This window comes from Cibotium barometz, chromosome 23 (genome assembly GCF_041138505.1).
Source record: "Cibotium barometz isolate CiBa-2024 chromosome 23, ASM4113850v1, whole genome shotgun sequence".
Taxonomy (NCBI): Eukaryota; Viridiplantae; Streptophyta; class Polypodiopsida; order Cyatheales; family Cibotiaceae; genus Cibotium; species Cibotium barometz.
Window position 1 is genome coordinate 20,450,523 of NC_141068.1, and position 72,089 is coordinate 20,522,611.

General features: G+C 43.4%; 2 protein-coding genes across 14 annotated transcripts; one reads left to right on the plus strand and one right to left on the minus strand.

The window, feature by feature from the left end:
* Window positions 1-10,476: 10,476 nt before the first annotated feature.
* LOC147625725 (phosphatidylinositol:ceramide inositolphosphotransferase 3-like) lies at window positions 10,477-42,934 on the minus strand. Of its 13 annotated transcripts, none has more exons than XM_086817243.1 (13): window positions 42,645-42,929; window positions 42,306-42,511; window positions 14,156-14,248; window positions 13,826-13,912; window positions 13,441-13,509; window positions 13,229-13,309; window positions 13,058-13,129; window positions 12,246-12,306; window positions 12,050-12,152; window positions 11,865-11,960; window positions 11,710-11,762; window positions 11,260-11,396; window positions 10,477-11,170 (listed from the first exon to the last, which is right to left on the minus strand). In XM_086817243.1, exons 2-13 carry the CDS (start codon window positions 42,450-42,452, stop codon window positions 11,075-11,077), a joined length of 1,095 nt encoding a protein of 364 aa, XP_086673369.1. In that variant the 5' UTR covers window positions 42,453-42,511; window positions 42,645-42,929; the 3' UTR covers window positions 10,477-11,074. The 13 variants fall into 13 exon arrangements, with proteins under 13 accessions (XP_086673369.1, XP_086673376.1, XP_086673375.1 ...); XM_086817250.1 differs by having other exon boundaries at window positions 42,455-42,497; window positions 42,655-42,928; XM_086817249.1 differs by having other exon boundaries at window positions 42,455-42,511; window positions 42,655-42,928.
* Window positions 42,935-65,668: 22,734 nt separating this feature from the next.
* Window positions 65,669-67,024, plus strand: LOC147625726 (uncharacterized). Its single transcript, XM_086817826.1, has 3 exons — window positions 65,669-66,114; window positions 66,205-66,339; window positions 66,484-67,024. Exons 1-3 carry the CDS (start codon window positions 65,750-65,752, stop codon window positions 66,797-66,799), a joined length of 816 nt encoding a protein of 271 aa, XP_086673952.1. The 5' UTR covers window positions 65,669-65,749; the 3' UTR covers window positions 66,800-67,024.
* Window positions 67,025-72,089: the final 5,065 nt, after the last annotated feature.

Consider the following 72,089-nt stretch of genomic DNA (forward strand, 5'->3'; position numbering starts at 1 on the left):
TGGCATGCTTGTGCTTTTTTTCAGCCTTTTTATTCCCTTGGAGACTTGTTTTATGCCCCATCCTCGGAGCAAGCTTTACATGCAAGTACAATTGGAGCATCTTGTTGGTGATACCCACCAAAGTTTTTCCTATCCTTGAACGCTATCAATCATGGCACCTCAATGTCTACTGCATGAACTCATGGTTTTCTTGGTCTTATATGATTGGTAGTTTCTCCTTGATTGGCTTGACATATTCTTCTATATATAACCTCATGCTTTTGCATTACCCAAATTAGTTCTTCACAATCATTTTGTATCGTCAATGCATCACTCAATAATATAGCTGACTTAATTCTCACTCTTATCATGATCTCAAATCTATAATCACCACTCTAATATAATTCATTGATAGTCACTCTAATCATGATCTCAAATCTATAATCACGACTCGAATATAATTCATTGATTAATCACTAATCATGCTCTCAAATCCCTAAACACAACTCTAATCTAATCAAAACACAACAATACTTGCAAGCCTCACACACCTTGAGTATGGAAATCCTAGTCATACTCAAGCTATAAACAATCTCATCTCATCCCTGAAATAAATCCAATATACAAGCTCTCCATAGCTCATGGGTTTTATCCCCAAGGAGGAGGAGAAAAGATAAGGCTCACTTTCACTTTTATAGTGTGACCATGGATTTTCACTCTTGACCATCCATCTTTATCAGTGAGTGTTCTCCATCCACTTTCACTTGGTTAGCCTCGTTCATCACTTGCTTGTTTCTCCCAAGCTCCTTTCACACTACCTTTGTTTTACACTTACTCTAGCACACATCCTTGTGCTTTTTTATGCATCCCCCTTAATATGTTTGCACATGGAGTTTGGATACCAAAAATATACTCACCATCTGGCAACAAGCAAAAGGGATAATTTATCTCAACCATTTAACCCCACACCTTTGGCTACCCACATGCACTCTTGATGACAGCATGCTACATGGTCTACGTTATCTCATAGATGACTCCTATTGTACCATGCTAAATGAATCATAACTGTATTATACCTTGCCAAATGAATCCTACTGTACCTTGCCAAATGTACATCACTAGTATCAACAAGGATAGAATCTAAATTAAGGAGGGGGTATGTTTAACCACATGGTTAACATTACTCTTGGTGCACAATCATACCGTATTTGTACTCATCTTTCATAATCGTGATAATGATGTTAATCTTATTGGATCCTTTTCATAATACATTCACCTCCTACTCCATCCAACATCACACTACATTGATTATAAACCTAATAAGTTCACTCCTACTCCTCCATCCAGCATCACTCCATTGACTATGAACCTCCTATTAAATTATACTTGTTTCTATGGAACTTTATCATATGTTAATGTGGACTAGATTGCTTCCCTAAAGAATAATTATATAGCTAGATTGTTTCCTAAAGAATACTTATAGGGCTCTTCCCCTTTTATAATTTCTTTAGATCCATTAATTTTATCCTTCTATACCATCTATAGAATTAGTTGAGAAATCTATCATAAAAATCCTAATGTTATAAGTATATACAAGTTCTTAACCAAACTTGATTTTGTCATTTTTTTGGGTCTAACTTTTCTTACCTACTCTTGATTCTTTTTCTCGATCACTTGCTTTTGATGTTTTACTTTTTAGCTCTCAATCACGTTTGCCTTTTTAGTTCTCCCTCCTTGACTGATGTTTTACTTTTTAGCTCTCAATCACGTTTGCCTTTTTAGTTCTCCCTCCTTGACTGATGTCTAGGATAACACATATTTCTTCTTAGCTTTTTGTGATGTCTTTTATGATTGCAGGTAGTTTCTTTCTTATGTCCCTACTTCTACTTGTTCTTGATTCCATGATTTCTTGAAATCTTCAGGTTTTATCTCACCTTGCTCTTCTATTTTTGATAATGATCAAGTATTCTAGAATTATTCAATTTTTGGATTCTCTTTCTATTCTTGGATTTTTGGCTTTTATATTCTTATCACCACAAGTTTTCCTTTCATAATCTCCTTTTTCTATTCCTGCTTCTCCTTTTTTAAATTTTATTCTATCACTTTTATCCCCCTTTTTCATTCCAAATTGGTAATTGTTCCCAGATTTTACCGTTGCAAACTTGGGTACTTAAAGGCCTTACTTCTATCTTTGTTTGCCATTGCAAGCTTTCGGCCTCGACGTTCTTATCTTCTCTCATTGTAGATTGTTCTGTGACTAGAATTTATTCTTGAATGTCTTCTTCTTGTTTTATTTCTTGGTTTTTTTGCTTTACCTAATTTCACTTATCCTAACTTTGGGACTTGTTCTATGATTACTCTTCCTAGTTCTCGTCTCGTAAAAGTTGCTTGTTTCATTTCTTGGTCCTTTTTCTTTATCAGAAGTTTTTGCCTTGTTCTTTTAATCTGAGTTCTGTGAATGCTCTTATAAATTTTGGTAAAGCAGTTGATAATGCTAGAAGTTTATTATTCATCTCTACAGCATCTTTCTTTCAATATCATACCTTCTCTTGCCTCTTAGTCTCTTTGACTAGTATAGGTCCTTGAGACCTCATTACCACATTCAAACTTTCCCTATTATAGCATTGATACTTTCTATTTTTCATTAGTTTTTTATATCAAATACTTCAATTTCCTAGAAAGTACTTGCATGCTTTTTTTTATGTGTCTCTATCATGTTGGAACTTCTCTTCTTAGAGCTTCCTAGCCTCTCTCCATAATTAAGTATTCTACCTTAACATATTCTACTTGAATATTTCCCATAGTGTCACAATACTTGAATATGTTCCTTCCTCCCATAGTCCTTGGAGAAGGCTTCTTTGTTATGCCCCATTGTGGTTGTACTTGATTGACATTCGGCATTATTTCCCAATCGTTTCATACCATGTTTCTCCTCTTGGTGGTGTTTAGTGGTATGGCCTTTCTTGGTGCATGGTGTACACCATCTTTCACCTTTTCTAGGGATGGTTCTTACTTTTGTTGATTTCTTCAATCAGTTTCTTCAATAATTTCACCCTTTTTAATAGCTAATTCTTAATTTCATTGATTTCTTTAATCAATTTCTTCAACTTCTTCTAGATTTCTTTCTCCTTGCTTGTAGTCTTCTTGGTTCAACATTCTAACACTTCTTATGGTGTGTCTAGGCTTCTTTATTGTAAAATTTCCAATTGAAGAGCTTAGTCCTCTAGTTTCTTAAAAGTTCTTCTTTGTTTTATACTTTTAATCACCCAAATTAGTTGGTCTTTCATCCCATTTATGAGGCAGGAATGTCTTCCAAGTTTTGAGGAAGAGTTTTCATTCTGGCATCTTATTTCAATTGTCGTAGAGTTTGTTTATAATTTCCTTATCTATTTCTCTTATAGTTTTTTTTAATTTCCTTATCTATTTCTCTTATAATTTTTTTATAATTTCCTTATCTATTTCTCTTATAATTTGTTTATAATTTCCTAATATATTTGTCTTGATTAAAAGCTTTTTAGGATATCTTCCTTTACTTATGAGTATCCTAGAAGTTTAGTGGGTGGGTACTCAAAATCTGTTTGGAAACCTTGGAGAGCTTGAGAATAAGAGAGTTTAGAGTGGCTAAGAGGAAGCAAGCTTGAGAAGAAGAGGGCTTGAGAATAAGAGAGTAAGAGATTGATTCTCAAAGATGAGAGAGTGAAAGAGACAGAATAGTGTGTGGGAGAGAGAGAGAGAGCAAGGCAGAGAGAGAGAGAGAGAGAGAGAGAGAGAGAGAGAGAGAGAGAGTAAGCAACGTTCCCCCAATGTCTCCATTAGCACCGGCCTCTCCAACACCATCATTGATGCACGCTCCTGCACTGACCACCATGACAGTATAAATCAGGCCCCATAAGCACACCATCGGCATACCAATACAAGCCACCAACCCTGACCTCTCCAAAAACAACAAGAACCTCCTGGCCTCTTCCATAACACCAACACCTTCGTGGCATCCCTACCATGCCACACTCGCACACTCGCAAGACACCCAGATACGAACCATACCCGTCGACCACGTTGGACCACAAGGCAAAATTGGCACAGTGAGAAGAAAATCTCATCCGGCCACTACCAACATTTCGGCAAGCGATGATAGTGTAGTGCTCACATCACTATTTTTCTCGACAACTAATAATTGTAGATTAAACACTTCTCACCCTCCTTTTATTGCTTATTTTGGCTCCCCACCACACTGTGGGTTGAGTGCTGCCCACGGAAGGTAGAGCCGAAGGTAGAGCCAGTACATCTAATTTTTTTTCAAGTACCCTTCTAGACAATCCAAAAAGTCCAACAGCATCCACCCAGACAATGCAAAAAAACCCACTTCTGATCATGGCCAACACACCATACCACTTCACACATACCTCGCACTAATATAACACTTCACCTATAACGATTGTCCACTTACCAAAAACTAAGAACTCAATCCATCGCACTAACATAACACTACACCTATAACGATTGTCCACTTACCAAAAACTAAGAACTCAATCCATTGCACAAGGAACCTTTGTGCACACCTCGCGGTTGGACAATGCTACATCCACATCGTCACCCTTGCGTAGGGAGCCAAGAAAGTGGCCTCTGGATTTTTTGGATCCATTTTCCAAAATGTTCCTCACCATTTGGGATGACTTTTGCTCCCTCAACCCTTAACCCTAAAATGATATGCACTGTTCCAATGCTACCTACTCCATGCCCAAGTCAAAACCCCCCTCAATAATCTCTTTAGGGTCACCTACCCAATTAAAATGGCATACTTTATTTCATTTACCCAAAGTAGCCCCTTACCTCAATAAGGTTGGACTCAAGGCCTTTCGCAAGCCTGGATCTCCCTCTTACCCTACACTACATTGATTCCTACCATAATACAAAAAATTCAGGGGAGGTTGAGATACCAAATGGATCACTTTGTTCAATCATCCTGTTCATCGAGAATCTTGTGCATAGATCCCTTTATGTCCCAACCCATGCATCCAGATTCTATAGTGGGAAGGGAGCCATGATCAAGATTTGGCACCTAATTGCCAAGGCTAGCCTCAATTCCAATGGGGCTACATTTGACAACACAATCGTCTTGGCATGGGTGCCACACTGGCCCGTGTGCTTCCTCACTCATCATCAAAAAGCCCAAGACCACCAAAAATAGGTTTTCCCTCACCATCCCAACTAAGCTGTTTTTCAACCAGATAAATTGGGCCGAAACCTTCATCGTTGAGCTCCAAACCTCTTGCAACAACACGCAAGGTGTATTACGTACATATACTCAAAACAAAGATCCTTTGTTATGCCATAATAAGCTTCCCATTGCCCTATGCCTCCCCACCAACTCATTCACGCCTTGTGGCGCCCACCGACACCCCCAATCCTTAACCTCTTCCAAATAAACACAAATAGGAGCCATCTCGTAGTAATACATCTATTTCTTCCCTAAGGACCTTCAATCTTCATCATTGGCTCAAGCCCAACCATGACCTCAACCTCTTACCAGCCCATTCCCCATGAGTAATATGTTTAAGCCTTAGGACTTCTTCACCACCTGACCCACATCTAGGAGAGGCACATGGAGCCCAAGCTAAAGATATCCATTAAGAGAGTCACCAAGTGACCCATGAGACGATGTTAAACCATTTTAGGGCTAACAAGAATTGCTACTATAGTTCTAGATTAAATAACAAAGTCGAAGACACCAAAATCATGTATAATCAATCTATGAAGCAACGGTGTCCAAATCTACAACGTGGACAAGGGCTCAAAAATGGTCTAACAAAGTATTTATGGCAATTCTAGCTCCAAGAGCATGTGATAACAAGCTAGAATGGATACCCTATGAATGTAATTCATGCATATGTTATGAGATTAAGCATTGGATAAGCAATAGGCCACTGATGATTGAGCCTTGGGCACTCAACCACAGTTTAAGTGTGTGTGAATACTTATGGCCTTGTGTATAAGTCATTTTCTCTCATAATGTCTTGTATATGTCATTTTCTCTCATTATGCAACATACTCTCCCATTGTGCAATTGAGTCTTTATCTTACTAATCCTCTCTCTAATCTTTTTCTCTAATGCATGCTAGTGAGAGTGTGTGAGTGGTGTGAGGTAAGAGGAGGGACAAGGACCCATAGTCCAACAACAGGACGGTGCGACAATGCTCACGAGATCTTAAAGTGGTGTACTTAAGCTCGGCCATTGGAAAGTCCCATGACAGATGGTGCCAAAAATGTTATTACATGCTTCTTTCGGTCTCTCCTAGAAACACATTCACAAGATATTACCTGAGCAAGCTACAATCGTTGTCAAGATCTTTCCAATGGCCAACCTCACGCACACCGCTTCAAGAGCTCCACACCTCCTTGGGTAGCCATTTTCATCACCGTCTCTCCCACAAGCATTGTCACACTATCACACTAGACTACGGGTTCTCGTCCCTCCTCTTACCTCTCACACCACTCACTATCATGCATTAGAGAAGAAGATTAGAGAGAGGATAAGAAAGAGAAAAACTCAATTGCACAATAGGAGAGTATGTTACATTATGAGAGAAAATGACTTATATACAACGCCATAAGTATTCACATACACTTAAAATATGTTTGATTAGGCATAAGTGGCCTATTACTTATACAATGCTTAATCTCATAATAAATGTGTAAAGTACATTCATTGGGAATCCATTCTAGCTTATGTTGCCACATGCTCTTGAAGCAAGAATTACCATAAATACTCCATTGGACCTTTTTCGGGTCCCCGTCCAAGTTGTAGATTTGGACATTGTTGCTTCATAGATTTATCTAACATGATTTTTGTTATCTTCATCTTTTCTATTTGATGTAGAATTATAGTTGCAATTCTTGTTGGACCTTTTTCGGGTACCCGTCCAAGTTGTAGATTTGGACATTATTGCTTCATAGATTGATCAAACATGATTTTTGTTATCTTTTCTATTTGATGTAGAATTATAGTGGCAATTCATGTTACCCCAAAATGGGTTTACATTCCATCCTCTTTGTTATCGATCATGTCCTTGTGATCAAGTAGAAGACTTTGCTGTGGGGAGATTTGAGAAGCTATTTGTTAATGCTTATGATGTTGCATGAATGTTCAAGGGTCCTCCGGAAGGAATGGGGAAGGCTATGGGTGGGGATTTATGCCAGTGATTGCAACCCTTTTTTTCTCTCTTTTTTTCCTTTTTTTTACAATCCCAAGAAGGTACATTGTTTATTTCAAGTAATGCAGCCATGTAATTTATTAAATTAGCATGGCTAGTAGTTTTCTTTTTTCTTTTCTTTTTTTGTCTTACAGTGCATTCACATTCCATGTTAGTCTCCTCAACGAGAATAGTGAAATAGCCCCAAATTTTTAGGTATTCCCCACTAGCATTTATCACCTCAATGTGTCTCGAGGTGATTACGGGTTGTCCCAAGGATACCCACATTCCTACGAATATAATGTTATCATTGGCTTTAGGACTAATCATGGCTCTTTTCCATTCAACATTCATTTCCATAAGGAAATATAGTTAAACTTTGATAGGTTCCTCCACCAATGGAAGTGTGGAGGCCTCAGTTTCAGTTTCCCATTCACTTTAAGATTGAAACATTGACTCTTCATTCCCTAAGTCATTCTTCCCAAACTGAAGGTTTCATTCCCTAAGTCATTGCCAAAGAGTTGCTCTCTCCTCATTTTTGCTTTCATCAAGGTGATGCTCAGCTTGTTGTTCTTTCCCATGCGACGAGAATGAATTTTCTTTTGAGCACTTATAGCAAGTGTCACATACATTGGATCCTTGGTGTCAATGCTTTTACCTTCCCTAGGTTTATGCTTTCTTTAGGCCTCTTTTCCTCGTCTTCAGGTTTAGACTTAGCCTCTTCATTTTGTGTAGGCGCCGCTTTCTTAGATTTGAGAGGTTGTGAATTCTTTTTTGGTTCTTGTTTCAAGACATTCTCCTCTATCCCTTGTGTAGAGCGTTCTTTTGTATACATTTTGGCTTTCTCTCACACCATGGATTGCAACCGTGTAAGCACATTGAGTTGAACTGTGAACACGTGTCCATTCTACACACTTAAGATATTGAGAGTTGGGTATTGTGAGGTAGCTGCAATAAAGCATCTCTCCTCGGGTAGTCTATGAAATAGTGATGGCAGGAATTGGATGTGCATTCCACATTGGAGAGTCTGCGAACTTGTGTGGTCTACAACAATAGAAGCACTACATTGTTTGTCTAACTACTTCTCTAGTAGTTTCTATCCTTGGTTTTGTTTTTGTTTGAGTCACGGAGACTAAATGTGTACAATGGCTCCTTGGTTTTAAGGTGTTGGTTATGCACGTAGTAATACATATATTGCGAAATGTCATGACCGAACATCTTGCAATGAATGTAGCATAAAAATATTGGCTTCGAGTACATGCAATGTGGATTGGGATGGTGGTGCCCGCAATGTGCACAGCACATTAAATCTACAAGAGAAAGGGGTTGTAAAGGTTGCTGGCAATTCAGCTCATCTCCTTTCTTGTAGTGTCTTTCTAAGTTTTCAAGTATGGTATTATATAATTCTACAATGGACATCTCAGAGATCAATGTCTCTTTGCCCCTTACCTTCACTGGTTTAGACAAGGAAGAGCTCAGATCCATGGCATCTTCGATCATGCCATCATCCAAACGAATTGTTTCTTTGCAACATTGATCAAAAGAATTTAGATTTGAGACTGTGATCAAATTATGTAAAGTATTTTTCTTTAACCCCATGAGGAAACACTACTTTATTTTTGCATCATTTGTGCAAAGTATTTTTCTTTCAGCCCATGACGAAACATTGCTTCATTTATGCATTGAGTTTCTCCTAGTCCTCACATTGTGAGTTCGGGGTTTTCATGCATAAGATGTAATCCCGTACAGTTTCCTCAGGTTTTCACTCTATCATGTACATCTTTGTTACATCACTTCACCGATGACCTTGTCTCGAGAATCCGTAAATAAAGGCAACCTTTAGAGTCTTGAAACTTGTCTTAATTGCAACCCCCTTCCTATATTATTCATTATTGCTAAGAGTTTGCGCATCAAGGGGTTGAGTTTGTGGGGTACCATCTCTAAACATTTGCCAAAAAGTCACACCCATTGTTACATTTAGCAAAGGACTGGGTTTGAAACTTGGTGTGTGTGTGTGTGTGTGTGTGTGTGTGTGTGTGTGTGTGTGAAAGAGAGAGAGGGAGAGGGAGAGGGAGAGGGAGGGAGATGCTTCATAGTACACTAATACACAAGCTGCATTGAACAAGTTCAATAACAGCAAATATTGATAAGATCTAGACTATAAACTCCTTAAGACTATGCTCACCTTATAATAACCTTACAACATGATGTGGAAACATTTTAGAAATATAGTTCTCTCTTCTCACCATCCTTGTAACATGAAAACAAATATAGATATAAGCATGTAGTTCTTTTTCTCACGCATGGGATGCTGCCCAAATCTATATTCATGCACTAGCATTACTTCAAAATCCATCTTTACTTCTTTTGAAATGATTCAAAATCACAATTTACTTTTTTTGTTTTAATCTTATCTATAAATCTTCTCAAGTATAAACCTAAGGTACACATGCATTTACCTCATCAAAAACAACTTTTAATTTGAATGTGTCACGATGTACTTTATATAACATCCTTGATTTAGTGGCATCGAACTTTTATGTTTTAAAAAAAATCTCATCAAAGCACATGATGATAGACAAACTCACACCAGCATTCTATTCTCGTATAAAAATAAGATAATAGTAAGACCCCATATTGAATTTTAATCATAGTATCTAAGAGTTTAGTTGAGATATCCAATTGGATTGATAAAGGTATTTATCTAAATCTGATAATAATAAGGGGCCCATCTTTGTGTGCCCTTGGTTCACCCAAGTACGGTAAAACCCCCATACAAGTGAACATACACCCACACTAACCAAAATAAAGCAACAAGTTGGCAAGCAACCAACCATTCAACAAGCTCAACCACCCTTCATTGACCAAACAAAAAACACTAAAGAAAAAAATCATATTTTCAAAATACAAATGCTTTCATTAATAGTTGTTGGGAAATATACACCCTTTTATTTAAAAAAAGATCATGACGAAAATTCTAGGAGAGCTAGCATGCTCTCTACTGTCAGGAAAAAAATATACACGCTCTCTACTGTCAGGAAAAAAATATACCTTCATAGTTTGGAATATATCCCTTACAAATTGTGAGAACAAATGCACTTTTTTTAAACAACAAAACACTAGAAAAGTTTTGCATAGGATCCAAGGACATGGAAAAAATACACATTGCTGAAAATTTGGTGTTTAATTGATAGAGTATATACTTAAACAAAACAAAAAAAAAAGCTATGATTGAAATCAAGGAAAGTAGTTTTATTTAGTATCACACACACACACACACACACACACAGAGAGAGAGAGAGAGAGACTAAACCAAGCAATTATTGTGTTCTCATTAGCACCCAAGCACAGAGTCTCAGAACAAAACCCCCTCACCTTCCATGGAATGCAGTGCTCTATGTAAAGACTTTGCATTCCATTATTGAACAACACTTCCTAAGAGTTACAAGAAAGGGTAATATACAAGCAATACACTTCACAGCACCAGTAATTCTGTGCCTTGAAGTGGCCAGAGGCGGAAGTAAAATACAAACTCGATGAATGATCAGCTCCTTAGAGCTAAGTGTCACTGCACTGGATGAGTAATCCTATGTAAAAATACACCAAGGCAGACAGCAATTGAAGTGGCCAGAGGCGGAAGTAAAATACAAACTCGATGAATGATCAGCTCCTTAGAGCTAAGTGTCACTGCACTGGATGAGTAATCCTATGTAAAAATACACCAAGGCAGACAGCAATTGTGTCATCCAACAAAAGATCAAAAAGTGGACACACCACTCTCTATATCAAAATGCCTGTATATCGAGCCTCGAGGCCTTTACAAATGACAAGAGGGGTCAAGCCGATGCAAGACCCAAGATGGCTGCAGGAGTAGAGAATACAGAAACCCCTAGCTTCCAAGCTGCTCAAGTCCCATTTAAAACAATATCAGTTAGAGTTGGACTTCCAAATTTAGGACTTCCATCATCAAGTATCTTGCCGTTCGCAGGCATCCGTTGTCTCTGGACATGATTCAAATTCAAGTCATTTGAGAATTTGTTTGCATTAAAGTCCCAATAAAAGAGCAAGGCACATAGAATAGCCTGCATACCCAGTCAGACGTTGCATCAATTCCAGCACCATTGCCATTGGTCAGCTTGTGAAGCTCTTCCTTGGATTGACCATCTTTTGCCTTGGTATTTGACGGCAGTAGTGGCAGGCCACCACTAGAACTGCGCTCAGAAACTTCTGCACACGAATGAAAACACCAATAAGCAGAACAAAAATATCACGTCAACAAAGAATTCATCATCACACAACACACTAAGAACCTTCACAATGGAAGGGAGCTACACAGAATTTCAGCTGAAATGGTGTTGATCAAGTCCATCCTAAGTAATCAGAAATCCCCTGACAAGTAGGGTGGTTTGACAGAGATGTTTGACGCAATGTGCTGGGACATCGTAGGCAAGAGCAAATATCGCTCAATCAAGGAGCTTAAAATCTCAGTATATCTATGCATAGCCATTAGGCAAGCAGCATGAGAACAAACAAATCTTACCAATATCATGAAGCTGCTTGTCTATGAACAACACTACCAAATTCACAGTATACCTGCAAAAAATGTGGGAAACGGAAACATACTTTAGAGTGGGGTCTGCGAACTCATATTTGCCCATCCACAAAAATATTCTAGAATTCGATAGATAATTTTACCAAGCAACGACCACATCCACTGTGTAATGCTTTCTTGAGGCTACAATAAGCAGACTTAATACTATCGCTAGAACCCACGCTAGCTGCTTTATCCATCTGCACACAAATGTATTTGGCTCTATCAAAAGTCTTCAATGAAGGCTTATCAACAGATCACCGCATCAAAAAGAGGCCATGAACGACACCTTTTGCTTCCGTATTTCTGATATGTCCGCACAAAGGTGAGGGTAAATATCATATGTGATGAGAAAATCAAGTCACCACATCCATATACTACTCCATATGGAACTGCAACCATGCACAAATCAGTCAGCTTTGTGCATATAAAACACAAATGGAAGTTCATATGTCCATGCTAAGCGGGCATCAAATGGTTCGCACAGTTTAAAAGTATCACTTCTGAAACACTTTTCGGAGTTGGAAGAGATGCCATTTTGGATCCCTGCAAGTTCAAAAAGAAAAAAGCAAAAGCTGTGAGAACCTAGGACTGATGAAATCCCCCTCCCCCCAAGAAAAAAAAAAAAGAACAGGACAAAAAACTAGGCAAAGCCTACAAGCTTATGAATAGCTAGCTTCTGGTGATAACCTTTAAACTAATACCTTGTGATGGAAGTGAAGGTAAGTATAAGGAAACACCAAGTTACACAATTTCATTATACTGCATATTGCAAGGCTGTACCATATTCAAGAAACACCAAGTCACACAATTTCATTATCCTGCATATGCAAGGCTGTACCATATTCATAATTGATGGCAGATTTGGGAGTAAATCTGCTAATACATGTATGGGCCACAAACTGTGGATTAGAGCAGGAGGGGAACAAAGCATGATGAACAACCCAGAAAAGCAGACAAGGTAAGACAGGCACCCAGGTGCAGGCCATCTGAAACGACAGAGGCTGGCTGGTCTACCATGAGGCAGCCAAGTTGGCAAACCATCATGTATATAAAGCCCACCAAGATCACCGAATCCTCAGCATTTAAGCCTTCATTAGAGCACATTACCATCAGTGCTTCAATATTCCCCTGTAAGACAGCTTAATTGCAGCAATGTAGTATATTTTGACTTGTGCAATGAGGTATCCATAGAAATCCCATGATTTGCATGTTACAACTCGAGCATAATTAAGTGACCAGCTAAGCTTCTTTTGGTCCCTATACGTAGAAGAAGACATAGACATGTTACACATACCTCTCGACAATGATAATTTGGACCTGGTAGTTGTGTGACCATGAATGATACTATTCTCAAACATTGAGATAACTGCTAGCCATATAGACAATGAAGTCAGTAAATTATTTTGCCCTGGAAACGATTAACCTTTGCCATTATCACCTAAAACTTGAGTCTTGCAGAACTCACCACCAAAATTGCGAGGCATCTGTACCACACCAGCACTGTATAGAATCGTTTTATGTGAAAGATGAAAGGATGGAAAGTCCACTGTCACCACACAATCAAGTATCAATTAGTCCTAACAGTAAGACAGGGTATGAAGAAGGTTGGAACATTAACTGCCTCATGGCAGCTAGTATATAGCTGCCACCCACTTCAATTATCAAATATCAACTCACCAGCACAAAAGAGAAAAATATGAAGGAGAAAAGTGTCTCGCTGATATATGCTTTGTCAGCTCCAAGTTCCTGACAAAAGAACGATAAACAAACATGAAACCAGAAAGCCATGTTAGGAAGGTAAGGATAGACAAATGCAAAGTTAACTTGAAATCCTGCTCGAAGGCATCCCTGATTAAATTACAACTGTGTGTGGATCTTTTGCCATTAAGGAAACCAAGGGGGCACATGCACTTTATCACATCCACACACACATCATAATTTGATAGTGCATTTTGAACTCATCTTGTCCATTACAAACACAAACATATAGCAAAAAAAGAAAAACTCTATGATTCTCCTAACTATCACAGCTCACAGAACATGTCAATCACAATAAACTTACAGGGAGAAAAATAAAACCGATGTCTTGTAGAACGGGCCCTGGCCTATGCATATAGTGAACTGCTCTAGCTGCCAAACCATGCAAATACTGCAACCAATAATCAAAAGCAACATATTATTGATGACAACTCACTTGCAGTAGCATTTCACAAAATACTCTAAAAATTTGAATGTGTTCCAAATGTACATAATAATACCACAGCATTAACATCCTTTTAGCAATAAGCCACAGCAGCATTCCACAAAATACTCTCAAAATTTGAATGTGTTCCAAATGTGCATAATAATACCACAGCATTAACAAACACAATCCTTTTTAGCAATAAGCTACAACCTGAAAAATAAGACCAAATAATATAGATTTCCATCTTTCTTTGAGAAGAGGCCACTCAACAGAGTACTCCATGGTTATCCTCCGCCATAGCTGCACCAGGATGTCACAAGCAACATACATATAAATCAGTACATAACATTCAAGAAACAAGCTTTGTCAGGGCATGGCATCAGTTACAAAAATGAGGGCATAAGATACAAACATGAGGAGATGCATGCATGATGAGCAAATACACCTACATGCATCTGCACGTGCGTGCATAACCACCATGAGTGCGCGACACATTCTCTAACGTATCTGCACATCCACAAGGCAAATGCAGCTTGCAAAAAAAAAAGTGATGCCAGACTTTGGGCCAGAATAGCTTATGCAGCAAGCCACAGCTGGCCAACGATGGACAAGTCAATTCTGACCTCATCCTTGCTAGCCGTTAGCCATTGGCGGATTCTATCAACCTCTACACCCAATTAAGCAGTAACCCTAACCTTCGGTTAGCACATCCCATTAACCTTGGGTTATTCTAACCCCCAGTTAACACTAGCCCTAGGCCCAATTAAGGTTGTAGCATTCAAACACTTTTTTCTAGAATCATACATACCTTGCCTTCACCATGCATGCATGACAACACACCGACATGACACCTCTTATGACCTATACCTCTGTCAGAATACGCAGCGGAGATGATGACCAGATCTGGGAACACAAGAGCAAAAACGCAGGCAGAAAAACAGCACGAGAGAGAGAGAGATGTAGGCGTGTAACTCTGCTCTGATATACACAAGAAGATCCCGGAATGATACAAATATGGTATGGGGGCTGGGGGCCTATTTATATGCCCCCAGATAGGCAGTCGGCCTGCTGAAAAGACCTCCACGACTGTAGCATCAGTCGGCCAGCACTGAATGAAGCCCACGACTGAATATGCCCAGTCGGCCAGCAGCACAGGGGTCCACGACTGCTGTTGGGTCAGTCGGCCAGCTACTCAGTGCTCCTGCCAACTCAGAACTGCCTCCCAAGCCACAGAAAAAATAGGAAAAAATAGGGGAAAAATGCAGGGAGTGAGGAAAAATGATAAAACACCTGATAAGGGCGGGCACACCCACAACAAAGGCCCTGGTGTATAAAACTGGACAGGAGATGACTTCTTAACACCCCCTCTCAGCTCCTGGCTGTGAAACCAACCACAGGGAGCTGGGGTGCCGCCCGAGCAAGTCCTGAGAGAGCGACTTCGTGAAGAGGTCCACCGTACTGTCCTCTGTCGAACAGAACGTAGCAAGATGTCATCAGCAACGATCTGTTCATGAACAAAGTGCCTCTGGATGACCATGGGTTCCTCCAGTGGAAGCCCAAACCTGCAATGTAACCTCCTGCTGCTCCGTAAAACTGCTCGTGGGCCATAAGTAGATCTCCTCGTGTCCAGATCTCCTCCCCAAACTGAGTCACTCTAGACGTGGAGTCGGACTCCATCCAACAATCCCCCTCCTGTGTACAAGAGTCCCTGATCCTTCGCATGCCGCAGAAACCACAGGAAACGCAATCCTGCCTCCCAAAGAGACATCTGCAACCATGAGCTCAACCGCCTCATCAGGAAGCTCCCATCAACCAGATCAATGAACCATACAGCTTCTGAGTCATAGAGACATCACACTGCTCACAAGGATCAACACTGTTACGGTGCACAAACAAGTCCTGGAAACCTGATGAAACCTGTCAACCACCCCCTCTGAATCCGGAACCACAAAGCCTGGAGAAACCACCTCCTTCTGCAAGTAAGCACCTGCCACCTGCCTGGCTTTCCGAAAGGTCCCCGTGGAAAGAACATCCTCAACTACTGGAAGTTCTATGTCCCGAACACTACGAGACATCAAAGCATAAGTGACCTGTTCAGTTTCCTCTGACTCACGAACACAAGAACCACCATCATCAATACTGGAAAGTTCCTGCCAACTGCTGCCATCTACTGGCAAGCTATCCACCACCTGGTCTCGGAAAGCCCGCACCTGCAACGTATCCACACTTAAGTGGCCATTACCAAACTGCCACTCATCACAAACCTGAGGACCTGGGAGAGAGAGTGCTGAAAGCCTGTAAACTCCATTCTCCACTCCGCCTTCCCAAACCACTTGGCCTGTTGCTTTATCCCGGAGAGCAACAAAATGCTCATCAAACTCCACCCGTACGCCAGTCTTGCAAACCTGATGCACTGACAACAGATGAAAACCAAGTGCCGGAACATACAACACCTGGGAGGAATGCTTCCCCCCTCTGCCATCGGGAACTATCTCCATCCTGCCCTCACTGTGAACTGGGATAGTGGACGTATCCCCAGTAAGAATATGACCAGAAAGCCTGCAGAGATCCTGTAAACCGGAACGGGAAGAAGTCATGTGCCTGGAAGCACCACTATCGAGAATCCACTCCCGAGTATCCGTTGCGGAGAGTCCTCCAATCTCCTCTCTGCATGAAGAAAATGAAGCATCGGTGTCCATCACCTCCAAGTGCACAAAAGCCGGAGTCTTCATGATTGCTGCTGAGGAATCTTCACCCTTCTCGGTCTTCCGCTTGGGACACTGCCTCCAGTAGTGGCCTTTCTCGCCACAATCATTACAGGTCCTCTCTGCCTTCAGTTTCTCGCGGTCAGCGTCGGACTTCTTCTCAGAAGACTTCTCCGATGAAGCCTTCCCTTTGACCGAGTTACGGCCTTTCGACCGTTGGCCAGTAAAGGCCTCCGAACCTCCACCCTGAGGAGGGTTCGTGAACCGTTCCTCCTGGTCCAGGACCATGGACACAAGCTCCTCCCATGTGATGGTGCTGAGCCTGCCACTGGTAATCAAAGAGGAGTAAAATGCTGAGTACGAAGAGGGCAAGTGTGACAGCAACGTGATGGCCATGTCCTCTGACGATATCTCCTTCCCAGCCTGAAGAACTTCCTGCTGAAGAGCCTGCAGCTTGTTAATATGCTCCCGCATCGTCGACGACTTTGCAGGGCTCATAACCCGCATCTGTACTTCCAAGGAAATCCTCTTCATGGGCGATACCCTGTTGTAAAGTGAGGCCAAATGCTGCCATATACCTCTGGCCAGCGTCATGTGCTTTACATGATTGATTACCTGTGGTGTGCAGTTGAGGAAAATAAACAAACGGACCCTGGCGTTGACACGATCCCACATCTGTGTCTGGGCCTCCCGGTCCTTTCGGGTTGACGGTAACTCCCCTTCCTCTACTTCCGGCCGTGGAACACCAACAACGACGAAATCGGCGAGGTCGTAAGACTCCAGAACGGATTCCATCATCACCTTCCATATGCCGTAGTTGCTCCCGTCCAACTGACGGTCCACCGGGAACGTCGGGAGTGTCGGAATCTTCACATGTCTCTCCGCCATCTCAAACAGATCTGCCATAGCGGGGATGTACTCTGAAAAGGGTGGGTGGGTGGGAACAAAGAAGAACTAAAACCTGCAAGTGGCTGTCCAGGAAATCAACCCGCCTTCCTCTTGCTTCTCCTCTTCCCGAACAGTCCAAAACAGTCCACCAATCAGCCACAAAACAGTCCCCCTCTTGCTCACACAAATCCCAAGACCTATCTAGAGCCTAGGGCTCTGATACCATGTCAGAATATGCAGCGGAGATGATGACCAGATCTGGGAACACAAGAGCAAAAACGCAGGCAGAAAAACAGCACAAGAGAGAGAGAGATGTAGGCGTGTAACTCTGCTCTGATATACACAAGATCCCGGAATGATACAAACATGGTATGGGGGCTGGGGGCCTATTTATATGCCCCCAAATGGGCAGTCGGCCTGCTGAAAAGACCTCCACGACTGTAGCATCAGTCGGCCAGCACTGAATGAAGCCCACGACTGAATATGCCAGCAGCACAGGGGTCCACGACTGCTGTTGGGTCAGTCGGCCAGCTACTCAGTGCTCCTGCCAACTCAGAACTGCCTCCCAAGCCACAGAAAAAATAGGAAAAAATAGGGGAAAAATGCGGGGAGTGAGGAAAAATGATAAAACACCTGATAAGGGCGGGCACACCCACAACAAAGGCCCTGGTGTATAAAATTGGACAGGAGATGACTTCTAACAACCTCATGACAATTGGTGACATGTCCCTAAACTAGGGCTCAAAACATGCTCAATGCTCATCCAATAGGTAACTTGGCGGTATACTCTATATCCAGATATGCCTAGCAAAGTGAATGTAGGTGACATCTTCATCCACCACGAAAAAAGATAGACTCCACTATCTTGTTTTCCTAGAAAGCTACCATTGCTGACAAGACTCTCGGAGGTGAAGACACATCCTCTGACATGTCCTCCTTAGTTTTACCAAAATTGATGAAGGAACCACCAACGTAGAACACTTGTGCCTATGTGCTAGGGTTTTCAGACATAAAAGAAGAGTGCAATGGAATCACACACATAATGTGACACATCTCACTTGTGATACGTAGAGGATAGCATGTACAGGCCCATGAACAAGCACAGGTGCCAAGTGGCGTGACAATTGGCAATGATGACCTTATATACAAGCCGACCAACAATATTGGTGCATTTATATACGTGGGTAGCCAAATCATCATAATCATCCACTTTCCTCAATGTTGGACTTCACAAGGTGTTTCACTGTAGGCAAAGTGCTAGCCAGGAGTACGATAGGTCACACGGTGCAATTGACGTTTTCACTCAACCATATCCATCATACTAGAGATTCAGATGTATTACTTCTTTCTTGTACATAATACATACAATAGTTTACGACTCTTGTGTGTGTTGTGTGTGATTCCACCGCACTCTTCTTTCAAACTCTAAAAATCTTGCACATAGACACAAGTGTTTTAAAGTTGGTATCACAGCCTAGTGAACCTGCAATTCCCTTTTCTGGCACCCGTGTGCATTGACTGCTTGGATGAGGTAGAGTCCCTAAGCTCTAGAAGTGGCACAAGTCACAATTTGATAAGAGTCATTATTTGGGTTCTTTCTTGTATTTGTGGTATAGGTCAACCTATTTATCCCACACAGCCTTTCTTTGTGTGAAATGCTTTTATCCTTCGCTATCATTCTTTATCCCTAGTTTCGAGCATAGTTGTTTCTCGTACCGATACAAACCCATTCATACCGTACAATTCGTACGGTACGGTATCGTACGGTACGATCCCCCCCCCCCCACACCTTGAGAAAAAATTCCAAGTACTAAAAAAAATATAGAAATCCTGCTTTAAGAAGATCCCAAATGGCCGCAATACTTCGTAACTTTTGTGTCCACTCAGTATTCCATATGGGGTTGCTGAGAGACCTAAAAAATCTGGCAATGTAGACTGGTAGTGTACACTTGATTGGTATGATGAGAGAATCTTGCCACATCACTTGGAGATCCTTGGTATAGGTAGGCTAGACAGTCAGATCCTCAAGTTATGTGCAAGGGAGAAGATTTGGAGATGGCCATTTTGATCTAGAGAGGAGTCCCCAAACCTATCACCCTAGATGCACTGCTCGTATTTGTGCAAGGACGGTCCCTAAGTCATAAACGCTACACTGGGAGACGTTTGGTATTGCATTACCCATGCATGTTCTTTTTTGGAGACAATTGGGAGATCCAACCGGGAGAGACGCATCTCCATGTTCTGGTTCCTCAAGCACTATAGACTCCTCCCCCCCAACCTTCCCTCACATTCAAGCTTGAAGCTCCATAGTTTGTGTTTTTTTTTTTAGCGTATTTTATCGTACGGTATCCGAAAATTTCATATCGTACCAAAAATTCCCATTCGGTATCGTATTTTCGTACCATGACAACTATGGTTTCGAGCAACTGTTATGGATCCCACAGAGCTTGCAGATTTACGGGCTCGACATTGGGACCTATATATGTCACCAAAGCATCAAAATATGGGTTGCTGATATGCAAAAATGTAACGACACACGCGCACACAAAGTTTGAAAAAAAAATCAAAAAAAAAAGTGGCATGGTGTTGATGACGTGGTGATGGTGACATGGACTGACACGTGGCAGGAAAGCAACGCAGCTTTTTCAAACTAAAAAGAGAAGAGCTTTTATTATTAAAAAGATACTTTTTGGACTACAAGTGAGTTTTAAAGCGATTTTCTCAAGTGCTTTTGGGCAAGAACTATAAATTCAGCTATTCTCTTGTTGTTGAGACATGTAAAAAGACAAGAGAGTCTCTAGCTCTAAGAACTTGTACTCAAGACTCCTCCAAGAAGTTTTATCTAATATAACTCAAAGAGGGGAGTCGGCGCAAGGCTATTTCAATCCCTAGTGTGGTGTCTTCTCTCTCCTCTCTCTTTTCTTTATTTTCAGATTTTCTCAAGGTTTTTTTTTCCAAAAACAGGATTCTTCTATTAGTTAACAAAAAAACAGCCTCGAAGGGCTAAATACAAACTCGCCTCCATGTACGGAGCAAGGATCAAAGAACAACTGGGAAGAAGGATGAACTTCTCCTCCGATTGGCTGCTCCATGAAGAGAAGACTATCTCGTACAAAGGGTGGGGGAGGAAATAACCAGGTTTGTAGTGCCAAATGGACTCACCACCTCTATCTGTGAGAAAGGGGCCAAGTCACCAGAGCCTCAAGAAAGCTTCCTGACGGTTCCACATACGGTTAGAACCACCCTTCAGCTTCCCCCACTCGCCGCGCAAAGTATGAATGTGTTGAGCCCAATGCTCCTCATGGGCTCCGTAGGCAGAGTGTGGTGTCTTCAATGACTTTGCTGCATCAAGCTCTCCAGATATGCCATGCTGCAATGTTGCTACAAATCTCCCATCTCTGGCATGAACCAAGAGTCCACTGATCAGTAGATGGGACTAGGATTGGCACTGTCGAGATGCGAAGGTGAGAGACCTGAAGGGCTAGCCCCCCACCTTCTTCCTCATAAGCCATGACAACTTCAACCTCAGTGACCCAAGCAATTGTGCCCCATGTAATAGTACGAGTAGAGGTCATGTCCATTGTGAAGATGCGGAGAATCCACAACCAAACCTACTAAGCCTTCTAGCAATCCCAAAGACAATTTCACTGAGACTCCTCGGGGTGGACACACCTCACACATGCTGTGGCCAACCATGTGCCAACTGCCGAACTCCTATGTGCCACCAACCACAAAAAGAGGGTGATCTTCCGAGGTCGAACATTGTCCCAAAGTCTCTTCCAAAAATCTGAGATATACTTCTCTGAATCTCTCTATGAGAGGAGGAGGCAATCCTATATCCTTTGAGGAGCTGGTTGGATTACTTCTGTAAGAGGAGCAAACAAGGAAAAACAAATCCAGGGGTGACGCTCATTACTGCCACAAGCTAGGGCACTACATCGAAGAGAGTCGAAAGAGGCTCGCAAAGCTGAAAGCTGATGAAGACTCTACAAACTCCGCTTCTTCTACCTTCGACAATAAGGAGCAACAGCCAAAAGATAAGGTAAACCTAGTCCAAGATGATTGAGCGTTCTAGCCACATTATCACTATGGGGGGAATGTATGTTAATAGTAATTAATTTGGGAATAAACAATTGCTAGGTGGTTGAGTAAACTAGCACTAAATGTAGACCTTAAATAAAGCAATTTCAATGTGTGTGAACAACCGCTAGTATATATAAGTCCTCTTGTGTGGGAACAGCCTCTTAAAAGGCATATGTGGTTGCATCATATTTGGAATATGTGGTGGCATCATACTGTGGAATCATATTTAGCATATGTAGTGGCATCACATCTATCATACGCTTTACAATATGTAATGAGGTCTCTCCTATAAAAAGGACCTACTTCTATAATGAATTTATGCTTTCCACTACATCTTGTACTCCCACAATCCCTTAAATCTTGTGTTGATTATCTTGTTGATCATCATCTCTCTCTCTTCTCCCCATTCGTGTGTGGTTGCACTCTCGACACTTGTCAACACCAAAGGAAGCACAGTACACCCCAAATAACCAAGATGCAATTAAAAGAATCCAAATATTCACTTTCTCCAAACCCGAATGCACATAGGTGCCAGAAAAGAAAAGAAATCTCCAGGTTCCATGGGCTCTGATACCAACTGTAGAACAATTGCGCCTATGTGCTAGGGTTTTCCAAAGATAGAAAGAAGAGTGCGGCGGAATCACACATACAGCACACACAAGAGTCCTAAACTTTTTTTTCCGAGAAAAGATCCTTTCATTAGTTATATAAAAACGCCCGTAGGGCTACAAAAGATCTCTCCTGCTCATAAGAGAAACAGAGCAGTGAATACAGCAAGGCAGCCCGGGAGACTCTCCCTAGGTGCTGCAAAATACAAGCATCAGTACAAAGGACTGAGGGGCTAAATCATACAATAGGGGGGGGAAAAAGGCAAACAGGTGGCCTGTAATGCCAACGGGGGGATCCCGTGTGTAAGGTGTAGAAGGGGCCGCTGCGCCAGGTGGTGTGAAAGGCCTGGCGCCGCAAGATCGCCTCATCCGAGTCGCCCCGGATGCGGTCATACTGTCCTCGCAGGGTGTAGATCAACTCCTCCCAAATCCCCTGTACAGTCTCTGCTGGTGGCTCCAGTCTCCCCTCAAAGGCCGTGAAACACCGGGCCCTCCAAGTGAACCAGATGGTGAGGCTGCTGAGGAGCTCCCATCGTAAATCCCTCTCCTGTGTCTAGCTGGCGGACGAGAAATCCGGTGCCGGAACCAGGCGAGGCTGACCCCTAATTAATCGGATGGCCTGACTGTCCTGCTCCATCTCATAGCCCATAGCAGGCCCTGACGAAGTCGACCAAGCAGCGGCACCCCACGTAAACATACCCTCTGGAGAGAGGGGGGCCAGAATACGCAGCATCCGCAGCCAAATCTGATGCGCCTGAGGGCAATCCCAAAGGCAATGTCTCTATGTCTCCATAGGGTGGCCGCATCGGACGCAGGCCGCCGGAAGACCGCTGTAAACAAGCCAGGTGCCAACTGCTGAACCCCTGTGGGCGACCAACCACTGGAAAGTCGAGATCCTGCGGGCCTGTCGACTAGCCCAGAGCTGAGCCCAAAAATCCTCCAGGAACTCCTGTGAGAGTCCCTGTAGCCGCCAATGTCCCGCAGCAGCTGGAGAGACCATCCTCCTCGCCGTCAAAATATGCCGCCCCAGCCGAACAGTATACTGGAAAAAGGTGATCTCTGTGGCCTCAAGGGATGCATAAGGATCATGCCACTCGTACTCCCCAGGGTCCCACTGTAGCCGGGCCAAGGGGCACGCTGCATATGCCCATATGCGCCAATCCGGGAGCACATCTGCAGGATCGGGGTCAATATGCCACTCCGAGAAGCGGCAGCCACTACCCGTATCCTCTGAAAGGTGCACTCTGCAACCAAAGGCGACTCCACCTCCACTCTCTGAAGTCTGCCCTCATCCTGAATCTCATAGTAGAGGCATCTGCCATCCTCAGTGCAAGCTCTGACAGCAATCAGGATCTCCAACTGTGTAAAGGCTCCCATCCACCGTTGGGCCACTGGCTCGAGAGACGTGAACCACTCCTCTGTGAGTGCCTCCTGAATATCATCCCTCATAATCAACCCTCCTCTGAAGTGACTCAGCCTCTCCACCTGGATCTCCTCTGGGAGACTGCAGAAGGCCTGCCAGTCTCCAAAACTACGTGCTGGGCCCGCCGCTAAAGGTCCCCAGGCTAGGCGAGGCCAAGAACCCAGCATATGACCCTGCTCTGTGCGAACCGCTGGGCTCCAGATGAGCGGCTGTCTGGCGCGCTCCTCAACACAAGAAGGAGGTCGCTGAGAGAGCCCCGGTCTCAGCAGCTCCCAAGCTCTCAGGATGCTCAAAGCAAATCTGTCCTCCCATCCTCTACTGAGGCCTGTCCTCCTCATCTCTATGAAGATCCAGCGAATCTCTGGTGCCCAAGTGCCCCTTGCTGGGGGAGCCCGAGCCTGCAGCCGCTGCAAGAGAAGCTCTTTCCAAGGCTCAGCGCCTGGAAGCAGCCCCCGAACAATAAGCTTCCCCAATAAGGCTCTACTCTGATCGACTGGATCTATAATGCCCAAGCCTCCCTAAGCCAGCGAAAGAGTAATAACTACCCATGCAACCTTTGCCCGGGCTGGCTGACCGTCCCGCCCAGCCCAAAGAAAGTTCCTGATCAACCTCTGTACCTGGCTGATGCAAGAGCTCGAGAAGATCCAGCAAGACGTAATGTACCACATGGTCCCTAACAGCACCTGATTTGCCACCACCACCCTCCCAGCCAAGGATAGTCGAGCTGTACTCCAATACAAAAGCTTCTTCCGAATGCTCAGAAGAAGCGGGGCAATCTGCTGCTCAGGTGACAAATCTAGCCCAATTTGGCATCCCAAATACCGCACTGCTGTGCCAGGAGGAATCTATCTAAAACCAGGGTCCGGGCTCCATGCCGGAGTGGGAGCACTACTGATCCAAAAGGCCACTGTCTTGCGCCAATTGATCAATGCTCCCGAAGCTGCACTAAAAACCTAGAGCGACTGCTCTGCCCGAAGAAGATTGGCATCTTGGCCATGCAAAAATAAGCCCGTGTCGTCTGCAAACTTAGCATCGAGCAGGTCCTCCCCCCGGACTGGGAGCTGGAGTCCTCTCAAACCAACCTCCTCTGCCGTCAAATACATGCTCATAGCCTCCGCAAAGAAGAGAAAAAGAAAAGGGACGAGGGGACACCCCTGACGGACTGATCTGGTCAGCTCAAAACTCGGCCCCCGTCCTCCTGCAATCAACACCTGGCTACGAGCTGTGGAATACAGAGCCGCCACCCCTCTGATCCATCCTGGCTCAAAGCCCAGGCGAAGCATAGTGCCCTCTAAGAAACCCCAATCAACTCTATCGTATGCCTTCTCAAAATCGAGAAGCATCACGACCAAGTCCTCGCCAAGAAATCTAGCTCGGGCCGTCGCCTCCCAGAAAGTAAAGATGTTGTCAAGGATACTGCGCTCCTTGACGAATCCTATCTGGGTAGCATGAATCAACTCCCCCAGGAAGGGCTGGATCCTCAAACTCAAGGCCTTTGCTAAGACCTTGTAGACAGTATTGAGGATCGTAATAGGCCTCCAATGCCGAATATCATCTGATACTCCCTCCCCCTTGGGAATAAGAAAGATCAAGCCCTCTGAAAAGCTCTGTGGCATCACCCCAGTGTCCAAAACATACTGAAAGCCCCTGCGGAGGCCTGGCCCCAAAAGGTCCCAATAGCGCATAAAAAAGGCCGGTGTCAGTCCGTCCTCCCCTGGGCAACTATGTCGCGGCAGGACCCTCAAGGCCTCGGCAAGCTCAATCTCTGAAAGAGGCGCACCAAGAACTGTACGCATACGATCTGTGACCCTCCTCTGCACATGGGCCCACACAGTCTGTCTGCAAGCATCTCGATCCTCAATGGCTGGCTCCGCTGAAAGCAGGTCTCTATAGAATGCAGTGGCAATGGCTCTGGTCTCCCTGGGCTCAGTAGCTACCGATCCATCCGGTCTACCAAGCTGACGGACTCCTGCTCGAGCATGGCGGGGTCCAGTGATCTCAAAAAACTCCCCAGGTACTCTATCACCAAGCTGCGTCCACTGAGAGGCCTGACGACGATAGTAAAACTCATGTCTCTGCTCCTTTGCCTCTCTAACCTCCTGGCGTGCCTGGCTCAACTGTGACGCCACCCACTCACATGCAGGCTGCTGCTCCTGAAGGCGCTGTAGCGAAGCAAGGCTGCGTCTCAGCCGATGCTCCCGCTCGCGAATCTCTCCCAGCCGTGTCAAAGCTGCAACGTGCAAAAAAGAGCTAAGCTCGATGAGTCCCTGGGCACACTGGCCTGCTGCATCCTGGTCAGAGCACTGACTATCATGCCTCTCAATGTCCTCAACGAGACTGGGATCTGTAAGTACCCTCTCCTCCAATGTCAAGATAACTGGCGCATGATCTGAAAATGAGGTGCCAGCGAGAATGCCGACGGAGCCCCCTCGCTCCCCTAACCAGTCGCCCACATAAAAGCGATCAATCCGTGATAGATTAGTCCCTCCCTACCGGCGATCCGACCGAGAGAAACTAAGACTATCCTGAGAGCGGGAGAAGGCCCCATGCTGCCATGCATCAGTGATCCTCAGTGACATGCAAAACCGGTCCCAGGCTGCAAGCTCCGTGCCGTGCACTGTAACATGACTGCCTTCCACCCTATCGGCCGGGTCCTCAAGCATGTTGAAGTCCCCCCCGACACACCAATGTGCGGCCTCTGGCAATGCATCCGTAACCTGGGTCCAGAACTCTGCTCTGGCACTAGCATGATTGGGCGCATAGACGTTGAGCACGCCCAATAGCTCATCATGCATCCTCAGAATGACATACTGTGCTCTACCAGGCACAATGATCCCTCGATCCACAATGGCCTGCCGCCATACATCTGCAATGACCATGCATACTCCTCCCTGTCCACCCAAAGGACCAAACCCTGCAGACCAAAAGGTGTCCCATCTACCAGGCATCACCGAACCATATCTCCAGATCCTGCTCTCACCCAAGTGGTGCTCCTGCATCATCAAAATATCAATGCTGCCACCAACCAGGCATCTCTGAAGCTCCTGCCTCAAGCAACCACGATAGCGTATAAAATGTGCTCCGCCAAGGCCCTGTACATTCCATGAGATGATCCTCATGGATGACCTACTGAGGTGGATGCTGTCTCAGCCGTACGGCGGGCCTTCGCAAGCGGCTTGGATGGAGAGTAGTCCCCATCCGAGCGGCTGCGAATCTGCCCACCCGGTGGGCTGCAAGAATCACGGATCAGGCGCCAGTGGCTGTGGCCCATGGCGACTGCCTCCCGCTCTGACAGAGCAACCTCGTGTATACATACATATCCAGGGTCGCGTGCTAAGTCTGCCACTATGCGAACGACCAAATGTCAAATCCCTGAGGCATCCACACTCCCGGGATCCAAGAAAAAATGAGCCAACTCCTATAGTCGGCCTATTGACACATGTCCCAATCTAAGAGATGGGTCCTTCCATAAACTTTATCTCTAAAAATATCCCAACTGGTAGACCCTCCAGATCGCTCACATGATGAGAAAACTCAACTGCCTGAGTCTTCAAAGTGAGTGCTGGCATCTCCTGGTCCTCAGTCGTCACCGCAGGGGTCTCCTCCTGGAGGGGAGCAAAGCTGTTCCTCACGGGAACCCAGTGAGGCTGAGACTGTGGCTGCTGCTACAGCGGTCTCTGAGCGTGCTGCTGCAGCTCCCCTGTCCAGGCTGCCACTCTGAGGTCTCTGTGGCCTGAGCATGTGTCCCGGAGGCAGCCTGCCGAGCCGCATCTGTGGGCGGGCCATCAGGGGCCTGCTGCTGTGGTGAGGGTCGGGGTCTCCTGCGAGGGCAGGCCTTGGCCAGATGACCGACCTGCCTGCAAATGAAGCACTGGTTCAGGAGCCCCGAGAACTCCACTCTCTGATCAATCCATCCCCCCCCCTATCCTAGGTAGCTGAATGACCTTAGGAAGGGAGGAGATGTCAGACACCAAAACTCTGACCGATGGTAGCCCAGCTGCTCTGGCCACCACTGAAGCTGCTGTGGGGCCAGTCTCTAGTACCGAGCCCACCAATGCTCCTATCCTCGAGAGGAGCGGAAGATACTCCCGACGGAGTCCAGGGAAGCAAACTGTAACATGAAAAAGGCGCTCTCCCTGCTCAGCCGCTGCTGGGTCAAAGCCATGCTGCCAAGGTCTGAAGAAAGCCCGAACACCCCTGATGTCAAGGGGACTCATGGCAAGGACCTTGGCCACGCTCTGGGCGGTCTCGAACTCGATCTGGTAATGTCCACGGCCCAGTAGCTATACGTCCAGGATCTTGCCCACATCTGCAAGAAGGCGGGCCTGGAGAAGATCCCGGATCTCCCCTCTGCTGGGGCGAGTGCCGACTATACGGTAGATGGTGGAATGAGCCTGGAGGCGTTCCACCTCTGCGGTGAGGCTCGCTTCCTCTTCTGGCGAAAGAGAAAGCCTGATGGGGGTGTCCTCAGGGGCGGGCGAGGGGGCTGCGGATGAGTCCCTCTGAGGCAGGGCGGGAGGAGCCTCCATCAGAGTCTGAAGCTAATGCGAAGGCCAGGCGAAAGCGGAGATCCTGCAAGAACCGAGCTGCACACAAAGAGGCGGAAGACGAAAGCCGGAGAAAAAGGGAAAAAAAAACCCTTGGGGACGGAAGTCAGCAAGAAAAAGGAGGGGGGGGGGTGAAGCTGCGAAGGAGAAACCCTGGGGGGGGGGGGGGGAGCTGCGCGCAAGAGGTGGAAAAAGAGCTGGCGTAGGGGGGGGGGGGGGGGGCGCTGCAGAGTAGAGGTGGGCGCGAAAGAAGGGGGGGGGGGGCGCGAAGGCGAGGAGGGGCGGCGGGCAATGCAGCGAGGGAGGGGGGCGCAGCAGCGAAGGCAGGCGGGGGGGGGGGGGGGGAAGGGAAGGGCGGCGGGCAGTGCAGCGATGGAGGGGGCGCAGAAGCGAAGGCAGGAGGGGGGGACAAGGGGAGGCGCGAGGAAAGAGGGGAGGCGCGAGGAGAGAGCAAGCAGGTAGGCGGGGGGCGCGAGGAGAGAGCAAGCAGGGAGGAGGGGGCGGGAGCTTCAGCGAGCACTTGTCCACAAGAGTCCTAAACTACGACTTTGTATATGTAGAAGAAGAAGTAATACATCTGAAATTCAAGTACAAGATGTAGCTCAGAATGAAGATGTCCTATGACCTACTGTTCACTCTCGGCTAGCACTTCGCCTATAGAGAAATACTATCTGAAGTATAACGCTGAGGAAAGCAGATGAATATGACAGTTTGACTACCCACAGAAAAAAGCTCTCTCTCTCTCTCTTCCCTTCTTTGCTGGTCGCTTACAGAAGCTGATCATACAACTGTTAGAAGTCATCTCCTGTCCAATTTTATACACCAGGGCCTTTGTTGTGGGTGTGCCCGCCCTTATGAGGTGTTTTATCATTTTTCCCTACTCTCCGCATTTTTCCCCTATTTTTTCCATTTTTTCTGTGGCTTGGGAGGCAGTTCTAAGTTGGCAAGAGCACCGAGTGGCTGGCCGACTGACCCATCAGCAGACAGGTGACTGGCCGACTGCCCAACAACAGTCATGGACCTATGTAGTGCTGGCCGACTGGATGTATGCAGTCGTGGGCTTCATTTAGTGCTGGCCGACTGATGATGCAGTCGTGGAGGGCCTTTTCAACAGTCCGACTGCTCATATGGGGGCATATAAATAGGCCCCCAGCCCCCTTGCCACTTGTGTATCATACTGGGATCTTCTTGTGTATATAGAGCAGAGTTACACGCCTATCTCTCTCTCTCTCTCTTGTGCTGTTTTTTTCCTGCATGCGTTTTGCTCTCGTGTTCCCAGATCTGGTCATCATCTCCGCTGCGTATTCTGACATGGTATTAGAGCCCTAGGCTCTAGATAGTTCTTGGGATTTGTGTGAGCAAGAGGGGGACTGTTTTGTGGCTGATTGGTGGACTGTTTCGGACTGTTCGGGAAGAGGAGAAGCAAGAGGACGGCGGGCTGATTTGCTGGACAGTCACTTGCAAGTCTTAGTTCTTCTTTGTTCCCACCCACCCACCCTTTTCAGAGTACATCCCCGCAATGGCTTGAGATGGCCAAGAGGCATGTGAAGATCCCGACACTCCCCACATTCCCGGTGGACCGTCAGTTGGACGGGAGCAACTACGGCATATGGAAGGTTATGATGGAATCTGTTCTGGAGTCTTACGACCTCGCTGGGAAAAATAGGGGAAAAATGCGGAGAGTGGGGAAAAATGATAAAACACCTCATAAGGGCGGGCACACCCACAACAAAGGCCCTGGTATAACTAGGCAGGAGATGACTTCTAACAACAGCTTCCTCTCTCTTCCACTGGCCGTACAGTGCTACAGCGGCGGGGCAGTTTTTCTGTCTTGAGTTAGCCGTACAGTGCTACGGAAGACGGTTTTTGCCTCTCTACAGGCCGTACAGAAGTACAGCAACTTAACATCCCTTTTCTCTCTCCTTGCTGGCCGTACAGGTGGACAAGTCTTCTCTCTCCTTGCTGGCCGTACAGGTGGACAAGTCTTCTCTCTCTTGCTGGCCATACAGGTGGACAGTTTTCTCTCCCCTTGCTGGCCGTACAGGTGGACAGATTTGTCGGGTTGATTCTTGGAGAAATATGAGACAGTCATGAGAGCTTTTCTGGGACTGTTTGTGTAACATGCAGCGGAAGTCTTCGTATTGGAGGATCCTGTCACACACATGCTCACACCGTCTTCTGTGTCCTGAATTTCGCGAGTTTAGCAATCCACTTTAATACTTGAAACTTTAGAGAGATATGAGAGAGAGAGAGATGAGAATTGTACATCGTATGGGGCCCCAAATTACCCACTGAAGGGCCTCCTATCTCGTTACCAAGATAGTATTTGCTTTATTATCTTTAAAGAGACTGACGGTGTGACTGACGATAAGCCAAACGCAAGACCTTTGAAGACCAAGTGTTGGGCTAAACTGTGCACTGCTGTAGAAGCACCAAAGATGTCCAATCTCGAGCCTATGCACTCTTCCCAATGGTATGAGGGAGGGATGCAAAGCTAGGGCTGAGAGAGGGGCTATTTGGGACTGTTCTAGACTGTATATGAATGCTGTAAATGAATGAGAATGCTGCGTTTTACCTTCACCAAGTGGCTGGAGCAAAACAATGAATGAATGAATGCTGAAAACTGCATGGATGCAAAAAACGCAAGGATAACTGATGGCTGAATGCTGAGAACTGATGCGTTTGCTGTAGGAGGGCTGACTGCACAAGCGTTGATGCTCCTCTTGCTGAAGGATGCTACGCTTCTCCAAAACGCATGGATCTGAAGTGGATGCAAGGCTGAATGGTATGTGCCTGAATGCTCCTTGACTGAATTATGAGATGAATGAATAGATGATTATGCAAAGCCTCTCTTTATATGGACAAGATGTGCCAGTCGGCTGGCTACAATGCTGGCCGAGTGCACATATCCAAATAAAATGTCTAAATGGTGTATAAAATGCTAAAAATGCTGGGAAAAATACCCCAAAAAATCCTAGATAAATCCTAGATGCTATCTGAGGTTCCTGCAATGGTCTAGATGCTTTGCATGAATGCTATGCAATATGCAGGATGCTTTCTGATGCAAACCCTAAGGTTTCTACTGACTGTATATGCATGAATGTGTCTCTTTAAGTGGGTTAAGGGACTTAGACTGACTGACTGACTATGGCCAAGAATGACCTACGTAGCTCGTGCCTGACTTATCTTGGACTGAGGATATACAATGGGGTCACAACGTACGACAAATATCATCCTGAATGGAACTAATACTGCACAAATGTTGCACTGCTGATGATGAGCCAGTTTGTCACCATGCACTACAGTGCAAAGTGCATGTGACAGTTTGAAAGGAATCAAGGACTGATTTGAGAGCTCCTCTGGGGCTGATTCGAGGCTCCGTTCTGGGAGCTGTTTTTGGCATGGAATTCGGGGTTGGATTTGGCACCGTACCGGGCTGTTGTTCGAGGCTGATTTGCAATGCTTAATGATGGTGCTGGTTGGTACCCAGTTTCTTGAGCAAGTGTTTGTGGAGCTTTGTGGAAAATCCGGTGCAAGACTGCACCCGCACCTTGGTTTGGTTGTAACCTTTATTCATTGGAATAAAGAGGTTCCTACGGGGGGCCGGCCGTTCCGGCTCAGTGCAGTGTTTTGATTTTGTTTATGGTTATTTCCGATGTGTTTTCATATCTTTGTTTGGCATCTAAAGTGTCTGTATATTGTTTAAAGTGTCTGTATAGTGTTCGAGGTTCCCATCTGGTTTCATTGGTATCAGAGCGCAGCCTCTTGCCTATTCTATCTAGGCAGACGATCCTATGGCTATGGACAAGACCCAAAGCTGCAAGGAACACAAGGAGAGGATTAGAACTCTCGAGCACATGGTAGAACAATACATCACGATCATCCATGCATAGCTTGACCATCATAACTCTTTGACGAGATAGCTTCGTAAAGAGCTTCAAGAAAAGGATGCAAATTTGAAGATGTACCGAGAAGATCCTCATGTGAGGACAGTTATGGAAAGCAAAAGGGTTATGGAGACCAGTGCTACAGATGTTTTTCTAGATCTGGCATCAATGCTAGAAATAAATCCGAAGAAGTTGACTTTTCACTATCTTCTTTAGCAAGGGGATATTGTCCTTGATGCACGAGGCCAGTATCAGGTAAAGTCAGATCTGGGGTTAGCTGAACATCATTAGTCATTGGTTGCAAAGGAAGCTTCCACATATTCTTCCCGCCGAAAGAGAAAGATGGTTCCTGTTCCGGAATTGCCTATCGCTCGAGGTGGGGACAGGCATTCTTTTAGAGAGGTGATGGATCAGAAGATCCCACTCGCCTATACGAGCAAAGCTTGCATGTCCATGGCTCTACACCACCTCCATGAGGGGATGGGGTGTGATTGACCTCATCCCACCATGTCCATCCCGTCCTCCTTCTACGGGTAGTTGGAACTTGAAGAGCCACTGCCACGAGGAGGATGCCATGGATGATGGATGCCTCCTTGTCACTTGATAGCTTGAGAGAGAGAGAGAGAGAGAGAGAGAGAGTGAGTGACTGAGGCTTGAGCCTTGAAAGTTGAGGGAGACTGAGTGTGAGGATGGGTGGGATTGTGTGTGCGTGTGTGTGTGAAGCTTGAGAGAGGGTGTGTGTGAGGGAGAGTGTGTGTCTTGAGAGGCTACAGCTTGCTTGTGTGAGAACTTGAAACTTGAGACCTTGGCCCTTGAGGCTTGCCGCTTGAGGGAGAGAGAGAGTGTGTGTGTGTGTGAAGCTAAAGCTTGAAGTGTGAGAGGGAGTGTGTGTGTGTCTTCTTATAGGGAGGGAGGCATGAGAGAGGCCGAGGCCCAAAGCCTCAAAGGCTCAAGGCCTATGGGCCAAGGCTAAAGGCCCATGAAAAGCCCTTCCCAAACGGCCAAAAAAAAAGGTCAAAAATGTGACCATTGCCCAAACAGTAACCTGCAGGCGTTCCCATGCAGCCGTCCCCTCTTGGATCCATCCCCGGAACACCGTCCCTTGTGAGGGACACCCAGTTGGGGACGTCCGTCCGTCCCCGTCCCACAGTGTTCCCGGGATGCCGTCCCCCCGTTCCAAGGGTCCATCCCCTCCGTCCCCTGTGACTATGTCGGCTGGTTTTCAGCCTATCGGCAAGTTTCTACAACCATCCATCACGACTGAAGTTCACCAGATGCATGGGAGAAGCTGGCCGACTCCTTCTGCATGTTCTCCACTATTGGCCGGCGGATTTACAGCTTGAATAGAGGCTGGACAGAGGTTAAAAACAAGGAGGAAGAGCTGCTCGTGGGCTTCTAGACAGTTTTCCTTCCGACCGGAGGTTTGCAAGCTTGTGCACAACTGCTAGTCGCTTTCTTCTGTGGCTACTGAGGGCTAGTCGACTTGCTTTATGAGCCAGAGAGGAAGATGATGATGTTGAGTTGTCCCGGGCTGATGTGGGAGTGCTATGGGCTGTCCATAGTTGTCCTGCATGTGCTTGATGCCAGGAATGCTCACTTGTGCTGAAATTGTCAGCAAATTTAGATATTGTGATGTTTTTCTTGTTTTCATATTGTATTGGAAGAAATAGGTGCAGCCAGTGGTGAACCTTGGGCACCCACAAAGTTGTTTTGGAAGCAGACTCCTTTTTGGTAATCTAACCATAAAGGGGGGGGTCAGCCCATCTTCTGGCCCCTAGTGTGGTGTATTGTGCAGCTTTGTCATCTTGTTTTATCTGGCATGCATATGTGTATTTTCAGATTTCATGATTGATTAGATTTTCCGTGTTCAGTTGCCCCTTCCGTTTACAGAGATGGAGTAAGCCTAAGTCCGTCATCTCAAACTCCTTTCACAAGGCAACCTTCATTACAGCTATGTGCTCCACATGACCGCCAGCGAGAATAAGATCACCCACATATAGAATAATCAAGGTGACCATACCACGTTCCCGAAAGAGATACAAGTTTGGAACTGCAACTAATCTCTGGAATCCCTTTCGTAGAAAGAAGGAATCAATCTTCTAATTCCAAGCCCTGGGAGATTGCTTAAGACCATACAAGGCCTTCCATAACATGTAAACAATTCCCTTTGATCCCGGAACCTCAAAGCCTGGAGGTTGCTCAACATACACCTCCTCCTGCAAGTCACCATTGAGGAACGCAGATTTTACATCCATCTGATATACCGGCCACCGTTGAGAAGAGGTGAGGGTAAGAATTGTCTGAATCGTGGTCATCCTAGCTGTCGATGCAAAAGTGTCCTCATAGTCGATGCCAGGACGCTGAGCATAGCCCTTAGCCACAAGTCTGGCCTTGGGCTTGTCCACCGACCCATCAGACGTATACTTGGTCTTGTAGACCCACTTGACACCAATGATTAACCGTTTTGATGGTCTCGAAACCAACTCCCAAGTGTTATTCTTCTCTATGGCTTCAAGTTCTACTTTCTTCCAAGTCTCCTGGGAAAGAGCTTCCTTAACGAAAGTGGATTCTTTGCCCCCAATGATACGAGATATCAAAGCACAGTTCACCTGTAAAAGCTCTTCTAACTGAAGAACGCAAGAACTGGAATGTCCCTGCCTGCTACTAGCATCTGGCAAGCCATCCACCATCTGGTCCCAGAAAGCCCGCCGCAGCGTATCCACATTCAAGTGGCCATGACGAAACTACCACAAATCACCTAGCGAAGGACATCTAAGAAAGAGTGCTGAGAGTCTATAAATCCCATTCTCCACTCCACCTTCCCAAACAACTTGGTCAATTGCTTTGTCCTAAAGAGCAACAAAATGCTCATCAAACTCCACCCGCATGCCAGTCTTGCAAACCTCATGCACTGACAAAAGATAAAAACCAAGAGATGGGACATAAAGAACTTGGGAGGAATGCTTTTCCCCTCTGCCATCAGGAACGATCTCTAACCTGCCCTCACTATGAATCGGGATAGTGGATGCATCACCAATAAGGATGTGACCTGTTTAACTGCGAAGATCCTATAACAACTCTCAAGAAGGAGTCATGTGCCTGGAAGCACCACTATCTAGAATCCACTCCCGAGTATCCCCAACAGTGAGTCCAACCGCCTCCCTACTCGAAGAAGGTGAAACTCCGTTGTCCATAGTCTCCAAGTGCACAAAAGTTGGAGTCTTCACAATTACAATTGAGGAATCTACACCTTTCTCGGTGCTCTGCTGAATACATTCCCTCCAATAGTGACCCTTCTCGCCATAATGGTTACAGGTCCGCTCTACCTTCAAGGCATTACGATCCGGGCTCCTGCTCAAAAGACTTTGCCTGTGAAGACTTCCCTTTGTCCTTCTTGTTGTTGTTGCGGCGTTTCGACCATTGGGCAGTCAGAGTCTCAGAACCTCAACCCTATGGAGGGTTCATAAACCGCTCTTCCTGATCCAAAACCATCGGCACAAGCTCGTCCCATGTGATGGTGCTGAGCCTCCCACTGGTGATCAAAGAAGAATAGAAAGCCGAATATTGAGGGGTGAGATGAGACAGCAAAGTGATGGCCATATCCTCTGAAGATATCTCCTTCCCAACCTAAAGAACCTCTTGCTGAAGAGCCTAGAGTTTGTTGATGTGCTCCCGCATCGTTGAAGACTTTACAAGATTCATCACTCGAATATGCACTTCCAAGGAAATCCGCTTCATGGGTGATACCTTGTTATACAAAGAAGCCAAGTACCGCCAAATCCCTCAGGTCAGCATCATGTGTTTGATGCGATTGATCACTTGGGATGTGCAATTAAGGAAGATGAAAGAACGCAGACGGGCATTGACACGATCCCACAACTGTGCTTGAGGCTCCCACTCTTTCCTAGTAGAAGTAAAAAACTCACCCTCCAACTCTAGCCGTGGAACTCCAACCACAATGCAATCAGCCAAATCATAAGACTCTAGGATAGACTCCATCATTACCTTCCAGATGCCATAATTGGTCCCGTCCAACTATCGGTCCACCGAGAATGTCGAAGGGTGGGGATCTTCACATGCTTCTCAACCATCTCAAGAAAATCTGCCATCTCAAGGGTTCACAAGGTCTTGTGAGGGGACGGGGTGTGGGAAAAAAATGAAGAGGAGGCTCCAAACACTATGCAAGGTGGCTATCCAGTCATGATGGCCGCCTTCTACCTGTTTCTCCAAGTCCCGAACAGCCCAGAAACTCTCCAATCAACACCAAAAAATAGCAAACCCTCAAGCTCTCACTATCTCCAAGCTTCAAGCCACCTGGGGCTCTGATACCATGTCAAAATGCACAACGGAAATGAGAAACAACTGTGAGAGAGAAAACACAGAAGTGTAGAGAGAGAAGCTATATAAACTCTGCTATATACACTAAAGATCCGCTACAAATGATACAAGTGATGTGGGAGGCAAGTCACAAAACAGGCCGACAGACCTATGAAAGCCCATGACTGGGAAATCATCCACTCGGCCAGCACATGATCAATCGGCCAAGACAAAAACAGGTCGGCCAGAAGCAAATGAACTCAGCCAACACAGAACAAGTCAGCCAACAGAAATAGTCCCCCCACAACTAGCAAAACTGGGAAAACAACATGGAAAATGAGGAAAAATGGAGACTACTCCTAACTGGGCAGGCACACCCACAACAGAGGCCCTCGCTCCCTACTCAATAATATGGTACAAACACAAGATGATTGCTAGCAGGAACATGTGTGGCTTCTGAGGCTTGACATGACGGAACATGTGTAGCTTCTGGGGCTTGACATGACGGAACATGTCTGGCTTATGAAGATGCCTGCTAGCAAGAACATGTGTGGCTTCTAAGGCTTGACATGACAAAACATGTGTGGCTTCTGAGGCTTGACATGACGGAACATGTATGGCTTATGAAGCCTCACATGACAATACATGTATGGCAGATTCAGCTTAACATGGTGTGCTTTTCTTACAATACATGTATGGCAGATGCAACCTGACATGGTGTGATCTTTCTCAGGACTAGCAACCCTAGTGCTCACTTCGTACATATGTTTTGGGAAGGATTCAGCATCCCTAAACATTCAGAAAAAGCGGCTTATGGATTTATGGATATTTGGGACACAGTTGGCTCTTGTGCCTGTGTCTAGTTATTATCAGAGTTGTTGACTCAGGATATGGATATAGTTTCTTACTTGATACGGTTGGCTCTTGTGCCCGTATCTAACTTCGGATCGTGGATCTAGAATTATGCCTTTAATGTTGGAATTATGTAATACTACTGATGGGCAATGGATCTGCTATACTTGAAGGATATTTCAATGGTATCAGGCTTATACAATTGCGGACAACTGTATAAACCTGATAAGACGGAGGAGATGTCACCAATTTGGTCTCCTCACCAATCTTGAACAGTGTTTCACACACTGTCTGGAACCAAGGTGTGAACGAGGATTTTCCACATAATTAAGCTAGAGCACTTACTAGCAAAGTTTGACCTGAAAAATGGCAACAGAGTTTGAACTACAAGGGATTTTATTCGTTGATTTGATTTTTAAGGTGGCAGGTTCACACATCATTAAAGTGTGGCCGGATTTATCACCTTCTAGACATGCATATGTGAACCAAAAGGAGGCGCCTAGAGGAGTCTTGACCAACAAGCTAGGAAAAAGCACATCAAATATAGAGCTAGTCAACTTTATAAAAGCATGGAAGGGCCCCTTCGTGGAGGATACTCATGCGCATCCACCTACAGGGGCTGAATCGTGAAAAAGCAAGGAGGAAGGCACTGTTCTTTGGGATGCGCATAGGAGGGGCTGCTCTTTCTCTAGGAGATCTGCCCACAGCAAAAAGCTCTCTCTCTCTCTCTTCCCTTCTTTGCTGGTCACTTACAGAAGCTGATCATACAGCTTCCTCTCTTCTGCTGGCCGTACAGTGGTACAGCAACGGAGCAGTTTCTCTCTCTTCAGGTAGCCATACAGTGGTACGGAAGACGGTTTTTGCCTGTCTCTTTCTACAGGCCGTACAGAGGTACGGCGACTTAACATCCTTTTTATCTCTCCTTGCTGGCCGTACAAGTGGACAAGTCTTCTCTCTCCTTGCTGGCCATACAGGTGGACAAGTTTTCTCTCTTCTTGCTGGTCGTACAGGTGGACAGTTTTCTCTCCCCTTGCTGGCCATACAGGTGGACAGATTTGAGAGCTTTTCTCGGGTTGTTTCTTGGAGACATGAGACAGTCATGAGAGCTTTTATGGGACTGTTTGGAAGGAATCAGCGACTGATTTAAGAGCTCCTCTGGGGCTGATTTGAGGCTCCATTCGTGAGGGGCGGTTTTTGGAACGGAATTCAGGGCTAGATTTGGCACCGTACCAGGCTGTTCTTCGAGGCTGATTTGCACTGGTTAATGGTGCTGATTGGTGCCCAGTTTCTTGATCAAGTGTTTGTGGAGCTTTGTGGAAAATCTAGTGCAAGACTACACCCACACCTTGGTTTGGTTGTAGCCTTTACTCATTGGAATAAAGAAGTTCCTAGGGGGGGGGGGCGCCGTTCCAACTCAGTGCAGTGTTTTGATATTGTTTATGGTTATTTCCACTGTGTTTTCATATCTTTGTTTGGCATCTGAAGTGTATGTATATTGTTCCGGGTTCCCGTATGGTTTCAAGTAGTACTATTATCGGCCACTTGTACCCAACCACCACATCATCATCATCAATGCCACGTGTCCTCTAAGTTATCCAACCCTACGTGTCGGTTGCTATATGTTAGAATTGTGTATCTCAGTGTATTTATGGGGTTTGCCTATTTTATGGGCTTTTATCATTTTTCTCCTATTTTTAGTAAGACATGGACAGTCAGCCTATTTCTAGAGGCACTCAGCCAGTTCACTCCCTTCACTATAAAACGGGCCTCTCTTGCATGCACGGAAGCCTTGTTGTACTAATCCACAACCCTAAGCATACTTAAGAACATTAATGCTAATTAACTTGAGATAAAGCCACAGAGGAGAGAGAAGAAGAGAGTGATTCGGTGTCACACTGTTAGGTTTTCTTTATTCATAATTTCATCTGGTACAAAAAGGTGGCTTATGCTTGTACATTGTTGAGGCTTGATCCAACATGGTGTTGGTCGCTTAGGTACCCGGCTGCCATCATCAGCTTGCTGATGATGCTTGGTATGAAGCAACAGCAGCAGGGCAGCCTGGGGAGTGAAAACGCAGATGAAGAAGAGCACCGGGAGCAGAAAAATGCAGCTATGTTCAGAAAATGCAGCCACGTTTGATCTCCAGAAAACGCAGCAAAGGGGGAAGGATCAAATTCACATCTTGGTGCTGTTTTTCAACGTTTGATCGTGGCAACTGAGCAGTTTTCTCTGTTCTTACAGCATGAACTGCAAAGGAGGGTGTTTTCTCGCGTGGTGCATCCCGACATCTCTAGTTCTTTCCCAGCCTCCCTGCCCTCCAGTTGGGTGTTTTTGGTGAGTTTTGGTGGTCTATTTTGCTACTTTCCAGCCTCTTTCTCTCTTAGATTTGAGAGAGAACTGATTGGTCCTGGTGCCTCGCTTTGTTGGAAAGTGCTCGAGAGGAGTCTTGGAGTGATGAGATTTGTGTACTTTGTTGCTGTGGATATGGCTCGAGAATGACAAGTTGGAATGAACCAACTACACCCATTGGAAGTTGAATATGCCAATCTAGTTCATCCACGAGGGTTTGTGGGAGATTGTTCAGGACAGTGAGAAGAAGCCCGAGCGTCCTCAAAACTCTAGGAGGCGGACCCAAGATCAAGAGAATGAATTCCATGCGGAATTACAAGACTGGGAGAATTGTGATTCAAAGGCGCATTCAATGCTTGTGCGCATCATTACAAAGGAGCTCTCACCAACCGTGTAAACTCTTACCAGTGCTCATCAAGTATGGTCCAAATTGGAGGATCTCTTTGCTCGTGATTCGTCAATGAGGCCAGCTACTTTGCAAGGTCAACTCTACGGTTTGTTATTTCCTGTTTGGCAGTTCTATGCAATCCTTCGGTTTGTTATTTCCTGTTTGGCAGTTCTATGCAGTCCTTTCTCATGAAGGCCAAAGTTATCCATGACCATTACTAGCAATGGGTGCTCCTTGTCCTCTGCTCAACCAACTGCACTTATCCTCACCAAGCTTCCCCCGGAGTATGATGTGGTTTCCCTAGCTTTGCGGTGCTAGGTCACAACCACTCAATTAGACTTTGATGACCTTAGCTCCCTTCTCTTGGAAGAAGAGTCCGTCCTCATTTCTCAAGGTAAGATGAAGGTGCCTCTTAGCAGTTCTAATCAAGCACTTACTTCAGTTCAAAAGAAAGGTCGGAGTCGTTGCTTCTCATATGGGAAGAGAGGACATCTATCCAAGGATTGTTTATCCAAGAAGAACAAGACTGAGGACAAGTTTTCATGTCAAAAGAAGGGTAAAGACACAACACACGACAGATACTTCTAGTGCCACATCTAGAGCTCCCATGGCGCTTCCGGCTCAAGGGGACCAAGATAGTATACTTCTCTAGTATACATGCAGTTTTCCCCGTGTGCTTCCAACCAGAGGAGACTTGTGGGCTGGAGAGGGGACTGGTAGCAGCTCCATTTGTTGGTGCATGGAAACCATGAGTTCCAAGCATTGAAAATCTGGCATGACATGATCATCTTTGGTGTAGCAGAGATTATGGACTGGATCTGTTCCGAGTTCATTGTTCGAGGCTTTTAGGACGTGATGTGTTCACAGTCCACTATTAAGGAATATGGACGCGGTGTGTCCAACAACTCATCATTTTATTCTTAGAGTTCACTGCACACTTATGTGGGAATTTGAAGCCAAGCAAAGTTCCTTGTTCGTGGTGGCATTTTTGTTTCAAGGAAACAGGTTGGCGGGTGCTCTCTCCAAGGTGATTCCGGTATCTACAGTACTAGAGGGTCCATGGTTGCATCTTCATCAACTTATCTTCTTCAAACTCTTGCACACTATGAGCTGTAGAGGGCGTGTTACAATTGTGCATCTCAGTGTATTTAGGGGTTTGCCTATTTTAAAGGGCTTTTATCCTTTTTCTCCTATTTTTAGTAAGTCGTGGACAGTCGGCATGTTTCTAGAGCCAGTCGGCCAATTCACTCCCTTCACTATAAAAGGGGCCTCACATATTCACTTGATGTAATCCAATCCCAAGCACAAGTTCAACACTTTCTTGCTGGCTATTGCCATTGTAAAGCTTCATGCTATTATAAAAGGTGATCTTGTCCACAAGCTCTCTCTCCTTTGCTCCCTCGTCTCTCTCTTGTTTTGTCTATGCTTCCGCCAGTGCGTACTCCAACATATCTTATGCCCGGCTGTGCCCTGCATACTCGTAGGTGTGTCACAAATGCTCTAATCTATATTAATGGATAGTAAATTGTCTGTACAATAAATATAAGATAAAGGTGATCCTGCTGCTTGCTGCCCGCCTCCTTACTATGCATGCAGCCTGCCCGATCTACCCACGCCCTCTGGTCAACCTGCACGCTGTTGTCCAGTGCTCATATTAAAGGTACGTCACAATCCTTGTGGTGTGGGGGGTGGGGGCCATCAACAAGGGAGGTACAAAGTTAGGGGAAACAGAGCAAAAAAGAAGGGAGCAGGACGAAAGGTAGCCAGAGAGGAAAAAAGGGGGGAAGTAAAAAAGGTGGGTGAAAAGAGAGAAAAATGTAATTACAGCAAACCACTACAGGGGTGCAAAGTGAAACGCCATTAAACAGCCAAAACACAAAAGAGGAAGTGACCAAGACGCATTTCAGGTCCAGGGAACCTCTGAAACATGTATTGTGACCTGCAGACCATGTGCCTTTTTAAGTGCTTGATTGCCCACATCTCTGCCTTCAATGGTTCACCCTAGACTTGATGACGAACCTCCATTAAATTTGATCAAGGTTGTAGCTGACCCCAAACGTTAAAGTGCATGTTGAAACCTGTGTATACATAATTGCCTAAAGGTACCACATGCATAGAGAGACATGTAAATAGACACATATATAAATGCACACGCACGTATATACAAATGCATGTATATCATGAAGTCAGAGCTCCCTTAAAAAGTAAAAAGTAGCAGACCATGTATTAAGCTAACTCCACTGCGATCTGAACATAATCCTGATTCTTAATGAGCTAAGGAGCTAACATTAGTTGTGAGTGGACCCATACATGGAAAAGCATGCATTTACCATGAGGTGGCCCTTGCCACATCCGCCTGGCCACCATCGTCATCAACCTTACCCCCATCTCCAGCATTTCTGGTAAATGCAGGAGACATTCAAAAGAAGGGTTCTCTCCCCCCAGAAACACACGCATACCTTGGAGGATTCCCGAGCGATGTACATTCCTTGGAAATCAGGTCTGCAGTAGGTTTTCTGATGCAATCGATCAGGTGGAAAATCCAAAATAAAAAAACCTTCCTCTGCACAACACTTGCTGCTCGCATATGAATGTTCCTAGAAATAACCAGAACTTGGCCTGTTTTTCTGAGAAAACATCAAAACGAACCAGAAGAGACCTGTGCTGCTGCGTTCTGAAAATTAGGAGGAGGGGAAGGGTGGACGTTGCAGAGACTGCGAGATCTGGTGTGTCTGGGAAACCCTAAAATCTCTCATCAGAAGTCGCCATAGTTGCGCACGCTCATGGGCGGCTCTCCAAGCGTGTGCCGCGTGGACAGTTAAGCTCTTATGTAAATGTGCCCTTTCACTCGGGGGTTGCATACGGTGTAAATGTGCCTGGGTCCAACACGTTGCTTGCAGGCTCCGTTGCCCCCATCAAGCCGGCACACTGCAGTGCGTACAATTATTTGAATGAGCCGGGGAAAGGGGATAAGAGAAGGAACATGGTGTAGGCCTTCCATGATGCTCAAAATCTCAAAAGGCGTGGATTGTATGCTAGAATTTCTTTTGGGGGGGAGAGTGACAACAAGACAAGACATGAAGCGTCTCGCTCATAATATACTCGTTTTTTTCATAGGGCTTACCTGATGGACATTGCAAGATGTGCAATCAAAGACTGAGTTGGTTGGTTGGTTTTGTGTGTGTGTGTGTGTGTGTGTGTGTGGGTGGGTGGATGTGTGTGGGCGGAGGTATATAGGATGATCATAAACAAGCATGTCATAGGAAACAATGTGTGGTGTACGCAAGCAATGCTCAAAAAATGTAGGATCTTTCACAACACAAAAAATTGAACTGGAATTGCACAATAAGAGAGAGAAAGATGACAGTACATTACTGATGTTATACAATAGGTAGTTAAAGCCCCAATCTCTCGAGGGGTGCTCCTATGATGGGAGCTTTGATGGTGGTTGATATGGGACTACTGAGACGGGAGGCTATGTGCTAATCAAAAGGGTGGAATAGACAACGAAGCAAATAACTGGTAAGAGGATGTGCTAGAATTCGACTATGTAAATAGCCTATGTAAATCATATTCAATCCGCGTGGCCCTTTCGATCACCACGTGGTAGGTGCAAACTCGATTGATATAATTGTACATACGTCGACCAATAATGTTAGTCATACAAGATTTACAAACTAGCAGCTACAACTTCCAAGCAAGTCATCTAGTGCTTATTTAGGCCCTCGCAACCTCGTGACACATTGTGTCTAGCAGTCAATGCAATGTGTCAAATCTATCTAAGCCATCTCTACCATCTAACCCGCTAGGCTACCACACCAAATAGTGAGTGAGCGATTAGGTGCTTGACCATGGATGGAAGACATATGAAATAAGCTAGCAAGTGCCTAAACATTGCAATATGAGGGTGATATCCAACAAAGTCTAGTTCCAAGTGTGCCACCCCTGTTGAGCAAGTAAACTAGATTGTCCTTCCCATTTGATTTGTCCATAAGCTATGTTAGTAGCACCTCTTCTTATCAAGTGGTGTATGTTGTACATATGTATATACAAATAACCTTGTTTAAGTGCTAACAACGCTTACCTAAGCCTCACGTTGACATGTTTATCAATAGCACACTATCATCATGGGTTTATTACAAATCTAAACACTGAATAATGGTTGTTAAGGAGCCATGGCCACCAAATCCCAACCGTTCATTTATCTCATTACACATGGACAAGCAACATAAATCATGTCCTTCTCCAATAGAATAGAGACAAGCAATACATTATGTCTATCAAATAGGCTCATCTAGCAATACATGGACAATAGAACGGTATGTTTTCTACATGTAACACAAACTTAGTTTCTAGTACATGGGCTTCTCTTCATTTCAAATAAACTAGAAAAAAAGCATCACATCTCATCGATTTCTATGTCTGCCAAGGCACTTGTTAACCGTTTTGTTGACTAGTAACAAAGAAGAACATTTTAATATGACTCTATGAGTACACATTTCCACATCATGCAAAAAGTTTCCAATTTATTTGGTTGATCAACAAAATGTACTACCAACACATGTAATTATAAGCGTGCACATGTTACCCATGCACACATGTTACCCACGCATCTCATCACCTTGCTATCCTCTTATATTTAGGCAAGAAGCTCTCCTGGATATGACAACCTTTACATTTTAACTTGTGTATGTGATATTTTAACAAAGGGCTAGAATTAGTGTTTCATTTTGTTCATAAATTTTCCATATGTGTAGTTCAAAAGCAAACTCATTATGTTTTTCTTTGAGCCTCAGCTTGGCTCTTAATAATAGTATTCTTTACTCACCCAATCAATGCGAACATCCATATTTTTGAAAAGCAAACATGTATCTTGATCATGTGTATCTTTGATTTTCACATTGAAATCAAAATCATTTATGGTCATTGAATGAGGGAAGCAAATATTTCTCACTTTATTTTTCCTTAGCTTTTTGTGGCCTTGGCTTTTTAAGTCCTTCTCAATCTTTAACGTTGACAACCCCACCTTTTAGGACCTTGACAAAGAAAATTATGTTCCCTTACTTTTATTCTTGGCATATGGACTTATGCTATAATGCTCTACACCCTCTTGTTTCTTTATTAACATATCACCTATTTTACATAGCTTTTTAATGTCTTACTTCAACAAGTAAAGCGCATTGTGTTCATTGCCATCATAAAACTCTTTTAATTGACACTATCAATGTCATGAAGTGTAAGTTTAACATGGAAGAGTTTCATGAATAATGTGTGGACAACTTTAGAAAAAATCCAATGTAGGCACATGTGCTCCTTTAATGTTTTTTTCAAATAGCTTACAATTAAGCATGTCACTTGTGTTTGTAGTTAGAAAAGGTGATTAAATAGTTGAGGCTCATAAGTATGATAATATAAGGCTATAGCATAGTAATAACAACCAACATTTAAAATTGACAAATAATTGAGGAATTTGCTATTTTCAAGCTTGGGGGATTTTTTTGGGTGATCATTTTCTAGCGAGCGCTTTTTTTTTGGAATCGGGCTAGTAGATTCCAAAAATATTCCCTCCCTCCATCAAGAGAGAGTGGGATAAAGAGAGTTTTCCCAGTGTTATGTTTCCTTTTAGGGCACTTCTAAGTAGGATATTATTATAGGTAACGCCACGAGGATGATGTTGTACATGCACACACATATACCTTTATACATGTGTGTATGTGCGTGCACACACAACACTTGCACATGTGCTAATAGTGATGTGTGTGTGGGTATATATACTTTTATACATGTGTGCATGTGCGTGCACAAATATACCTTTAGTGGGTACAGGTGTGTACACATATATATCTTCGTGTACACACACACACACACACATCAATTATCGATGTGTGTGTGTGTGTGTGTGTGTGTGTGAGAGAGAGAGAGAGAGAGAGGGGAGGGAGGGAGGGAGGAAGGGAAGGCGAGGGAAAATGTATGCTTTAACATGGAGAGGCCCATTGACATGGCACTGCTATGTGACCTGCCCATGTGTAGGCAACACACGTGGTAGCGCCATGCCCATGCTATGTGTATTGCCCGAACTCGGGCAATACACATGGCACTGCCACGTGTTTTGCACATGTGGCATGCACAACACATGTGGTCACTGTGTTGCACATGTGTGTGTTGCGTATGCAACATGTGGTGTCTGCCATAGTGGCAAGCACCATTTAAATGCCTGCTAGCTCTCTCCCTCGCTCGCTCTCTCAACCTCAAACGCCCCCCTAGAAAACTCACCTCTCCCCTCTCACCCTCTTAAAGGCTATTCTCTCCCCCCCTTCTAATTGCCCCCCTCTCACCATCTCAAACCTTCCTCTCCCCTCTCACTCTATTGCACCCCTCTCACCCTATTGCACCCCTCTCACCCTCTCAAACCCTCCACTGCCCTCTCCCCTCTCAAACATAACCCTCTCAAGTACTCTACACCCCCTCAATCTCTTCATCTCTATTATCATCCTGGGGAATTCACAAGCCATATCTTATGGTATCACGTGTCCTATTTTGGAATTAACAAATATGCCCCTCCATTTGAGGACATTAATAAGTGTCATGTAAAGGCATTATAAAAGTTATACATTTTGAGATATTGGCCACCCAAGGCCTTAGTTAAGTAAGTTTTGGGCGCCTAAGTGTGAATAAGGGCCAATTATATATATAAGGCATTTTCTCATAATGAATGGACACAATCCCCCTTTGTGTTATTGAGTGCTCTTGCTTTTGTCTTGAGAGAGAGACTCTGAGAGAGCATTCTAGCACTTGTGCCTCTTCTATACTTGTATGTTGCATGCTTGTGTTGGAGAAGTGAGAGAGAGTGATTGCCTTATGTGGTGGTGTGAGCGATTCTATGATGACAGTGTGGAGGTGGAGCTTGGAGGATTGGAGCTTCTCAAGTGATCTTGGAGACCTCAAGGGACACGAGTTCAAAGCATTGGTAAGTGCCCTATGACAATTGTGTTCTATTGCTCTTCCCTAAGGTGAATGCATTGAGTTCCCTCTTGGAGGTGTGGTAGCCCATAACATTTTTTACGCCGTTGCCGAGGAAACACCTTTGTTTCTTCCATCCTCTTTGAGTTTTAGCTCCCATTACATAAGATTCATCATTACCTTTACATTCTGGTAGTACATTGTGTAGGAAATGAATGGATAAGATTTTAGTGGAAGTGAAAAATTGGTTGTTTTTGTTGTATATTTGTGTGGTGGAGTGGTCTTGGAAGAGGGCTCCACTGTTTTTACTAGTCAATTTTGATGTTTGCTCCACTGTTTTTACTAGTCAATTTTGATCTTTGCATCACTAGAATCGTTAATGTAAACGAGCAGGGTGGTGTTCTGTTTTTCTTTCTTTTCAAAAATCGAAAAAATAAGGGGCCATTGATTGTGCCTTGAACTCGTATTACATTCCTTAGGCATGGCACAATCATCTTGGAAGCATTTGGATAAGGATTTTGCACCCAAATTCACCTCAGTCGACGTGGGAATTTCCCATGTGAAACTGTAGGAAAATCGTTCACGACGTGAAACGTTTTCTGCAACTTCACGGCCATGAAATGCTCCCAACATCAACGCCGCGACTAGCGCCGCGATTCACAAGATTACCTTGCCAAAAATAGATAGCCTTATCTTGACACCTATGACACTATGGGGTGGTTTGACAAAATTAAGAATCGTGGAAGTACAAAAAATTATTCACGATGTGAACTATTTCAGAGAATTTCACGGCATGAACCATTTCATTTCTCAGCATGAACCATTTTAGAACCTTTCACGGCATGAACCATTTTCTTTTCACGACGTGAAACTTTTTCCCTTCACGGCGTGAACTGTTTCCACAATTTCACGCCTTAATCAAATCTAACTCACGAACCTAGTAAGGTTAAGGAAGTTCTTGATACTAATGAAAATCATAACAAGGTAGCGTGGATTTCTGAGTTCAAAGCAAAAAATTTAAACACATGAAAGTGCAGAAAACTGTTCATGGCGTGAATAGTCTTCTGACATTTCACGCCGTAAATGGTTCTCTCTGCAATCTCGGCCTCAGAAACGAGTTGATAGTATTTGACCAAAATTTAATTGGGGCAGCAAAACAGCTTATCAAATCGTATTCACATGCCCTTGAGGTCTGAAAAGCTCATTGGAGACGACCTCACTCTTGACGATAGTACATCAAATCACCTAGGATCTTCCTATCAAAAGAGTGTGGGTTCAGGCCACTCAGTAAGTACTCAATTGAGTGTCTTAAGGAATCTGACCACTGTTGAAACTAGTAGTGAAGAATCCATGGAAGAAGGGCTATGATACTTTAGGTTTGGGGAAGAGGAGAAACCACCCTCCCCTACTAGATCCAGCGGTATCATTGATATAGGCCTGGGATTTTTTGGTCTCCAAATCGGCAATGATGAAGAGGCGCAATCTGCGGGCATGGGTCCGTCAACCAACGCTAGACTTGGTCCAAGGCAAGAAGTACCTATCCAACCTTCAAATTCAAGGTTGTCAAACATTGGCACCCCTCAAATGAGAAGAGACATGGAAAGCGTAGCTAGGACTGGTCAAGTATTCTTCCCAACCTCAGAGGAAGTAGAATTAAATCTGAAAAGGATTGAGGTAGAACGGCAGCTATGAGAATTGAGCTTAAGGAAACAAGAGCTCGATACTCGAAGGGCTAGAGCCAAACAAAAGTAGATGGGAAGTGTAAACTTACTTCAATCACGGGGTAAAGACCCGAAAATGGTCATGGTGGGCAGGAGTGGGAGAAATTCCAAACGTAGAACCCATTAATGAAGAGCCCAAAGTGGAGGAAGGGTTTGTAACCCTAGATGAAGGGGATAATCTACCAAGAGAGGCGGGTGAAGTGGAGGACCACCTGTACACCAAAAAGGACATCGAGCAGATGATCAATCATCCCACGTTCCTACAGGACATGGAACTCTTAATTCTGTAAAGGCATACAGAGGCGAGTAATGATGAGCCATTCCAGAATGAAGTGGCCGAACCGTCCCATAGACCGGAAATGCCTAGAAGAGCCAACATAGGAAGAGGACAACATCTAGATGTTGTAAACTGGCAATTGAATATGAAGACAATATGTTGGAATTGCCACAACTGGAAGATGTCAAAATATCTTCGGCAGCAGCAACAACGACTTCATGTGTTCAAGTTTGAGTCACCAAGAGATCGGAACTCGGAGCAAGTCGAAAACATGACTGTGGATGAACTCAGTAATGCAATACTGGAAAAATTAAAGGTAAGGATAGAAGAGAAACATCTGGGCATGGGCAAACCCATCTTTACCCCTGTAGAGAATTGGTGTGGTGCTCTATGTGCAGATTAAATCACACTACCACCAAATGCCCATAGTTAAGAGCAAGGCCACTACTCTATTGTGCACAGTGAGTAAAATTAGGGAATCATGACACCTCCATATGCAGATATCCAAGGTTCCAAACAGTAGCACAACTGCCGGCACCTAGAGCTCCTTGGCCTTACCAACACCACCTGTGCAAATCAGTGCAGTTGTAACCAAACTCTTCCTATTTACCTAGGGAGATGTTTTGGGTACAGGACACTTCACCTTTGTCGCCACCTGTTCTACCACCACCACAGGCTAAAATCAACCAAGTATTGATTGAATAGCCATCAGAAGAAATGGATATGGTGCATGAAGTAGAACTCAGTGGAGAGTACTATGAGGAAGCTACGGAGATTGCACCAGAATTCTATGTCCTGCAGAATAACACGCCAATACATGTGTTTCAAACCATAGTACAGTGGAAGGGTAAGGGCATAAACTCAGTACAATGGAGAGGACCGCTACAATGTTTTGGTTGCGGTGGACCGCTACAATGTTTTGGTTGCGGTGGACCGCATCAAATCGCTGAATGTCCAAATAAGAATGTGGTTCATTTGCACACCAACCCCAACAATTGACTGCTCCACCCAATGACATGCCAGTACTTACTTGTACTAAATGTGGGATTGATCATTTGATCAAAGATTGTCTATACCGCGCAAGTGGTTTGACTTCCACTTCTAACTAGGCCACCATTTAGACCATTAGTGTGTAGCCTGGAAATATCATGCCACTTAATATCTTGACATGAGCCCAGGCCCAATTGGGGGACAAAGGGAAGAATCCAGCAGAGCAGACGCAACCACTTCCAGAACTGGGCGGAGAAGGAGGGTGAAAAAAGTGGGTAAAGGTGACACCAGGGTCACAATCCAAGATGGATCTGAAGAAGATACGATCGACACCGAATCCACCCAATCAAGAGAAGAAGGGGATCAAGCAGTCAAACAAAAAGAGCCTGACCTAGAGATGCAAGGGGAAAGACCATCAACCCCTAAAGGAGTCGGTGAATACCCAAATGCCGAAGAGGAGATAAGGAAGCTCGAAGAAGCCAGGGCCCTAGTAGAAGAGTGTCAACGACTTCACAAAGCCAAGTTAAGGGCTAACCGGGTCAGGGATACAATGTATCCAAGAAACGAACCAACAAGGGAAAGGGAATTGGACGTACCTACTCCAATTCCAAAAGAGACGGAAGAGGGATCTCAAGGAAACACGATGTCAAGAATGTTTGAGGAAGATGCGCAAAATGAGTCCATCCATTCATTCCCTAGGGATGGATACAAGACACACACATGGAAGGAACCCTCAATTGCCAGAGAACCCAGAGACATAGGTAGCCTTGCGGCCGTACTGTCCACTTCGGTGCATAGAAGGGACTGGATCACAGGGCCATACCAACGCCCAACGCCTTAGAAGATGGCAAAAGCAGAAATGATATATTGCTCGACGAAATGCCCTACTACGAAGAAAACCCATGGATGCCCAGTGGGCTGAGATAACTCGAAGCCACTAAGGTACACGATGAGTTTTCTAAGGATTGGGGTGAGGAATTGAGTAAGATATCACTTGAAGGGAAACATAAGGAGGAAGTCATCCTCATCCTTCAAGAACCAGAAATGCCTAAGCTTACAAAAGCTAGGCGCTGAAAACAAAACAAAGCTTTGGCAGAAGCTGAGCGAGAGGCTAGGAAAGTTATGGATAAAGCAAAAAGTGAGAATGAGAATAAATCAAAATTGCTTTCTATACCAGACCATTTCAAAACCTACACAATTGACGAACGAGAGGTGGTCCGACTAATGGCAAAAAGAGTTAAGGAAGATGGGTTGTCCACATCATACAATATCCCAGCTGAAGTCAAGGAATTTGATATTGCGGGACCAGGGGAGGAAGCCAAACCTGTTTATATCTCTAAGGACTTGATTTGGGTTGAAGAAAATGAGCTTGTTACTCTCCTTAAGGAGTTTAAGGATTGTTTCGCCTGGAACTACAAAGAGATGAAAGGTGTACCACCTGAGGTGGTGCAGCATGTGATCCCAATCATGGAAGGATCAAGACGAACCAGGCAAAAACCATACCAAATAAATCCTAAATATGCGGCAATTGTAAAGGAGGAAATCGATAAACTCCTTGCTGTGGATTTCATCTATGAGATAGAACATACGGATTGGTTATCACCAATCGTAATAGTGCTAAAGAAGAATGTGAAACTTAGGGTATGTGTCGATCTTAAAAAGGTCAACGTAGCTATTAGGAAATACCATTATCCATTACCTTATACGGACACGTTTTGGAGAGAGTAGCTACTATAGTGAAGAAGCTTACATCTTCTTGGACGGATTTCCAAGCTACAATCAGGTGTCTATAGCACTAGAAGATCGGCATAAGACAGCCTTCAATACAATGTGGGGGATGTTTGCTTACAAAGTCATGTCTTTTGGTCTCACCAACGATTAATGTGCACAGCCTTAAAAGACTACTTGCATGGAGGTATTCATTGATGAACTGTGTGCACACTCTCGATGGACAGACCATCTGGCTTGCTTAAGGAAGGTGTTTGCGCGATGTTGATTGTATCGTATATCCCTAAACCCTTTAAAGTGCGAATTTTGGGTCAAACACGATGTCATACCTGGGACACATTGTCTCTAAGAATGGTATATCCACAGATGACAACAAGGTCAACTTGATCTTGGAACAGCCACCACCCACTAATTACAAAGGTGTGCAAAGATTTATGGGCCACGTTGGGTATTACCGCCGCTTCATAATCTTCTATGCTAAAATCGCCAGGCCATTATATAAGCTACTCATTGTCTTTTAATGGACTGAGGAATGCCAGGAAGCATATGATAGATTGAAGTAAGCATCGGTTAGCGCACCAATTCTAAGACCATCTAATTGGGACCTTATATTTCTAAGACCATCTAATTGGGACCTTATATTTCATGTGCATATCGATGCATCAAACTTTGCTATTGGATGCATATTGGCAGCCTGGTGAGTTCAAATTGGACTATCCAGTCTGCTTCGCTAGTCTGCCAATTGAATGATGTAGAGGTGAATTATACTACCACAGAGCGAGAAGGGTTGGCCATGGTTTATGCAGTCAAGAAATATCGCCATTACCTATTGGCCAACAAATTCGTGTTCTTCGTGGACCATCAGGCCTTATTCTATTTGGTGAACAAGACTTGCACCACGAGAAGAATCACACGCTGGTTGCTATTACTATTGGAATTTGACTTCATAGTTACGGTGAGAAAGGGGACACAGCATGTGTTGGCCGATCATATGTCAAGAATTCCAAATGGGGAACCAGCAAAAAACGGGTGTTGCCTTGATGCTTGTTTGTTCAAATTGGACCTGGTGCCCGAATGGAGCAAGGAAATATCCGATTATCTAGCTTATTGGTTTCTGCCAAGAAGGACCCTTGAACAAAGATAAAATGCGGAGGCTTATTAAGCTTGCTGCATCTTATCAATTAATTGCGAGAGAACTATACAAGCTAGGTAAGGACAATGTCCTAAGAAGATGTGTGAGAGAAGATGAGTTCATCATGATATTGGATGAAGCACATTTAGGGATTGCCGGATGACATTTTGCTAGAGAGATTATGGCTCGCAAAGGTGCTTCAAGCAAGACTATGGTGGCCTATGTTGTTTGGGGATGCCATAGAGTTTGTCAGAAGGTGCGAAGAATGTCAGCCATTTGCTATCCTGCAACAAAGGGACAGGATGCCACTCACCCCTGTTATTGTAAGACAATCTTTCGAGAAATGGGGAATTGATTTTGTTGGACCTACTAGTCTAGTGGCGCATCCATCTCACAAGCCCGATATGTAATCATGGCCACAGACTATTTCACAAAATGGACAGAAGCCAGAGCCTCTAAGCGAGTTGATGCACGAACAACAACAAAGTTCTTATATGAGAAAATTATCTCGAGATTTGGCTGCCCATTAGAGTCAGTTAGGGATCACGGTTCATATTTCATTAATGCTGTGATTGATCACTTACTTGCTGGATTCCTAGTAGTCCACCGGAAGTCATCACCTTATTATCCACGGGCTAATGGTCAAGTAGAGAGTACAAACAAGATTTTGTATACTATCTTGACAAAAGCATTGGAAGCAAGTCAAACAGATTGGGAGCATAAGCTAACAGCAGCAGCCTTATGAGCATACCAAATATCGTATAAGGTGGCAACGGGATACACTCCCTTCCGTCTAGCTTATGGTGTTAAGGCAGTAATGCCTATGGAATACTTAGTTCCAAGCTTGAGAATTACAGTGCAAGAAAGTTTGACAGTGTCAAATTTCAAATTCCAAAAGATCTGGGTGGGACCCACATGTGTTAAAAAACGACTATATTTCACACGTGTGGTATTTAATAACTCCTTTAAACACCATATTCATGAATTTGGGAATCTCCCAAGTCCCATTTTTGTAATACTAAAAAGATGGGACCCGATTAACATGTCTATAAGTTTCTCAAAACCCTATCATGTGACCTATCATTGGAAAGCACTTGAAAAGAGAGATCTATTAAGCTTTAAAGCGCACAATTTGGAGTAATGGTGTTCAAGTTATGGCAAATCCAAAGTTTTGACCACGTGTCCCAAACTTATGGGAAATTCCCATATCCCCCAATATGGTCTTTTTATTTGTATTTTGCAATAATCTACTCTCCTAACTCAGTTCTCTTGCATCTCTACCTCCCTACTCTACACCATCAGCATCCAGACTAGCACCAAAGGTTCATCCCTAGCACAGGATACTCATCATCAGCACAGCACACCTGCAGATAGCTTCCAGGTTAGTAAGACAATTTATTTCCTTCTCTTCTTGTTTAATAGTATATTAGGGTAAGGTACTGATTGATGTGATGTAGATTAGATATTATGATAAATATTATATGCATTTTTTAGATTTTCTCCACTGCATGTAGAAGCAGGAAGACTTTTTATTTGGGCCTGTTGAGTGAGAGCTTGATCACTTCTTGATGTCTATAGGCTCAATCCATGTTGCACTAAGCTGCATACACACTGAAATGACCAAAGGCATGTTGAAGTATGCTGCCTCTAGAATTTGCAGCAAAACGCGAGGAGAGGGCTTTAGAAATCTCAAACAGCCCAAATCGCATTTTGTTGCAAATTTGAAAATGCTTCTTCATCCACCCATTTCAGTGTGATTTTGTAACTTTCTAGGCTATTCAAGGCTGCATATTTCTTGCATAAACTCAATACATATTGTTTATAGTTGAAAAGATAGAGAATTCATTGTAGGGATGCAATAGCATGTTGTTTCAAGTATTTGCAGAAAAACGCGATGATGAGCTTTTAGAAATTTCAAATTATCATAATCGCGTTTTGTTACAAATTATTCAATTTTGCTTTATCCAATTTGTCATCATCTTCTTTTATCATTCCATGTTCTCCATGGTTGTAATCTTTTTCCATTGCTTTGTATGGACCTTTTCAGAGTGATGGCAAGAACCAAGGCAACTGCAAGGAGGTCTGGCAAGGGGCCAAGGCTTGCAGCAGCAGCAGCTGGGGCTGATGTCAAGGAATCTAGTGTGCCTCCAAAAGGAAGAGTTGCACATGGTAGGAAGGGGAAGCCAATGAGCATGCTGCAGCAAAAGTCCAAGAGGTTAAAACATTCTGCAGGTGTGCTATAGGAGATCAGGAAACAACAAAAAGCTATAGGCTTTGCAATACCCAAGGCACCTTTTCAGAGGCTAGTGAGAGAAATTTGTGATAGCTGGCACCTTGGTTTCAGGTGGAACATGACTGCCATTCTTTCCTTACAGGAAATGGCAGAGGATTACTTGGAGAAGTACTTTGAAGATGCAATGCTTGTATAGCAGCCCATGCTCACAGGTAAACTCTGATGGCCAAGGACTTCAACACATTGTCCAGAGTGAGGTGGAGGTATGACAAGTTGGTCCATCCTGTGGAATGGCAGGACATAAAAATGAGAGACATATTATTAATTCCACCTACAAGGAAATTGAAGGCAGACAAGGTGAAGGTTGTTGAAGTGACCCACTCATCAATGAGCACCAGAGGGAAATCTGCTTTATGAGGAGTCACTGAAGCAGCAAATAGAAGAATCCAAATCTGCTATAGATGTGGAGACTGTACAGATGGAGCTACAGATACAGAGAAGGTTGCAGGAGCTGGGCCCTAACATAGTTGTCCATATTGAAGATGATTTTTCAGAGAATAATTTTGACTTGACAAAAGCATGCTTGGCAGCATTGGCTCATAAGAATGAGTATTGCTCAGATACTATCATTCTTGCAATGCTCTAGTAAGTGTCTTTTATTTTACATTTGTTTGCAAAACAATCCTTATTGTACCTCCTTCCTTACACCTTACCTTAATTATTGTTTTGTGTAGCATGATGAGAAGCTGGCTGAACCATGCTGTACAGCATACAGTTTATATTATTGATCCTGCAATTTCCTTCAAGTTAAGAGATCCAAAGGAAACTCCCATGGATATTTCCAATTGGTTCAGACACTGTGATTTTGATCATGTTGATATTTTGCTACTTCCATACCATAACAAGTATGTGTGTGGCTGCTCCTTTTGGGATTTTTCTTCAAGATTGAGTACTCTTGTAGCCTTTGATTTCTTAATGCTTTTTTCCTTATGCAGTGACCACTGGAGCTTTGCTTCTATTGACATCCAGCAGAAGCAATGCTTTTTATTCAACTCTCTTAGAAACACACACAGAGAGGTGAAATTGTAAGTGGTTTGTGTGCTATTTTTAACTTTAAACTTCATTATTTGGATTTAATGCACACTAACTGAATTATATGTATTGCAGTTGTATTAGAAGACTTCTAGATGCATTGGATCAGTGTCCTCCTAATGTCAATCTTTTGGATTCAATAGAGCCAATATATTTAGAGGTAGAAAGTTGTTCCCTCTACTGATGTCTATTTCATGCTATGCCTTTGAACTTATTGAATAATTTTATTTTGTTCAGACATTAACAGTTTCTAACATATCTTTCCAACTATCCAGACACCACAACAAGATGATTCAAGTAGCTGTGGGCTGGAGAGTGCTGATTAGTGCCAAATATATACTTTCAAGCTATTTTGAGATAGGACAGCCAGAGCTTGTAAGAAAAAATAATTTTCATTTAGCTTCAAAAAATTTGATATTGGTACTTGGAAGTTTTTGAAGTATGCCTCCCCCAAACCTATTGTACCAGCTACTGTCGAGTTGGGTGAGAGCTCTAAAGTCCGAGAAGGTGTCATACACCTTGATGACACAGATGATGCAGATGTGGTGCCACAAGAACAAGGACCTAGTGCTGATGAGGAGAAGCCACAAGAACAAGGACCTGCTGCTGCTGATGTTATTGAGGAGATGATGGAGCAGCAGCAAACAGATGCTCCAGGGGCAGTAGAGGAGACAATGGAGCAGCACCAAGAGACTGTACACGACAGGATGGAGCAGCAGAAAGTAGATTCTCCAAATAAAGATGATACGGTGAGCTTGGACCATGTAGAGCAGCCTCTAGATCAGCCTGTAGATAAATAGAAAATTGTTGTCAAGAATATGTTCTACATATATAATTAAACACTTCTGTACAGAATTTTACATTATTGAATATAATACCTTTGTTTATGGAGTCTGTGTTATCTCAATTTTCAAATTTTCAATGTCTTTGCATTTTATTGATCTCTCTCTTCTTTTGAGCACCTGCAAAAAAGCAATATGAAACAATAGGGTAAAGTAAACTAATAGCAGTGCTTAATGAGACTAGGATAAGTCACATGGTATACCTTCTTATTGTTGTAGATAAATAAAAAGTCCTTTGAAATAGAACCTTCTGTCTCAAATAGAATGTCATTGCGCAATTGAGCTAGGGAGCAACATTGTCTTAATGTGATATTGACTAGCACATCACCATTCTCAACAACATCAATATCAAGAGGTTTATTTTCTGCACCAAAAGAATCTTCATCTTGATCCATTGGGACTAGTTTTGTACCTAGCATTCGACTGCGCTTATAATAAAAAGAAAAAAATGAAATCCAAAGAAATAGAAGAAGCAGGTCGACGGGGTAAGGATGTGTGGTATAATTCTGCCTTCATAGCATTATCATCCACAGAGCATCTTCCACAAGAACGACCATAGTTTTTATTCACCATGGATACCTTGTGAATCTGTAACCACAGCAAAGTAATGTAAACAAGATAACAAAGTGAAGTTTCAAGAAAGAGAAAGTGGGCAGACAGATAGTTGACAAGAAACATCTTACTCTAAGCCAAACAGGATCAAGGGAGCAGTTTTGGAAAAGAAGAGGTTGCTGCACAATGAGGCAGTGGTGTAGAATGGTAGACCTTTCGAAGGAAAGGCAGCACAACATTTCAAAGTTCAAAGGAAGGTGGAAGCGGGAAGGCCCTTGTCAGAGAAAATGTCAGACTAGATTCTATCTTCATGTCCAAAGATCTTGTGAGAATAAAAAACCAATCTCCACATTAATGTAGCACGCTTGTACCTACATAAAATATTGTTTCTTTTATCTATTTTCTTTTATTTTTGTGAATTTCCAACGTTACGTTGGCCCTCTATTCATTGGTTGAGAGCTTATTTTTCCAAACCGTAAAAGGCCCCAAAATGAGCTCCCTTTTTCCCTAATGACTGGCAGCACAAGGATACTACCAAGGCAATACAATAGTGTGGGTGCCCAAAACCCACCTAGTGGTGGCCGCTGTTTACAAACCGCTCCAAATACAAAGAAAAGGATAGTAAAAGCACGCGGAACCAACTTCCAACTAAAACCAATGCTCAAACTGCATAAACATTGGTATGGAGGAAGAAGACAAGTCAACAAGATGGGTTGAGTATTGCCAAAGCAATACCACTATAAAAACCACTTTGATCAAAAGGTTGGACAAGGACCCTAAAGGGAGAAATAAAGAAGTTAAGCGAAGGGATAAGGATAAAGGCCCCAAACCACAGGACTCAATAATACCGCCGCATCGTCCACTCCCACTCTTCCTACTGCGGCGTTTGCTCTCCTATGTACTACGATGGAGTCACGAGACTGGGGGATTATCTACGTGACTGTGGCTGTGAGGGAGTACGTGATGGTGGCTGTGAGCCCTGACATGACGGTGCCTGGGAGGGTGTGTGTGAGTGTGTATGGGACGGGGTTTGTCTCCTTGGTGGGCGTGAAGAGGAGAACCTGCATGCCGTCTCGCCGGACTCGCAGGCATAGACGGCAGTGGAGTGACATGGATACTCGTCGGGGGTGGGGTATAGATACCAGGCAATCCAGGAGGGGGATGGGCATACATGTACTCTGTAAGCTCAATTGGACGAGGATGGTGCCCAAAATGATTTAGCATCTCCATCATCCAAGTGCCGTACGCAAATGGATCGGATGAAGAACCTGGATCCATGAAGAATCTGCAAAAATAAAAGTATATACATGAAGGATCCATGAAGGGAAACACTCTATGTATCAAAGCACAGTCGCCATGAAGGGAATCACTCTATGTATCAAAGCACAAATGCAAGCTAGCACATATGATTTTGTGAAGGCAAGCCATATGCAGATGGGATCATCTCTCTCTTGAGTTGGATCGCAAGCATGGGTGAAACACAGTCGCGTGTAAAAACCCGTCCAAAAACGCGTGTATATGCACGTGAACAGTCTATGCAAACAGGGTACATGTAGACATACACGCGTTCCTACACGCGGCTTGCACAAATTTTTTTTCAAAAACGATCGACCAACGACAAATCTTTCTTATAAAAAAAGTCCAGACTGTCACAATCGTTCACAAAAGTACTGAAGCAGGCACGACCAGAGAAGGACGGAGACAATCGCATAAGGAAAAGATCGCATAAACAAATGGAAGGAAAGAGACAGGACAAAGGACAAATTGACTCACCTTTGAAAAACTGAGTCTTCTTTTTGATTGGTTTCCTTCACCCGTGTCTGCTCCTTGCACCCATGTCTGCTCCTTGTACTTGGCTTTAGTGCTCTGTTGGAAGAGGCGGCAATGACGAAGGAGAGGAAAGTTGAGTTTGAAAATGGTTTTTTGGAGAAGGCGGTGGGTTATTTTAGGTATAGATAGGTGGTCACGTGTAGGAGCGCGTGTATTTTTGCGTGTATAATAAAACAGTCGCATTTATACATGCGATTTTAAGAATGTAGACGCGCTGTTACACGCGATTTAAAACAATAAGACGCGCTTTTACACACAATTAACACAAGATACAGTCGTGTTTATACACGTGATTTTAAGGATATAGACGCGCTGTTACACGTGATTAACACAAGATATAGAAACTTTTTATAGTTTCATTAAAAATTGATTATGATTATGTGTTTGCTCTTTTGTACATAGGATGTCATCAACCTCCTCAAGCAGTTCTGGTGAGGATGAGACAATGCATCATCGTAATCGCGATGCGTGGTTGGGACAAAGGATCAAGTGTATGTGTAATCGATGTTAAGGATGCATTGTACGAGCGCGTCGAATTACCTTGAATCAAATCTTCATGTATGGAGAATGGAATCAAACAGGTTTAGAGGTGAGTAGATGTAAATTGATAGTATTGAAATGACTCATGGTATCCAAATTAAATTAATAGAGTTGTAATATATATACTCTAATTGAAGCAGGATGCAGTACCACACCTTAACATGGTGCCCTACGCATGGCGAGAGCATGCAAAGTGTCGATGAGATGATGCTGGAGCTTCGGGATCTATTGTCAGAGATGAGTGGGAAAGGGATGACAATAGCCCTGCACCCCACGAAGTTGTGGAAGAGGAAGTGTTTGATGATATGGTGCGGTATCTTTTTAGGGATGATCCCAAAGGTATGGAGGACGACGATGATATGGAACAAGAGCATCTTTACAAGGCTTCATCGACACTGGTTTTTAAAGGTACATAGAACTAATGTTTTGCACTAGTTGTAAGTGATTTGCTTTTAATGTTTATTCACATTGCTTACACAAATATTGCTTCTATTTTGGTCCAGTGCACTATGTTCAATGCTATATGGTGTGAAGGCAAGCATTTTCAAACACAAAGAATTGATGAAAAGAGGAATACACAAGATTGCGGTGTCATTAGTAGCTTTGAGGGAGCTAATGGAAAACTGGATGATTATTGTGGCACAATCCAAGACATATTTAGGCTTGACTTTCGTCAATTTTTTGTGTATGTTTTGGATGTCAAATGGCAAATGAACGTGGTGGAAAAAGGACCTAATGCAACGATAAAACGCCATGCAAGTGGCTATGTAACTATTGACTCTACAAAGTTTTGGCAAACAAAGAAAGATAGGCTCGTATTGCCACAACAATGTGAGCAGGTATGCATTTTTTTACTATTGACTCTACAAAGTTTTGGCAAACAAAGAAAGATAGGCTCGTATTGCCACAACAATGTGAGCAGGTATGCATTTTTTTACTATTGACTCCACAAAGTTTTGGCAAACAAAGAAAGATAGGCTCGTATTGCCACAACAATGTGAGCAGGTATGCATTTTTTTACTAATGTGTTTCATGTACATATATATCTAAGCTCGCGTACCCCTTGACTTTTGATATGCTAATTAATTACTGCAATATGTGTATTTGAGTAGATTATCTATCTGCCAATTGTGCATGTACGTCATCCCTATTGCACCACGTTCCAAAGTGATGTATAATACATTCACTGATATGGAGCATATGGAGGATGTGACAAGCCGCAATGAAGATGATGTCGAACATGCCAATGAAGATGTTGTGATCAATGATCAAGAAATAAGAGATGATCATGATAATGAGGATGAGCATGCCATTTCTCATGATCATGAGGATGACCCTACCATTGAGGATGATAGTGATGTTGATGAGGATGATCATGGCATCAATACCATTATCAATGGACAGAATATCTATAGTGGAATAAATTTAATCGTAGCCTTACAAATTGATCAAATGGATATTGATGTTGATCGTTTGGCAAGGATGGATCTTATTGAAGATGAGATCGAACCCTAACCAATCCATCACTGTATCGTTCTAAATTGATGACATTTCTATTGTATATGTTGTCTTTTAATTATCATCTCATGATTTATTTTTGAATATATTTCATTGTTGTAAATGCATGTAGTGGGATTGTGTAATGATATATACTGTAATGTACTATGAGATGGTTTAAAGAAAATGGTTTTTAATTTTGTAAAGGAATGGAGTTTTTCTTAATAAAGTTCTCGCGTGTAATAATGCGTGTATAATTACGCGTATATACATGCAGATACACGTGTTTCTCAAACCAGTATACACGCAAATTTAGATGCCAATATACACGCGCTGGTAGACGCATTTCTGAAACCAGTATACACGCAAATTTAGATGCCAATATACACGTGCCGATACTACTCATATACATGCGCGACCATACACGCGCCCATAACTTATCGCGTGTATTGAATGCATGTATGGCAGCAGTGTCTTGTAGTGCTTGAATTGTGATATGCAGTTAGTGGGATGACAAGTTGTGTGATAGCCATTTTGGATTACTAGAGACTGGCATAGTTATAGCGCCAGATCATTTAGTCGGGTTCACATTATGGACCGACCTTTGTATGTTGTAGTAGTGTGTACTCTTATCTTTATGTTATGCTGGTTGAGTAGAGAAGAAGAAGATAGGAGATAATTCAGCTATTCATCTCTCTCTTGTGTGTGTGTGTTTGCTTGCTAGGGTTTGAAGCTCTCCCTCTCCCCCACATTCTCTATAGGTTTGGATGGACTATTAAACCTACCGCATGTTGGACTGGAAGGGGCAGCAAGCACAAGTGCACCACTATGGGAGCATGAGCAAAGGGTATGGTGTTGCCATCTCCTCACTACACACATGATGCATGATCGCAACGCTGCACTTTGGAAGCAAGTTCAAGAGTCAAACACACAAGTACAAACCTTAAAGGAACACTTGATAGCAGTAGAGGCCATGCATTGAAATGTAATCATGACGAGTTTGAAGACCACCGAGGAGTAAGAGACTAGATACAAGTCACTGGAAAGCAATAATTTGGTTCTAAGTCAAACTATTGTTCAGAGAATTAAAGAGAATACAGACTTTAAGGCAAAGCTGGAACAGGGTAAGGAGCAACTCTAGAAGGAGGTTATCCATAACCATGAGCTCATAGCTATTCATGCCCAGCAAGTATAAGAGCTCTAGCACCTATCCATGGCCAAAGAAGAAGAGTTGCAAAGCCAGATCCAATAGTTATCCTCAAGTCTGAAGGAAGCAAAAAGTAGGGCTACTCACTTACAACAAGAAAGAGAACAAACAAACAAGGCACATGTAGATAAAGTGACAGCCCTTAATGATGCCATTAGTGCCAATCAAGTTGAGATGTAAAGAATGGTCATAGCAAACCAAGAGGCAATGGCACAAGTCACCCACCAGTAGTTACAAGATAGTCAAAGGATGGCTACCAAAAGACTTCAGAGAATCACAGAAGCTCAAAAAGGAGAGGCTATCGCCAGACGTGCCCAGGAAGAAGCAACGTGGCACTTGGAGGAGTTGGATGCTGCAAAAGGATGGTCTGCAAAGCCGCCATATCAAACCTCCTCAGCACCAATGACTCCTATCTATGAGAATTGGAATGCTAATTGGCTATACAGGACTACAGTCAAAGACAAGAGCCTATGGATGAAATGCGCCTACTCCTTGAGCGAGCCTTGGAGATAGGTCAGTTGTTTGCCAATAACCCCTCGGTCCCCTCCTCAAAATCTTATTCTATTTTTTTTTACAACACTAACCCTCTCCTTGCTTCAATACGATATAAATCTATCTTAGGACCTAGTCCTAGGTGAATTAACCCTCATTAAACAAAATATTGAGTGTGATGCTGACCCCACTATCATAATGGGTATTTTGTGATATAGTATTAACTAATCCACATGATATCTACTTTTATCCATTACATCCTATCGTGTTAAACCTTTGTAGTTGATGTCGGGTACTACAAAACTCTGAAATTTTGGACAACAGTGTCGAAAAATTAGACCTATTTGTTCCAAATGATATTCCTGAGACACTGGCCAACTACGAGGTGTTAGCACAAAGTTATCAATGGATTATAAGCCATGGGTGGCTAGAAGTCTACAATACTCACCAGCATTTAAGCTTATGTGTGTCTTCTTTATATCACCCTTTTGGAATTCTAAAACTGTACTCTAATATCTACAAACATTTAGAATCCATGTTAACCAGTGTACTTTACACTTTTGATACCACCCATATTGAATATCCTAACAGAAATCGTGAGGATATCCCTGACCTTCAAGATTTTATGAAATCTCATAAACCTAGCCACCCAACCCCCAACTCAAGTGATGGTATGGAAGAGACACTAGTTTCATCTTTCATCTCCAAAACAAAGCCTCTTAAATACCATGGTTAAAATTCAATATGGGGTCTTACAATTTTTATTTTTATAAATTTGACTAAAGAATGCTTATAAGATTTTGTAATATCAATTTATGCTTTGATAAGATATTTGTATTTTTTTTAAAAGATGTCATGTGTGTTTTTTAAAAAACCGTAAAGTTTAGTACCATTAAATATAGATTAAAATATAAAGGTGGACAATATGACATTCATCTAAGAGTTGGTTTTCGGTTAGTAAAATGCATGATCTTATAGATTTATACTTAAGGTTAAAATAGAATAAATCAAATGTCATTTTCAATCATTTCAAAAAAAGTGAAAATAAATTTAAAGTAATGGTAATGCATGGATAATATTTTAGCAACGTCTAATGCATGAAAAAAAAGCTACATAGTTATGACTATATTTATTTTCATGTGAGAAGGACATGGAATAGAGGGTTGTACTCATGCAAGATAGAGTGAGAGCATAGATAATTTGGTGTTTCCACATATCACAGTTTCAATATCTTAAAAGGTGTGCATGTCCATCCTTATTGAAGTCATCAATGTAGTACATACACACACACAAACATGACAAAGAGCGAGAGTGATAGGGTAGACAAATGGGTGTGCCATTTTGTCATTTGTATGAAATGACTTAGAAATACATGATTTTTTAGAAAGCGTGTTTTAGTTAGATCCCACCTCACGTGTCGTTTTTTCGTGACAATGAGCCTACTATGAGGGTGTAGTTTCCTTGAAAGCTTCTTGAAGTATAAATGAGTTTGATGACATTGACTCTTGTTAGAATTCTAAGGGTGACTACACGAGTGATCTACTTTAGTGAAGAAAATGTTCCTTTATAGGACAAGGAAGTGGGCTAGCAATTTTGTAGGTGCACTAAAGCTCAAAACATAATGAGTTTGATGACTTTGACTCTTGTTAGAATTCTAAGGGTGACTAAACGAGTGATCTACTTTACTGAAGAAAATGTTCCTTTATAGGACAAGGAAGTGGGCTAGCAATTTTGTAGGTGCACTAAAGCTCAAAACATAATGAGCCCAATATTGGTTGAAATTTTATTTTTCCCAACCAATCAAAATAAACATATTGCTCCAAAGTGATTGGGGATATGATTAAAACATATAAATTTTTTCCCATGAAAATGAAGGTAATGTTAATTCTCAATTGTGATTTGTAAATGTAAGTGGGAAGAACACACCATAAACGAGGTTTTTTTTGCGCATTATTAGTTTTAATGCAGTTCCGCATTAATTTATTTTAAGTTTTGAAAGAAAAATTTCAAAATTTTTATATTTTGATATGTTTTAGTCTTAAATTTTCTTATTTACTATAGTCATTCTACCATGGTTAATGCTTTCTGATTGGCAACCCCAATCTTGAGAATGAAAAGCCCCTATGTGATGTAAGCAATGTCCTCCATCATCATCTTAAATGAAACAATCCATGGAATCTACCATGCCGAGATCCTTGTGGTGCCTTTTTTTGTCTCCAGTCACGCTTGATTTTTGATGGTGGGCACCCTTTGCCCTTCAACATTGAGAGGTTTGGTGAAATATAACTAGTTTTTTTTTGTATTTTAGTATAATTTATTATGGGCATTGAAAATGCTGAAAGTATTTTAGGGCCAAATTGCTCAAAAAATGAGCGTGACGGATTGACAACCCTGTGAGAACGGCGGCACTCACCTGAGGTCTGATTTTCACACTGAGAGACCTTGAGTCTTGTATTAGAACATTCAAGGGGCCCATTTTGACTTTAAGGCGACGAATGGGAACTTCCGCGAGGGTGCTCCTCACCTCCATAATAATAGGGCTGCTCAGTGCTCCCTAATCACTCGGTTTTCTTCACACGATCGGCCCAAGGCAGCTCCAAAATTTCAGTTGAACCTTAATTTCGTCGCTTTTGTATCACTATCAGGTGGAGAGCCAACAATATGGCCGAGTACCCAGTTCCTTTACTCCTGCACACTGATGATCAGCTCAGCCCACTTCAATGCCTAGATCAGTTCACTGACTCAAGCTCTAATTGTAGCACCAATATCACTGCACAGATAGATAATGATATGGGCGCACTCCCTCCGTGCGATGCACTCCAAGAAGAAGAATTAAGCTGCTTTGCGGATTGGCCATGGTCGCCATACTCGCCCTCGACACCTGCTCTCCAATTTAGTTCCCATAACGATGCAGTCCAAAGTGAAGAAATATGGAGCTTCGCTCCGCCGAAGACAAGTGCCGTTCCGGCCGTCGAGGTCGAGGTCCGACAAGAGGCATCGGATGAGAAAACCGTAGCCGGATATCAGTGAGAACCCAAAATTCTTATCTTGTCTGTTAGAATTCTATCTGTTAATTGGACTCAATACTGGTTCTGATTAGACTATCAACGTCCTAGGCGCAAACCAGCTACAAAGCGAGAGCGTGAACCTAGAATTGCAATTATAGTTGAGAGCGAGGTCAATGATCTGCCGGATGGTTATAAATGGCGCAAATATGGACAAAAAGTTGTGAAGAACAGCCCATATCCAAGGTGATTATATATATAAATGCAGATGCTTGCATTCAACTATCTCATTAATCACTGTATTTCTCACCTAATCACTGTATTTCTCACCTAATCACTGATCATTATCGCTAACTATTTTGATTTCGTCTCTTTCGTGGGTGTTTGCAGAAACTATTACAGGTGCACAAAAAACACATGCTCAGTCAAGAAGCGTACAGAGCGATCTTCTGAGAACCCTAGCATGGTAGTTCTAACCTACCAGGGCCGACACAATCATTCTAGCCATTCGGCTCTTTTTGGTGCAGAAATTGCTTGCTTTGCTCAAACGCCATTCTCATTGATTCCAGCATTTCAAATGCCTCAACTACTTCCCACAGGTAGCACGTGTATTGAATTCCAAGAGTTGCAAGCATCGACTTCATCCTTCATCACGTCTGATGCCTCCTCCATTGCACCTCCTGATCGCTGTCCTGCACAACAATAGTATACTAAAAACCTCTCTCTGAGTACTGTAATCAGGACAAATAAGCCCTATTCCACAATTTTCTCATCTCCTTAGTAGTCTCCTTTCATAGCCTCTATTATTAGTAGTCTCCTTTCATAGGCTCCGTTTTTGGTTCAAGCTCAAAGCATGCCATTACAGGTTTTATTATTTTCTGTACAACCTCAGGTTCTATTATTTTCTGTACAACCTCTCAAGTTTTTATGCATAAACATGACATTCTTGGATTCTAATTCCAAATATCGATATTGAGACACATTTCTTTAAAGGGTGTATTGGCCGAGTGGTTACGTATATGCATCATGTGCACACATGTACACATGCGTGTGTGCATGTGTCCATGCAAGTGTCCCTCTCTCTCTCTCTCTCACACACACACACACACACATGTGATGCACACATGCGTGTGTGCATGTGTCCATGCAAGTGTCTCTCTCTCTCTCTCTGTGTGTGTGTGTGTGTGTGTGAGAGAGAGAGAGAGAGAGAGAGAGAGAGGGAGGCAGAGAAATGCAAAAAATAGATAACAAAATGTCTCTTGATCATGTGTGTGTGTGTGTGTGTGTGTGTGTGAGAGAGAGAGAGAGAGAGAGAGAGAGAGAGAGAGAGAAATGCAAACAATAGATAACAAAATGTCTCTTGATCATTCACAAACTAAAGTCATTGTTTGTTCGTGGATTCTCTCTTTCAAGTGTAGGTTACTTATCATGAGAGCCTTTGATGGCTTCATCTTAGTTTTTCATGTTTATATTAGTGGAACACAAACGATTGATAATAACCATCTATGTTGACGTCTTGATTATCTGTAGCCACCAATTTCCTATATGGCATGTCCTCAAGCTCCTTCTCTTATGATTCTTGAATAACATTACAAGAGAATGGGGGATCTAGCCGTGAAACTTAACCACGTAATTTAGAGGGAGAAGGGAGTGCGAGAAGTGGTTGTCATCTGGTGGTACAAATGTGGCTACACACAATTATAAATGTGGTTATAGACATGACCCAACCATATCTATAACGGTGAAATCCAGATGGAACACAACCATCCAAGGTCAAAAGAGATTTCTTAAGGCCCAAGAAAATGAAGTTAAATTAAATATTGAAACTCACATATAGATATGTTTGGAAGGTTTCATTTAAATTAAAGATTGAAACTCACATATATAGATATGTTTATAAGTTTACCTATTCACAATACATGGGCAAGACTAGAGTGTCTTGATTGGATTCCAAAAGCCTCGTAGAATCTATCTACTTAATCCCACTTGGATGTTGCCTTATTATTGAATTAGAATCTCTACCTATGGGCTCTGCAAACCACTTGACATCAAGAGCAAAGACCTCAAAGGTTCAAAATCTAAATTTAAGCATGTATGTGGATGACACCACAATAGTGCGCATCATCCACAAAATTCCCCATGACCCTACAATCTTGGGCATTTCTCCTTGAGTCAATGTGGTGAGTGCAAAAATGCCTCCCCTCCGACCAAATGGCATTGTAAATTTGTATGACGTACAAGACAATGAAAAGAAGAGTGCATATGAGAAGGAATAGCTACATCAAGAAAAGTAGGCAAAAGATGGAGGGATCCACTCGAGAGACAAATACTAAAAATGTAGACAAAGGACTCTTCCACCAACCGACTCTTTGCCATTCTTCCTTCTGGTCTAGCTCTTTGCCTCACAAAGTCTTTCAAGGTCTTCAAGAAGTGATCAAGAAATAACATCCATCTTCTATGATCAACACCCACAACGACTATACGATGCAATTGGTTCGTGAAAATATACTATGGAAAGTCCTCCTCGATTGCACACACACTGCCTCCTTAGCCATGAGATGTGCCCCGTCAAGAAAAGGAAGATCAATCTTCCTCAAATGTATGAGTATACAAGAGAATCTTCAATCAACACATGCATCCTCAGTAGGGTACACATACTTAACACACATAGAGTATACGAGATTAGGGAAACCAATATGACTAATTAGACCAAGGATTGATCTCATTACTTGCTCCAACTTGTAGACGGCTTGCTATCTCCACATCCACTAATGCATATGGGAAGGATAAACTACATTGAAAGGCACATACAACAAGGGCAACCATAAAACCATATCAAAATGAATGCAACCATAGATATTGTAATGAGTAAAACACTCCAACATACCTATCAAACTTTGTGCCAATCATGGGTCTTTAGCCTATATAATTGGGGAGATCCCCGCTTCTTTATCTTTGAAAAGACACCCTTCAATGAATGCATGAAGCCTATGGGTGTGTGGAAAGAGGCATTTCTTTATCTTTCACCCTCTTCTCCTATCCCTTGGTAAAGGATCCAAGATGCCTTTGGTAAGATCACCTTCCCATTTTCCCTCACCATTGGCCATGTGTCAAGGAGTCGATCAAGTGATCTCATGTCTTCTTACACCCCAAGTGTATCCCATGCAACAATCAAGTGATCCGAAATGTTGGAGGCAATATTCTTAAAGATGTGCATTGGATGCAAGAGGTGATGGATATTTAGTTGTGGCCAATAGGGGAGGTGAAAAAAGATGGATTACCTACTGGTGGCTTGCTATCCACTCCGATCCAATATATTTGCCAATCAAACATGGTCATTGTTGCAGCAGCGAGAGTGAAGATATCTCACCTGGTTGATATAGTCCCAGATGGATTCTTCCTCCTTCTACTTCACATTATGCAACTGCTCAACCGGGATCCATTGAGCTCCATGTCTCGAATATCCTACTTTGAAAGCTTCTTTTTCAAGGCGTCAAAGGTAGCCTTGACTTCTCTTTTTAGTGATCAGAACCACTATTCTGCTTTTTCATCAAGGGTGAGGCCAAAGAAACTCAACTTCCAGATCTTTCACATGGTCAAATGCCTCACAGATCTAGTTAAACATCTCGAGATAAGGTATGGGATCTCCTAACCCATCAAACTTAGTGATAAGTTTAGAGATATGGGCTAGTTTATTCCTTTCTAGTGTTGACCATAACATTAATTGTGTGGGCACTAGGGGTAAAACTCCTAAAGCTACCCCCTCCCTATTTCCTTGGCTATCATCAACATTTCCGGCATCAATCCTACTAGAGAAAAAGTTGGTCTAGATGGAGGTATGATAGGTGGGGAAGCAAGTCCTGGAGGGTATTATCCCATCTGTGAACCGTGCCTAGTGGTGGGCCAGTATGCACTTCATATGGATCCATATGGTATCTCAGGTAGTTACTATACATGGGTGCCATGTGTTGGTTGGAGAGCTCTACGTGGACTCTTTCCCTTTGGTAGGAGGTCTCTGCGCCTTCGTAAGTTGGTTCTCAACCTAGGCTTGCTAACTTCTTGAAATGAATCTTCCAATATGATGGTTGGCATGGCTCCCCAGACTGATGGATTTGTTTGAATTAGATTATTTCGGCACTACCCCATCTCTAGTCTCCGATCTATCAAACCTGTGAAATTTCTTTAATGATCCATGCTCGTTTCCCCATGATGAAGTTCGTCTGATTGTGTGTTTCCCATAATAAACGTTTTTAATCTCAAAGCAAGACACCTTTGTGAATGTGCAAGGGATCTTGGGGCTTGCTCTTGAGTCAATAATTGGCCCATACACTGGGTAGCTGATCCTTTTGTTCCTAAGATAGGGGTGGTTTATCCCATGCTTGGCTATTCTTCAGTTTCACTTGTGCTATCAAAGAGCAATATTGTTTGACTCCATGTGGTGTTGATCGAAGGATCTGATCTAGAAAGGGATTGTACACAGGAGGGTTTAGTATTGTCAAATAAGGGGTTGTTTGCACCAATTTCCATGAGCGTGAATGTGTTGAGTGATGGTGCAAAATCACACTCTAGAATAGGGAGATTTTTCCCTCGAAGTTAGGAATGGTAGTTCAATCGTTCATAGAGAAATGAACATTTGAATGCGGGTATATGCGTGACTCAACTAGAGTAGAAAACGTTCTTTGTCTGAGGTACAATTGTGGGCTTGTACTAGGAACTAACATCCCTTGTGCAGAAATGGGCATTCATTCATCAACAAGGTGCGACCATGGCTTAATAGATGAATGGGCATTCTTTCAGATGATGAATGGTTATTCAAAGGTGCGGCCATGGATGGTGTTAGGAAAAGGACATTTGCTAGTGGGGGATTGGTCATGGGCTTGCAAAGGTATGGCCATTCACTCAGGGAGGAACGTTCATCTCTCAAGGTACAGATGTGCACTCAGGGATTGGTCATGGGCTTGCAAAGGTATGGCCATTCACTCAGGGAGGAACGTTCATCTCTCAAGGTACAGATGTGCACTCATAGATTGATAGGCAAGTGTCTTAACTCCACCCAAACAACACATCTTTGACAACCGCCTCCAAATATTCTTGTGATAGATTTACCTAAACCACATTTATGCTCTTTTAATGCCCAAAACTCTAATTTACAAAATACATTTAGAGAGATTCTCCAATTAGATGTGAAAAGGTGTGGCTAATGAAGGTACCACCATACATGGGCGTTAACTTCTTAGAGATGCTAATGAAGGTACCACCATACATGGGCGTGAACTTCTTAGAGATGCAACCTGAAAATGTGTTTTGCACACATTTCTCCTAGTTTTTCTCTGAGATCTCTTTTTACAATGACCAACCTACCACTAACAATTGGGGGCCCAAAACTGGTTAGCTCTACTTACACCTAGGCTTTGTTGCTCAGAGTTGGCATTACACATGTTGTAAGCTCGGTCCATCCCATATCTTTTCACATGAAGAGATTAGTGCAATTTTGTATAAAAATAAATTACATGAAGTGTAACCACGATTTGAGTATTGCTAACCATTGTGCTTTACACTATTAAAGGATAAATTTTAGATAATGTGTTCTCTGCACATGACTACGGAGAGGTAGATGGTCTTGTCTTTTTACCCATAACTTTTTTGATATTAAGATTATATCAAAATTATTTATTAACTTAATTCTCTATAACATTAAGAAGAAAAAATATGACATGCAATGATTCCCAGTGCAGTGGACTGATAACAGGCAACCCTAGGGTTGCTAGTGCAGTGGCTAAGTTTAAAGATATAAAGAGGATATGGTTATAAATGAATAAGTAGAACTATTAAGGCCACTTATTGGGTGTGGGAATGGAGATTCCACATCAGCAAAGGGTTGATTATGCCCATTGTATTTGAGAGTTGGTTCAAAGATCAAAGGAAGCTACACGTCTATGATGCCTTTCCAAAACATGGACCATGAAGAATTTTCTTGATGTCGATAAAAGCAACCA

What these genes read in the sequence shown, in the direction of transcription:
- LOC147625725 (XM_086817243.1), bottom strand. Translation starts at nt 42,452, where the DNA reads ATGCGTGTGTTTCTGGGGGGAGAGAACCCTTCTTTTGAATGTCTCCTG. An exon ending in CAGAAATACGGAAGCAAAAG is followed by an intron (nt 11,961 to 12,049) that starts GTGTCGTTCATG and finishes ATTTGTGTGCAG; the next exon opens with ATGGATAAAGCAGCTAGCGT. An exon ending in GTGGATGTGGTCGTTGCTTG is followed by an intron (nt 11,763 to 11,864) that starts GTAAAATTATCT and finishes CATTTTTTGCAG; the next exon opens with GTATACTGTGAATTTGGTAG.
- LOC147625726 (XM_086817826.1), top strand. Translation starts at nt 65,750, where the DNA reads ATGGCCGAGTACCCAGTTCCTTTACTCCTGCACACTGATGATCAGCTC. An exon ending in AAAACCGTAGCCGGATATCA is followed by an intron (nt 66,115 to 66,204) that starts GTGAGAACCCAA and finishes TCAACGTCCTAG; the next exon opens with GCGCAAACCAGCTACAAAGC. An exon ending in AAGAACAGCCCATATCCAAG is followed by an intron (nt 66,340 to 66,483) that starts GTGATTATATAT and finishes GGGTGTTTGCAG; the next exon opens with AAACTATTACAGGTGCACAA.